Source organism: Vidua macroura (genome assembly GCF_024509145.1).
Source record: "Vidua macroura isolate BioBank_ID:100142 chromosome W unlocalized genomic scaffold, ASM2450914v1 whyW_random_scaffold_74, whole genome shotgun sequence".
NCBI lineage: Eukaryota > Metazoa > Chordata > Aves > Passeriformes > Viduidae > Vidua > Vidua macroura.
In genome coordinates, this window is record NW_026530539.1 from 1,783,446 (window position 1) to 1,855,534 (window position 72,089).

General features: G+C 42.5%; 1 protein-coding gene across 2 annotated transcripts; it reads left to right on the forward strand.

The window, feature by feature from the left end:
* The first annotated feature begins 6,315 nt into the window (after positions 1 to 6,315).
* LOC128822769 (E3 SUMO-protein ligase PIAS2-like) lies at positions 6,316 to 58,513 on the forward strand. 2 transcript variants are annotated; one of them, XM_054004579.1, is made up of 13 exons: positions 6,316 to 6,793; positions 10,069 to 10,153; positions 10,777 to 10,827; positions 10,948 to 11,038; positions 17,029 to 17,163; positions 37,739 to 37,844; positions 48,095 to 48,168; positions 49,000 to 49,160; positions 49,762 to 49,895; positions 51,461 to 51,632; positions 54,523 to 54,662; positions 56,453 to 56,490; positions 58,328 to 58,513. In XM_054004579.1, the coding sequence occupies exons 1-13, from the start codon at positions 6,322 to 6,324 to the stop codon at positions 58,511 to 58,513; spliced, it is 1,845 nt and encodes a 614-aa protein (XP_053860554.1). In that variant the 5' UTR covers positions 6,316 to 6,321. The 2 variants fall into 2 exon arrangements, with proteins under 2 accessions (XP_053860554.1, XP_053860553.1); XM_054004578.1 differs by having other exon boundaries at positions 6,322 to 6,793; positions 58,331 to 58,513.
* The last annotated feature ends 13,576 nt before the right edge of the window (positions 58,514 to 72,089 follow it).

The window sequence follows — 72,089 nt, forward strand, 5'->3', positions numbered from 1 at the left end:
TCCTCGTGGCAATCGGAAGGCAAAAGGAGAATGAGGGGGGGCTTCAGACGGCCTCTTACATTGGGTCACAACAACCCCATGCAGTGCCGTAGACTTGAGGAAGAGTGGCTGGAAAGTGGCCCAGTGGAAAAGGCCCTGGGGATGCTGGTTGACAGCCAGCCAAACAGGAGCCAGCAGCGTGCCCAGGTGACCACAAAGGCCAATGGCATCTTGGCTTGTATCAGCAATAGTGTGGCCATCAGGAGTAAGGCAGTGTTTTGCCAGTGAGTAGGGTCAGAGACACAGACACCAACTTAAGGAATAGTGTAATTTACTAAAATGCAAAATGCAAAGAATCACAAAAAGATAAGCTAAGCAATGCACCTAATAATTACTGCAGAAGAATGCCTATAGTGATTAAGAAGGATACATCACCAGTTACCCTAATACTTTACCATCATCCAAGTCCAAGAAACATCAGCTGGGGGGTGGGAAGCTGTCACAGCAAAGGACTGGAGAACCAAACCCAGTAACTGGGAAATCCTGCGGTGCATCCACCTTGCAGGCCACGAGGCTCCCTCAATTTGTTGTGTCAGTAGCCCAACTTTTATACTGTTAAACAAACAAGCTGACATAATTTCTAATTTCATTCTCCTGTTGGCTTTCTCCCGAAGCCTGGCCAGGGCTCAAGGAGGAACCAAGGGAGTTGTCTTTGATTCTATACCCCCCTAATTGGGCCAGATATGGCCTCATCTGGTTTCCAGATACAGAAAGGTAAATACATGTTTGCCCAATAAAGGAACACATATAACAATGCTTGGTTAATGAGTGAATATATATATATATATATATATATAACATTTGGTTGAAAGGTTCATCTGTAGCTCAACAATGGCTCAGGGCCTGTTGTTCAGACCTCAGTCAGGGCCTATTGTTCAGGCCTTAGTACTTCAGGCAGTGATCATTCCCCTGTACTGGGCACTGGTGAGGCTACACCTCAAATTCTGTGTTTTGGGTTCCTCACTCCAAGAAAGACATTAAGGAGCTGGAGTCTGCCCAGAGAAGGGCAATAGAACTGGTGAAGGGTCTGGAGCACTGTGTTGTTTTTGCACGGCCTGATTTTTGGTAACAGGGGTCCACAGAGGTGGCTTCTGTGAGAAGCTGTTAGAAGCTTCCACCATATCTGGCAGAGCCAATCCCTGATGGCCATGAAGATGGACATGCCACTGGCCAAGACTGGGCCAATTAGAGATGGTGGTAATGCCTCTGTGATAACATATTTAGGAAGAAAAACAAAACAAAGTGGGGGCACAGTTTTAATTCCAGCTAGAGAAGAGGAGGAGGTGAGAACATGTGAGGAAAAACAATATGGAGACACCAAGGTCAGTGAAGAAGGAGGGGGAGGAGGTGCTCTAGATGCTAGAGCTGAGATTCCTCTGCAGGACATGGTGATGACCATGGTGAAACAGGCTGTCCCCCTGCAGCCCATGGGGGTCCATGGGGGATACAGAAATCTACCCACAGCCCATGGGGGAGGTGCTCATGCTGGAGTGGGTGGATGCCTGGGAGGAGGCTATGATCCCGTGACAGACCTGTGGAGAGAGCATCCCTGCTCCCAGGCTGGAGCAGCCTGTCCTTGGAGGACTGCATCCCATGGAAGAGTGACGCACTCTACAGCAGTTTTGGGAGGACTGTTTGCCTGTGGGAGGGACTCATATTGCAGCAGTTTTGGCAGGACTTCTGCTCATGAGATTGGAGCCATGCTGGAGAAGTTCACGGAGAACTGTCTCTCATGAGAGGGACTCCATGGTCTCACAGGGGAACAATTTCTCTCCCTGAGCAGCAGAAAAAAACCTCGGGTAACGAACTGACCAAAACCCCCACACCCTGTCTCCCTGCGCTGTTGATGGGAATGAGGGAGGAGTTGGGGGGGGAAAAAGGTGGTTTTAAGGGCTTGTTTCACTTCTCATTATCCTCTGATTTTGTTAGTAATAAACTCACTTTGTACCTCTAAGTTGAGCCTGTTTTGCCCTTGGAGTGTTTTCTCCTGGTCCTTTTCTCAACTCATGAACCCTTCATTAAATTTTCTCTTCTCTGCCCAGCTGTGGCAGGGGAGGGTGAATTAACAGCTTTTGTGTGTGCCTGGCATTTGGCCAGTGTCAAACCATGACAAGCACAAGTCTGATGAGGAGCAGCTGAGGGAGTTGGGGGTGTTTCATCTAGAGAAAAGGAAGCTCTGGGGAGACCTTATTGCTTTCTAAAACTATCTGAAAGGAGGTTGCAGTGAGGTGGGATCAGTTTCTGGAGTAAGGGGATGAGAGGAAATGGCCTCTAAGTTGCACCAGGGGAGGTTTACACTGGATACTAGGAAAAATTTCTTCACTGAAAGGGTTGTCAAGGACTGGAACAGACTCCCCAGGGCATTGGTGGAGTCACCATTTGTCTTGGCTTAAGACAATTTAAGAGATGGACATGCCAAAATGAGTTACCTCCCCTTTTAATTTTAACCCCTCCCTTTCCACCAATAAGGACAGATGAATGCGAGTAGATATAAGTGAAAAAATAACAGTTTACTAAAAAATTAAACAGCAACAGGCAAAAAATATCAGTAAGTAATGACTAGATACAATGTTGCTAAACCTTGCGGACTCCCTGGCAACAAAGTGAAACTAAAATGGTGGATAAACCTCTCCCCCAAGATGGCACCCTCCACAGACAACCATGTGGTCTGCGACTCAAATGGAACATGGTGGACAAACCTTCCCCCCAAATAACAACCAACAGGGAACAAGGACAAAACAAAAAGAAAACCGGGAGTCTAAAACCAGCCAAATGCCCATCTTATCTTTCTGGTGATGGCAGTTACGTTGACAAAGGCGGCTTGAGCTCAATCAGTGTGATAAGTTAGAAAAGACTCTTTGTTCATCAAGACAGAAAGAAGAAGCCTTGTGTAGATAACAGAAAATCAAAGGAGAAGCCTTGTGTAGATAACAGAAAACCGCCAGACAGAAACTAGTTAGTATGTTGATTACTTAAGCTGGGTGTGTAATTAGAACTTAGGTGCATATGGAAAAGACCATTGCAGGGGCGTGGACTTTTGCCGGGGAAGAAGAGAGGAGCTTCCCTCGGGCGACCAACAGAGAGTAGAAGACGACCCCCTAGGAACAGAAGGCGCAAGCGCAGAGTACACCCAGAGATATCGCGGCCCCAGAAAAAAAAAAAAGGTATAAAAAGACTGTGGGAAGGGGGAAAACGGTGTGTGGGCCGTTTTTGTGGAGCGGGGACTCCCCGGCTGCACCCAGCGCTGTTTGCTTGCCATCGCTTGCTGTAATCAATAAATTTCTGATTGACTCTTGAAAGGCTGAACAAATTATTCGCCTCTATTTATAACAGTCAGCAGCTGGAATTTGTAGAGGGATTTCACTTTCTCGACAGAAGCAGCAGCAGGCAGCCAGCTGAGATGACCTTATGGAGCAGGACTGTTCTGTTTTTCTCCGCATGGTTTGGCTGTAGACAGATATTTGTGGAATTTGCCTTGAAGCAGTTTAGGACTGTGAAATACAGCTTCTTTGAGACCTGCCTGAAGCAACCCCCTCAGGGAAAAACAAAAGAAAACAAAGGGGAGCTTCTGCCTTTCACTGCTTCAAGGGAAAGAGAAAGAGCCCTTCTGCCTGAGTGTCCTAGGGTGACTTTATGATGCTTGTATCCCCAGTCGTCTGTTCTGTTTATGCTGGATATTAAGTTCTGCACCTTTAAGACTGGTTCAGAGAGCGAAGGGGGAGAGAAGTGCGCAGTTTGTTTTCAGAAACTGCACTTGCTCCCCCACAATTTTTTTCCTTCTCACAGACTGTGTTGTCTGCAGCATGGACAAGGAGCGGGCAAGAGCTCTCCTTTGCTTTTTAGTTAGTTTTTTTTAGCTAGCTGAGGCAGAGAAGTTCCCCGGACTGTGGCTTTTCTTTTTCTTGGAACTGTTCAAACCTGCTCTGGACTGAAAACCCAGAAAAACACTGGGAGCTCACACCTGTGGCCCACCAGGGCCTGGGATGCTGCATTCCAGCGCTGGAGGGACTGATAAGAGACTGAGTGAGCCGAGCTGAGCTACACTCCATGACAAGGACTTTCTGAATTTGCCATCTCTTCAGAAGAGCGAGAGGTTTTATTGTTTAATATTATTAAATTTTTATGCTTGTGAATACTTGGCTTGTTAAATAAACAGTTTTTTCCACTTTTCTCCAAGGAAATCTTTTCCCAAACCAATTGGGGGAGGGGCTGCTTGAATCTGCTTTCTAGAGGGACCCCTTTGGAAGTTTCCTCCCAAATTTGCCCTAAACCAGGACACTGAGTGACCCCAACCTTAAAAAGGGACCAGCAGTCCCCAGCCCTGTGGTTCTATTTCCAGCTGCTGGGTCTTAAAAAGACAATAACAATTTTGGGCACAGATATGGAATATAATAACATTTTGGGTTACCCAGGACACCATTCCTGGAGGGATTTAAAAGACATGTAGATGTGGCACTTGGGGACGCAGTTTAAAGGTGGGCTTGGCAGTGCTGGGTGAATGGTTGGACTCAATGATCTTAGAGGTATTTTCTAACCTGAATGATTCTATGATTCTAAGTTCAGTTTTCATCTGATTCAGTTCCCTGGGCTGTCTTACTGTCAAAACAAATTTCTCAAGGTGAGAATAGGGACCAAGCAGCCAGGAGAAGTTAGGACATTTTTTGTTGGCTGACGATATGGTTGTAAGAACTTGCTCACAGAAATGTGAACTGATGTGCCTATGCTAAGTTACTCTTTTTTAGTAATGGGGAGAGATGATTGTTTCCTTTTGCATAGTGGACTTTTTAAAATGAGTGTCTTTCTGTTTATGAACTTCATAGTTCAATCCTCAAAGTCTTCCACAACTAACTGTGATTGATTTATTAAAGAAATATGGATATTGATCTAGCACCGATATCCAACTGTGACGGACAAAAACTCTCTAACAGTTTAAAGTTAGAAAGTGTATGATTTATTGCGATGCCGGGCAGCGTGTGGGATAGCTCCCAAATGCACACCGTGCCTTTCAAATGATTACAGAGTCCTTTTATCCACACAAGAATTGAATATCCAAAATACAAATACATATTCATAATTTAGTACATCCCATTCCTCGCTTTGTATGCTAATCATTTCAAAAGCTATTAAGCATGCGTAGTTTGTTCCTTGAAATGGGTCGGTGGTCCCTTTCATGGGGAGGGGTCCCAAAATGAGGAAGTAAATGAAGTCTTCCTCATTCTGACCTTTCTACCTTTTCAATGCTAATATGACAAATGAACCTTGGTAGAATTCCCATTCCTTGTCTTCAATTGGTTTCAGAACAGAGGAGGCCCACAATTGTCTTATGTTCCTAAAAGCTATTTGTCAGTTTCTATATTCTTCATTATAAACCCAGCTAACTAAACATTGTGTTGACAAGCAATCAATTATTAGTTAACTACTAACTCTTAACTTCATCAAGGCCTACTTACAGAATCCCTTTATTTTAATTAACTCTAGTAAGGCTTATCTCTAACTAAAATCTTAGCTCCTCTAAAATCTCTAAATCTCTTAAAGTTTATGTTTCATGATAACCAGCTGGATTGTATTATTTCTATTGAAGAGATCTTTGTGACCCACCATACCAGAATGTTATATGAAAAGGACAGGAAGTTTTCTGCAAAGTTTGAAGAATCAGTTATGTTGTTTAAGCACTTGGTTAATATAATATAATATAATATAATATAATATAATATAATATAATATAGCCTTTTAAAAACTGTCCACCTTGCTGTGCCATCCTTTTAGGAGTGAAACCTGATGTGCCTTTCTCTGTTCATGCATGCCTTTAACATGCTGTCCAAAATAAAAGAAGTTTCAAAATAAACTATGCAAAACTTAAGAAATAAAATAAGGGAGTGCTTAAAATGTGTTGGAAGACAGGTGATAATACTCATTCATCAGGATTTTTGCTTGTTTGTTTCCTTATTTAATGAAATGAGACAGATACTTTGTATTAGAACTTGTGTTTCTGCCTGTGAATTTGAGACCCATTTAACCTATTTAATGCATGGGTTGATTGCACGTTTATGTTGTTGCTATTGTTTGAGTGTGGAAACAAGTCTTTGAAATTATAATACAACAAAACTCAGTCTTCATCCTGGACACTTTGTTTTTAACTATACTCTTGTGTCAGGTAGTACCTAAGATAACAAGTGTGAAACTAGAATGATTTAAGCTAACATGCTTTACCGTGCTCCTTAAAAGTGCTTACTTGGGGTACTGTTGGTTTACTTGTGCTTATCTCTCTTTTCTTTCTAGAATATGGTATCAAGTTTTCGTGTTTCTGAACTACAAGTGTTGTTGGGTTTTGCTGGACGTAATAAAAGCGGGCGGAAACATGACCTCCTGATGAGGGCACTGCATTTACTGAAGAGAGGCTGCAGCCCAGCAGTTCAGATAAAAATCCGAGAACTCTATAGGCGTCGTTACCCAAGGACAATTGAAGGACTTTCAGATTTATCGGCTATAAAACCTGCAATTTTCAATTTGGACAGTAGTTCCTCTCCTGCTGAGCCTGACCTCACTGTTGCTGGCATTCACCCACTCTCTTCTTCCTCAGTCACACCTCAGTCTCCTTCCTCACCTGTCAGTTCTGTGTTCCTCCAAGACACTAAGCCCCACTTTGAGATGCAGCAGACATCCCCTCCAATTCCACCTGTTCATCCTGATGTTCGACTGAAAAGCTTGCCATTTTATGATGTGCTTGATGTGCTCATAAAACCTACAAGTCTAGGTAAGAGTTTAATAGCTTTGTAGGTTGCTTAATTAATGAAATAAATGTTGCTAATGACAGTACAAAGTTGAGTTAAATGGCTTTTTTGCAGCTGGGGAAAAGTGGAAACTCCTTTCCCTTCTCATCTCTACCCTTGTCCTCTCTTCACCACTTGTTCCCCAAAGTGCCAAGCCACACCTCAGAAAACAGTGTTCTCTTTTCTAAATATTATATTATTAAAGATCTTTGTCTTTTGAATACTAAATAATAGAGTAGAATAGTTCAGTTGGAAGGTACCTACAATGATCCTTCAACTGCCTGACCACTTCAGAGCTGGCCAGAAGTTAGAGTAATACTCAAGGGCATTTTCCAAATGTCTCTTAAACAGTGACATGCTTGGGGCATTGACCATGTATCTAAGCAGCCTGTTCCAGTGCTTGACCACCCTCTTTGGTAAATAAATGCTTCCTAATATTTAGTCTAAACCTCTGCTTTTGGCTGAAGGATTTGGACCTGAAGTCTCTGCCTGGTGCAAGTGAGAAACACGTCTGTCAGGGTGTGGTGGGTTGACCTTGGCTAGATGCCAGGTGTCCACCAGGCTGCTCTATCACTCCCCAGCGGGACAGGGGAGAGAAAATAAGATGGAAAACAAGTTGTAGGTTGAGATAAGGCAGTTTACTAAAGCAAAAGCAAAAGTTTGTGTGAGCACAAGCAAAAAGAAAAAAAGTTTATTCTCTACTTTCTCATTAGCAAGTGATGTTCAGACACTTCCCAAGAAGTAGAGCTTCAGCATGCATAGTGGTTGCTTCAGAAGGCAAACACTGTAGAATAACATATCCCCCCCTCCGTTCCTCCTCTCTCCCTTAGCTTTTATACCTGAGCTGATGTCGTATGGTATGGAATATCCCTTTGGTCAGTTTGGGTCAGCTGGCCTGGTTGTGTCCCCTCCCAGGATCTTGCCCACCCCCAGCCCCTTGATGAGGGGAAAATGTTGAGATACAGCACTGATGCTGTGCCAGTGCTGCTCAGCAGTAGCCAAAACACTGGTGTGTTTTCAACACCTTTCCTGCTACCAATGCAAAGTACAGTACTGTGAAGGCTGCTATGAGGAAATGAACTCCAGCTTTGCCAGACCCAATACAGAGAGTGAACAGGAAAAGGATTTCAGGGTCAGTAATTAATAAGTTGCAACAACATAAAGAGAACAAATGTGCTGGTTTGTTAGTTTGCCCTTATCTTGCTGCAACAATTCTGCAGGTTCTGATATCTGGCACTGAAATAGATACTTTGTGCTGCACTGTTCAGTGTTGTACTCAGATTAGTGAAGGTTTCTCAGCCTATGAGTTGTTGCCATACTGTATGTTAAAATGTTGGATGGACCTTTGTCTTCCAAATAAACTGAAATCTCAGTTTCACTTCCTCAAATGCCTCACTCATCAATGTATTTAATTATTTGGAAATATGTTTTCTGTCTTGAAATTCAACCTGACTTACCTTACATAGTAAAAAATGTTCCCAAACTATTTAGTAGTATTGTTTAGAAACACTTCAGCATTTTGCAAGCTGTTTGTATCCTCTTATACATTTTAGTTTCTTAACTGATCATGGAGTCTTTCAGACTGCACCACAACTCAGATATTCGTGAGGAGGTGTGGGGAAATGAGATATGAGGAATGGATGATATGCAAATAATGGGCTTTTCTTTCTTACTGAGACAGGGGAGATTCAGATTAGATATTAGAAATTTTTTTTTCACTGTTTGAGTGGTCAAGCATTGGAATAGGTTGCCCAGGGAGCTGGTAGAGTCACCATCCCTGGAGGTGTTCAAGAGGTATCTGGATCTGGTGCTGGGCGATGTGATTTAGGGGTTTAGCGGTTACAGTGGTAGTACTGGGTTGACAGTTGGACTTGATGATCTTAAAGGTCTCTTCCAAACTTGATGATTCTATGACTGATTTTAGAAGGACAGGAGCATTGGCTGAAAATTACTCATACCATGGATTCATGTGCAAATTTGGACATGAGGCTTCCTTTATTTATTTCTTTTTATTTATATGGATAGCTTAGAGTCCCAGTTAGTAGACCTGGGTGATTGAGATATGGAACAAACAAGTTTTGTGTGTTTGAGAATTAAGGATTCAAATAACAGGTAGGTCAGAGAGCTAGGAGTATAGTCCACTTCACTGCAACTCTTTTAAAGAGATGAGTGTAGGTATTCTTTTGCACTGAGAACACAAGAGCAGGTGTAGGTCTGGAGTTTCATTTTAACCAACACTCAATTCAATAACAAAACATTTTCATGATATTTTTTGCATGTGCTCAAGTATTATTTTAAAATATGACATGTTGTCTGTGGTATGCGTGTGTGCACGCATGCATAGGTGCACAATGTAGCTAGTTTGAGTTGTTTTGAGGAACTTGGTGTGTGTTTGCTCTACCTGGGTTCTATTTCATGTTTGTGTCCTTTTTGTGTGTTTTTTCTGGGCATAGAGATACTATTCTCTCAATGTTATAGTGTACAAGACAGTCTAGTAACTTTTCGAAATTTGCCTGGTTTAGTTGTGCTATTTTTGTGTTTTTCATTCTTTCTGCTTACTTTAAATTGTTGGACAAGTCCAATGTACTTTTATTTCAGGTCAAGATTTCTAACTTTTCGAGCTGAAAGAAAGTAGAAAAGTAACATGTACATACTATGAACCTTTAATACTAAAATATTACAGCTTCCCATCACTGACAGACAAGTCAGTTTCTGATATGAAAGTTCCATTTATTTATTTATTGTTAAATGCTACTGATGTAATTCCCAGACATCAAGTCTATCTGGCTTCTGTGGCCTTAGGGGTTGTGTTCCCTCTCCCCCTTCTCCTCTCCCCTTCTTCTCAAAGATTTAGTTACAAATAGTTGTTTCTGAATTGAGTAATTTTCCATCTGTCCATTAATAACTTCTGGTGCATGTTCTCTTCTCGTAGTACATTAAAATAGTTGTGTTATGTTTTTGTGTGTGTTTGTTTGAACCTTTCTCTCCTAGGAGAAAGGATTATAATGCTGTTTGACAAGCTTTTTTAGTAGTGAAGTGTAATGTGATATTAAGCCATCTGAATGTAGTTGAATGAATTATTTGTTCCATTCTTTCTTCTTGATGTTTTTGTTGTATGCAGTTCAACTGCAATTTGAATATAAGTGACTTAAGCATTGTTCAAAAAAAACCCAGAAATCAAATCCCTCAATTGCAGATCCTTTTTAAATCAATTTCTTTAATTACCATGGTTAAAACTCTTGTGTCTCTCTCTTTGTAGTACAGAGCAGTATTCAGAGGTTCCAAGAGAAGTTTTTTATCTTTGCTTTAACACCTCAGCAGGTCAGAGAAATCTGTATTTCCAGGTAAGAAGAGTGTAGCATAGTCTAGGTAAACTTTTGCAAAATTTCAGGAGAAAGTGTGGGGTTTTTGGTTCATTTTTATGCAGCACATAAAGCTTGCAGATGCTGAATGATAATCCTCACTGAAGTTACTCTGAGTTTAACTGTTCTGTTTTCTTCAGGGACTACTATGCACAGAATTTCTGTGCATTTAGGGTAAAACCTACCCCATTAAAGAGTTAACAATTACTCTGTTCCAAATAATTGTCATTATTTAGAGAAGTGGTAAGCTTTTCTTCCCTGCATGTTTCCTGACTGCAGGACTAGAAGGCTGCTTTTTTGTCACAGGATCCATCTTGTTGCAAGACCTATGGTGTAAGCCAAGAGGGTTTTTTCTCCTCTGGCAAAATCATACTTAATTGTTACTATAAACTCTTGACAGAGGATGCTGATCTTAAAGTCCTGTGTAACTTGCAGTAGGTAAACAAAGGTGTTGCTTATAACACTTGTTCATAGCTCAATAAAAGCAAAATAAGAGCAAAGTTTAGTGATGTTGGGGCAGGTGTGACAGTTCTTTCTCCCTATGACTGGAATATGAGACCTGCTGTCTAAATGGATACTTCTCTTTTTATTTCTCTTTGTCACAGGGACTTCTTGCCTGGGGGCAGAAGAGATTACACAGTCCAAGTTCAGCTAAGGTACCTTTTTCATACTGTTCTCTTACAACTTTTTATTGGCTAATATAGCATAAGATGTTTGTGGGGACATATAAATGTGGTGACACTTGAAAATTATGCTTTTTCTTTTTGGGGATATAGGTTATGCCTAGCAGAGACAAGCTGCCCTCAAGAAGATAATTACCCTAATAGTTTGTGTATTAAAGTAAATGGGAAGCTGTTTCCATTGCCGGTAGGCTTGTTTGTGTGACTTGTGGTGTGTGTGTGTTATCTGTAACATTAGCTTGCTAAAACAGTCAAGCTGTTTATTATCACTTAAATTTCTCTGGCTACTGTTAGGTATATAGTTTGTATGTTGTCTGTGTGAGATAGCCATTACTACTGTTAATCATGTTACAGAAACACATGGAGTAATTGTGTTTTAGCCACCTATAACAAACCTAACCTATTGCAGTTAACAAAATATGTCAAAACTAAACCAGTGTCTGCATGAAGAATCCTCCTCCTAGGTATTCAAATTGAGTTTGACTTGCTTGGTAGTAGCCCTCACTGTTTGGGCTGTTTATATTTGTGATTGGCTTGAGTTCCTTCTTGTTGCAAGGGAATGGTATCACCTTCCTGTGTACAAATTTGTATGCTGCTCTGCATCTGTCTGGTTAGTGCAGAATTCATTGCGTGAATGAAGAACAGACACATTTAGGGTTCTTAGCATTTGCTGATACTAAAACAGAATAGTGTTGGCAGTCATACACTTCACTGGTATCTGATGTTTAAAAACTAGTACATTGGCATGGTCATCTCTAGGCATTATATATATATATATATACAAAAAAGTAAAAGCACCTCATTATTCTTAAAAAATCTCTGGAATGGGTATCTCTGTACAATAGAACAGAGAAACTCTTATGCAACCTGTTCTGAAATGGTTCTGGAAGCTATGAAGATGGAAAAAGTAGTAGTACAGAGGTTTTTTCTTCATCAGTGGGTTTGGAAAAATGCTGTGTGGAGAGAGAAGGTGTGAACCCTCTTTTTTATTATGTCTGTCACCACCTTGGTGTGTCAGATGTATTGTCCTGTATGCTCCCTCCTGCATTTGCAACCCGTGACTGTTTTTTTTGCCTTTACTCATCTTAAATGAGACTCTTTAGCTTCTCTTCCTCCTACTTCTTTAGCCATTGCATCACTGTTCTTCTGTCTGTCTTCAGTGTGTAAGAAGGTTTCTTTCATATGTTTTCTAGTCAGTATTTTTTGCAAATGCCAGTTATGTTCTCTGATAAGCTTGAGGATTTTCTCCTTTCTTATGCAGATTGTCTTATTTTCTTTAAGCAAGGAACAAAAAAAGATTGGTCTGATATTATCTTATGGACATCAATGTCTGCTGATGCCTAGTCTTGTTAATATAGTTTATGCCCTGCTATGCTGTCTTATGCTCTTCATTTTGTACATAACATATGTCACAGTGTTAGCAAAAATTGTTTATAATCTTGGATTATTGCTTTGCTTTAGATCTAAATCCTGTAGTTTCATCCTGCACATCAGGATTCTTTAATTTCTTCATCTGAACTTTAGGTGAGAAAGTGAATAAATTATTGTCTTGGCAACTTCCTTTCCTTTCCTTCAGTATGAGCTGAATGACAAATGCAAGCTCAGTCCAAGTGCTTCTGCCAACATTTTCTGTTGATTTTTGTCACTGTATCCCTCTGGTGGTTCCTTTCTGTTGCAGGAAATGCAAGATAACTTCTTTGTCTCAAAGACCACCATTGTCCAACTCAGTAGTGTTGGTGTTAAATAATTAATCAGTGATGCCAGCCTCTATTGCCAACTTGCACAGTTCTTAAGTGAGTACTGTTCTGTCTTTCCCTAGTTCATGTCTCTGCAGATGTCTGTAAGTTATTCTTGATTGTTTCCTTGTCTGCAGTCCTCAACAGAAACTTCAGAAAAATGCTGCCAGTGTACCAGTACTGATTCAGGTTGTGCCAACTCATGTTAACATGGTATTTCCTTGTATTCATACAACTATCTGTGTCCTCCTTTTATAGTGTTGGTTCTGACTTAAAAGGAGTAAATGTAGAGTCTTGCATGCTGCTATCTTGGTAAGTAACAAGGTTTTTATACATGATGAACTAAAAATGCGAGAGTTGGATGATGGGTGCTGCTGCCTATTATCTGTTCCCAACAAACCTCTCCTGTACAAAAGCAGGTTGGGTTAACATTCAGGCAACGCAGTCAGATCCACACACAACACTCACCACAGCTGGCTAAGCGAGAGAGGCAGAAGGCTCTTTTGAGGGTATGTTCCAGCGGAGGTTTATTTATTACATGGAGTCTGAAGGAAACCCAGGCAAAAGAGGAAGAGCATGTGCTCTGAACAGCTTAAGAATGGGAAGGGATGGGGGGGTGGAGCTAAGGGCAGGGCAAAGGGGATTGGTCTCCAGGGGAGAGGGGGCAGCCACCAGGGGTACCCAACCAATGAGGAAACAGGGAAAGGAGAAACCAGGGTAGGATGTGAAATATAGGTAACAGTGAGACTGAGGTCCATGGGGGAGTCTTGTCTTTTCCCACAGGAGGAATGAATTCTATGGTAAGTCTTTCCAAGGCAATGCACTCGGGAATTGGCTGAGGAGAGAGAGTTCATGGGATGCTACAATGAACTACAGCAGGTGGTTCTCCTGTTGATGTTTTTTGTAGGCAAGACAGAATGTAAAAGTTCAAAAGGTAATTTGCTTTTCTTAGGGAATCTCCATAAACCACTGTGAGTCTCTTTCAAAGGCCAAAATCAAATATGTCAAGGAAGGTTGGAAATAGCCAGATATAAAGAGCAATCATGCTTTCTGTTGATAGATTTTTCTGGCTATAGCAGGTGATACCTGCTTTGACTAATAAGGTTCTTGAAACAAGTGTGGAAGACTTAAAGACAAAAATAATGTTGAGACTTGCTAGCCACTAGATTTGGCAGCCTAACTAAACAGTGCTAGACCATACTGGTTGAGATAGGCAAGCAGAGTGTTCTTAACTCCTGGAAGGCCAGGAAAGGAAGGTTTTAAGTTGTTCTAGGAGTACAAAATTGAATCTGTTCTCAAGGTCATTGTGGAAGAAAACATCAAAAGCTTGACTGAAATGAAGCATGTGCACTGCAGAGTCTCTCTCTAAAAGAAAAAAAAATTGAGAAATACAAGAGAACTTGCACTCTTGCTCTCTTGAAAGCAAGGCGATTTCATTTTTAGGTTGGAGGCCAGCTGGGTTACTGTGGCTGATACAGTATGGGGGGAAACACTCTCCTGAATATTGCAGGGATGGTGTGTTTGTCCACATAAGCTGATAATGTCACCATAGTAGAGAAAGGCCTACTACACCAAAGCAATGGGGATATATACCATATAAATGGCAGCAGTTCTTATGTCTGATTAAAGACAAGGCAAATAATTTATTCTTTTAAATGTGAAATTATCAGTAGTTTCCTTTAATCTGCTGCCTTTGTGTTCTGTGATGAAGTGCACATGGTAAGGTCCCTAGTAGCTACTGGGTCGCTCATCTGGGGTAAGAACAATAAAAGGCAGTGATTATCCTATGGTATACTTGGCTAGTTAGTGGATGTCCTGGTTTAGGGCAAATTCTGGGAGGAAACCTCCGAAGGGGTCTCCTCTAAAAAGTAGATTTCAGCGGCCCCCTTCCCCAGCCAGTTTGGGAAAATAATATCCTTGGAGAAAAGTGGAAAAAACTGTTTATTTAACAAGCAAAGTATTCACAAGCATGAAAAATGAATAATATTAAACAATAAAACCTCTTGCTGTTCTGAAGAGATGGCAAATTCAGAAAGTCCTTCTGTAGTTCAGAGAGAGTCCTCCAGCGCTGGAATGCGGCATCCCAGGCCCTGGTGGGCCACAGGTGTGAGCTCCCAGTGTTATTCTGGGTTTTCGGTCCAGAACAGACTGAAACAGTGATTTGCATAATAAGGACTTTACAATTAAAAATTGTAAAGCAGGTATGTTTTATTCCAGCTGGGATGCATGGGAGATATTTCCACCAAAGACATGCGTGCCTGGTGAGACAGATTTCAGGTTTAAATACACATTGATCCCCCAAGCCCATACCTCCCTTCCTGCCCATTCCCTGCCCAGAGTCTTTGGTGGTGCCATGCCTCCTGGTGGTCATGAATGGGCGCCTTTGATGAAGTAACATCATCTTCTTTGATGTTCACTGCTTGACCCTTTTTTCTGGGCAGGCGCAGTAGAGGTTTGGCTTTCTCTAAGGTCAGTTTGTCCTGGCCGAAACCAGGAGCCTGGTTCTTGCTGGCTCTTTAAGCAAAAGGTTCTGCTTTATGGGTTTCAACAGTACCTGAGGCTTGCTTTACTGAGTGTTGTTTTTTTTTTTAATCTTTATGGCCTTTACCTAGTAACTAAATTCTTTTGTGTTCTGTTACAAGTTGTCTCTATCTAGCAAGTTACATTCCTATGTGTCCTGGGTACAAGCTGTATCTGCTTGCTAAACATTTTCTCTTTTCCCCACCACCTGCCTAAGTATATTATATGCCTCTAGAATTCTGAATTTTCGTAAGCATATGTGTTTCCCATATCAACAGTTCCAGGAAAAAAACCACCGTCTTGGGAAAAATTTCCTTGGTGTAGCTTATGAGGAAAACCAGCGAAAAAACAAAGAAAACTCCCTGTTTCTCCCTCTCTCTCTGCAAAAGCCAAGAACTCCAAGAGAGCACTGAGAGCCTTATCACTCTCTCACTGTCCAAGCTTGGCAGCACAGTGAGAAAAGGAATTCTGGGGGAGTAAAGTGAAGCTTCTGCAGACAAACTGCGTGCCACTGCTTCCCCCTCCCTTTGCTCTCAGGTCTAGTCTTAAAAGCACAGAACTCAATATCCAGCATAAGCAGAACAGACGACTGGGGATACAAGCATCATAAAGTCACCCTAGGACAGCGGAAGAGGCTCTTTATTTCTGGGTTTTATTTTCAGACTTAGAGTCTTTTCACAGTAACTCTTTTCCCAAGCAATAGGCTGTGAATGTGTGTGTTTTTCTGGGTAAAAAAAATATACGCGTGAATGTTTTTACAGCATATCCTTTCTGGGAGAGTTTCTCGTATAGTACAATACCATCTTGAACTAAATAAAATCTGGTGGTCAGTTCTGTGTAAGACATAGAGCTGCAATCTTTTATTGGCATTTTTCCAGTGCAGGATGAGTTTTTGAAATGAGTAGACTACAGGCTGTCTGTATGAATTCAGAACAGAGATTCTCAGTTCCTGTTGCAGACTGGCTTGCTTTCATCATGACAGATGCAGGATGAGATGAATAAGCTGCAGTTAGGCTGTGTGCTCCTTCAGACAGCACAAGTACTTTCTGCTCATGATACACTGGAGATTATGTGCTTGCCTAGAAGCAAAAGGGAACTGGATAACTCCTGATTCAATTTGCAAACATCATATAGGAAATATAACTACAGAGAAAAGTTGTCCAGGTTATGAAATTTTTCATCAAAACTGAGCAAACAATATCTAGTTTATTTTGTTTCTGCAGACAACAGCAAAGCCTATTATTCCCTGCCCATGGTGAGGGGGTTGAAACTAGATGATCTTGAATGTTGCTTCCAACACAAACCATTCTATGATTCTATGATCTCTTAAATACAGCTGATATTCCATGTACAGCCCTTCTTTAGGGACCTTGACAGAGGACAGATGACAACTCGTAGCTAACTGGGCCAGGTGTAGTTGATGCAAGGCAAAGCAGGCACCAAAGAGATGTGGAGCTCTTGGAACAAGACTTGTTTTTTACATATAATCATTGAAGTGTTTTCTGGGTGTGAAACACTGAGTTAGCTCTTCATGACTTGCTGTGTTTGTCACTAAGGCTGTATCCTTGTGATGTTCCACTCTCTTTCAATGTGTGTGTATGTGGGAACAAACAAAGCATCAATATTACTTTTTATTTTTTCAGTGAACTTATCTGGACCCAAGCTGTGTTCTTTCACCTTTTCAGCATTTCTATAAAACCCCTTAAAACAAAAAATGCCTTATAATTGTGGTTGACTTATAGTGGGAGACTGTCAAAGACTGATATTTTTCAGATTGTGTTGGATTTGGTCTCCAGCCTAGAGATCCTCTAGGTTTATCTGCTTCCCTAAGATCTGTTTAAAACTTACAAGTCTCTGTCAGCAGGTTTCAGAGTGCAGCAGGGAGACTTGGTAACATGTTAATTGTCCTTTCTTCCTATAGGGATATGCTTCACCACCAAAAAATGGAATTGAACAGAAGCGACCTGGGCGCCCCTTAAATATAACATCTCTAGTTAGGTTGTCATCAGCAGTGCCAAACCAGATTTCCATTTCCTGGGCTTCTGAAATTGTAAAGGTAAACTTCATGTTGTGTAGGATGTGGGAAGTTGTCTAAATAACCTCATCTAGAATTTCTTCTCTCCTACTGCCTGATGTTGCTGGCAATGCATACACCAGCAAGTATTTAGTATTAGGTGGCTGAACTTATCAGTGCCAGGAAACAAAATTTGTTCCAGAACTATTGTACTTTTCAGTAACATAAATATATGATTCATATACAGATGGTAAAAACTACTTTTCAGTAACATAAATATGATTCACATACAGATGATAAAGACTTCCTTATAGAATTCACATTAGAAAGACTGCTGTTAGGGGTTGCCTGAAGTGCGTGTCAAAAATAACAAGCTCGTCTTGTGGTGTAAATAGTACAAAACAGTTCAGACATGACAACAAAAGGAAGATCTACTCACTTCCTTGTAGCCTGATGGTGTGAAAAATGAAATTATGTAGCCATATATTCTAAGGTATGTTTCTTGGTATCTGTTGTAATTGTCTGTGGATATTCTCAGTTCAGTCAGAGAGAAAAGAGAGAGAATTCTCCCAGGCCTAGCCTGGGAAAGCTAGGAGAAGGAATGAAAACAATTATTATCTCTCTTTCTGTTCATGTTTTTTATAGATATGTTCTACCACAGTGTGCTATTCATAGTGCACCAGTGGTGTGAAAGGTTTTCACTTTGAGACCTGTGAAAAACACCAATCACTTGTTTTAAAATTTTTATAAGTTTAATAGTATAAAAACAGTAATAAAAATTAGAGCAATAAGAATTTGGTCAATCAGAGTTAGGACCATTAAGGACAATAAAACAAAGAATTACGGACGTCCGGATGCTCTCGGGCACTAAGCCACGAAAAGCATGCCTTGTGAACAAAGGATTAACCCTTAAAAGCAATAGTCTGTTGCATATTCATATATCTCATACATGATGCATAAATTCTGTCGAAACAAAGAACTCTGTCTGTCTGATCAGTGTCAACGTCTTCCTCTTAATCCTGTGGCGTCTTCAGGGCTGAGCGAGGCAGGAAGAAGTTAATTTCTTCTGATAAGGGAGCCATAAATTCTTTTTCTCTGGAAGATTTAGGTGTCCTGTGGCTGCTATCTTGATGCAAGTGCCTCATTCCTTTCTTCCCACGTACATAGTTTCTATTTTAACTACAAAAGCTCCATTGTAATTACAAAACTACATTTACCATACTATTAAAATGTTAATACAGCACTACTAATCAATATAACATAATACATATAGTAAATATCTGCATAGAGCCATATAATGAGCACTTTTCACAAGACCAATCATATTTCACCTTAGCGATCCTGGTTAAAAATGGAACGCTACTTCCTAATAAAGATTATTCTTTGCCTTCTGAACACCATGGAGTCTATTCATTCGGTCCCTGCCTCAACAGCGCCAATTGTCCATTGGAGAAGACTTTTTAAACTGATCACTGTGAGAAATGATACTCACTTTGAAAAAATTTAAAAGGTTTATTAAAACCTTATCAAAAATACAACAGAAGACTTGTGGAAAGCACCAATCACTGATTTTTAAAATCTTAAACGTTTATTAGTAATAAAATAGTTATAAAAAATAGTAATAAAATTAGAGTAATAAAAATTTGGACAATGAGGATTAGGACACTATGAGACAATAAAAAACAAAGAATTATGGATGTCCGGATGTTTTTGGGCACTAAGCTGCCAAAAACATGCCTTGTGAACAAAGGAATTACCCTTAAAAGCAATAGCTTGTTGCATATTCATATATCTCATACATGATGCATAAATTCCTTGCAAATTAATAATTTTTCTGGTTTTTGTCAACTTCTTCTCCTTAATCCTGGTGGTTCCATAAAGATGGAGAGAAGGTGGAAGAATGTTTGTCTTTTCTGAAAAGGAGGTAGTAACTCTTTATGTGCCCTGTCGCTGTTATTTCTGTGCGAAGAGTTTGTTGATTATCTTATCCCTTTTCTTGAGCTAGTAAAAAAATATCTTCCATCGCAGAGTTTCTATTTTAACATTATGTTATAACCTAAAACAATATTTAACACACTACTTAAGAGAATTAATACAGCATAACTTTCTAACATTACACATCTAACATATGTTATGGAATAATTCGTGCTTATGTAAAATATATGTATGTAATAAATGGTGCTTGTGCGAAAAATTCTTAAAGTTTTAAATCACAAGCCGCAGCCGGGGAAAGGTTGCAAAACCACAGATGGCAGCAAGCAGAAAGACCTCATTTACAAATGAAAAAGCGTGGCTCTGTGCGGAGATGGGCCCCTTCCTGGGCCATCCAGGAGACACCCAGCGATGAATACATGGGAGATATCTACAGTCAGGATAGTCAGAGTTGTCAGGAGCATCATCAGGAACACGCATCTCAATACCAGGTTCCCATAACTCAACATCAGCATTCATCAGTTCCCAGAAACAGCTCTGTCCAGCTCAGCACAGAGAAAAGGAGACCCATGAAAACATGAAGCAAAGAGAAGAATAGGAGACCCTCTGCCTCAGGTGGAAAAAACTGTATAAAAACTGACTGGACAGAGACAGCATTTGTGAACAGAGGGGATCCGATGCGGTAGAGGTCAGATCTGTGTTCACTCAGCGTCGAAGCTGGGCTCGGCACTGCCCTTTTGATTGTGGCTATCTAAGACCGAATCTTGGTCGTGAAATAAAAGCCTATTTTATTAATTATTGATTCGGCTTGATCATTTTTACCGATAACAATCTTGGTGACCCCGACGTGATCCAATTTAAGGGTTATGGGGCCCCCTCCACCGTTCAGGCGGCGCCCCGCTGATTTCAGTGGCCTGACGGGATCGGGAAACCCCGTGGAACCAATCGGATCTCGGAACTAAAAGCCAGAGCCACAATCAAAGAAGGGATAAAACGGGCCCAGAGCTCTCACGTAAATCGGACAGACCCAGAGGAAGGGTCTCCAGAGCCATGGAACTTTTTTTTCACTCATAAAATTCTACATGCACGAAGAACCCACGCGGGAAAAGAACCGTGAGTATTGTGTGGTTGAGTGAGGTGTGATCGAGCGCGTGTGTGAGACGTGATATTATCACGGAGCAAATGTGGACCCCAAGATCGCAGTTCCACTCTCCTGCGAGGGAAGTGGTCGGTCAAGGGGGAAGCGAACACAATGTGGTAAAACTCATTTTCACGCATCAAGCTTGAAACTTGGGGAGTTTAGGGGTCGGTCACGGGGAGGATCAAAAAGGGAGGGTACATTCTCTGGTGTTTGGAAACTGGTAAACCTTTTTGATCCAGGACTTGGTATGTCCAGGAAGGAAAAGAGGAGAAATAATCAAGAGCCCATTACCAGCCGAAAAACCCACAGATCAGTTCGCTGTGAGGCTAGTAGGCTGGTAACTTTGAAGAATCAGGCATAAGTACGGTACCAGTTAAATTTTTTTTTTTATTCTTTTTGGAACTCAGCGCAGAGTTACGGTAAGGAGATGCTAGTGAAGTAGTTTATTGCATTTTTAAGAAAGATGGGACAGAGAAAAAGCAAAGCTCAGGGAAAAACCCAGGAGAAATCTGTGAAGGAATGAGAAAACGGTCTACCAGAGATTCTAAGAGACAGCCCGTTGGGGTGGATGTTAGAATATTGGGAGGATTGTCCCAAAAGGAGGAGAAAATCTAAGGAGAAAATGATTCATTACTGCATAGAAATATGGGGAGGCAAGGAAATCAGAAAACATCTAGTTTGGCCTGTGTTTGGCACCTTCGAAAGATGGACTTGCCAAGTGTTACATGACCATGTGTATGGTAAGAATTCATGAAATGAAGAGGAAAGGGACTATGCCAGATTATGGGAATACGCTAGCACAGGGTTATTCCCAGTCAAAATTTACAAGGGTACTATGACCCAGAGGGAAGCATGGGAACCTTTAGATAACCTCCTGCCCCCGTATCTAACCCCCCCATCTCAGCCTGTGCAAGCTCAGGCCCCTTTGTCAGCACCCATGGGTCCTTCGCACTGAACCATACAGGCACAGGCACCTCCGCTTCTTATACAGCCTCCAGATGTCCCGCTCTTACCAGGGCAGGCTTTGGGGTATTCCCAGCCCCCACCCCCACCACAGGCAGCAGAAAGCAGAAGGCAAACCCTTCCCACTGGGGAAACCGGTTCTCCCCCAGCCAGCAGGACATGGCACAAAACAAGAAAGGCAAATCATGATGATAGTGGGAGCGAGGAAGATAATCATGATCTCCTCCCCTTAAGAGAAGTGCCAACCGCCCTGGGAGTGAGGATTGCAGGACTTACTTAGCAAAGCACAGAGGGTTTATATGAGGAGGGACGAAGAGAAGCAGAAAGCACAAGCAAAGGTGTTGGTGGCAGTGGTTAGGGAAGCCCAGAAACAGGAACTGGCCCAAAACCCTGCAAAATCAACACTAAACCACCAACCTCAGAGGAGACAGAACCCCTCTCAGAAGAAGTATTCAAACAGTCAGAAAAATATCCCGGAGTGTTTTTATTGCAAAAAGAAAGGGCATTTTAAGAGAGAGTGCAAAAAGAGGATGAAAGATGAGAAAATCTTCCAGGAAGATTAGAGGTGCCAGGGGCTTTTTAATTTAGGGTCCAGAACATCCAGAGAGCCCTTGATAAAGCTAAAAATAGGACCCCAAAGGCAAGAACTGGTATTCTTAGTAGATTCAGGAGCTGAATGGAGTACTGTTCAGAGATTGCCACCGGGATGCACAAAAAGCAAGGATACTATGATGGTAGTTGGAGCAAAGGCGGAACCCTTCAAGGCACCTGTTATTAAAAATGTAGAAATAGAATCAGAAACTGAGTTTTGCTTAGGGAATATACTACTGGTTGAAGAAGCAGATTATAATCTGCTGGAAAAGACTTAATGGTAGCTCTCGAAGTAAGTCTAATCATGCAGGAAGCCCAGCTTAAGGTAAGTATATAGACTGACCACAGAGGACGAGGATAAAATTGATCCTAAGGTCTGGTATACCAAAGGGGAAGCTGGAAGGATAGAGATGGAACTGATCCATATTGAAATTGAGAGACCAGAAGATCCTATTAGGATCAAACAATATCCCATTCCTACGGAAGGTAAGAGAGGATTGAAACCTGTGATAGAGGAACTAATAAAAAAAGAGACTTTGGAACCTTGCATGTCGAGGCATAACACTCCTATCTTGGCAGTGAAAAAGACTGATGGTAGTTATAGGTTAGTACAGGATCTGAGAGCTGTGAACACGAGGACTAAAATGCTATTTCCTACAGTCTCGAATCCTTATACCTTATTGAATAATATCTCTCCTGAAGATATCTGGTATAGTGTGATAGACGAAAGATGCTTTTTGGACCTGTCCCTTAGCTAAAGATAGCTATGACTATTTTGCTTTCCAATGGGAAGACCCAGATACAAACAGAAAGCAGCAATTCAGGTGGACATCTTTGCCTCAGGGGTTTGTAGATTCACCAAATCTGTTTGGTCAGGCTCTTGAACAATTATTAAGTCAATTTGTGCCAAGAGAAGAGACTAAATTATTACAATATGTGGATGACCTATTGATAGCTGGCCCAAGAGAGGATGTAAGAGCGAGTACCATAGCGTTGCTAAATTTCTTAGGGGATAAAGGATTAAAGGTCTCAAAGTCAAAACTGTAGTTTACTGAGCCCGAGGTTAAATATCTAGGACATTGGCTAACAAAAGGGAAGAAGAAATTAGACCCTGAAAGAGTAGCAGGGATTGTTGCTCTACCCTCCCCACGGACAAAAAGAGAGATTAGACAGCTGCTGGGACTTCTAGGATATTGCAGACAGTGGATTGAGTGGTATAGTGAAAAGGTTAAGTTCCTGTATGAGAAACTCACTACTGATAGGCTAAAGTGGACAGAACAGGAGGAGGAGGGATTCAAAGAGTTAAAGGAAGCACTTATGGCAGCTCCGGTATTGAGCCTTCCCAATGTGAAGAAACCATTCCAGTTATTTGTGGATGTCAGTAGTCGTATTGCCCATGGAGTATTAACACAGGATTGGGCAGGAGCTAAGAAACCAGTAGGTTATGTATCAAAGCTTTTGGACCCCGTGAGCAGAGGGTGGCCCACTTGCTTACAAGCAATTGTGGCAGTAGCACTGTTAGTGGAAGAAGCCAAGAAAGTAACTTTTGGGGCTCCATTAGTAGTTTATACTCCTCATAGCGTAGGAAGTATATTACAACAGAAAGCAGATAAATGGCTCACAGATGCTAGACTCTTGAAGTATGAAGCCATATTGATCCACTCACCTGATTTAGAATTACGAACAACTACTGCACAAAATCCAGCTCAATTCCTGTTTGGGGAAGCCTCAGGGGAGCCTACTCATGATTGTGCTGAGGTGGTGGAACTGCAGACAAAAATAAGGCTGGATTTGGAGGAAGAGGAATTAGAAGAAGGAGAGAAATGGTTTGTGGATGGATCAGCGAGAGTTGTAGAGGGAAAAAGGAAGTCGGGATATGCGATTGTAGATGGCAGGACGGGAGAAGTAGTAGAGTCAGGACCTCTGAGTGCTAGTTGGTCAGCTCAGGCATGTGAATTGTATGTGGTGTTAAGGGCCTTAAGAAGATTAAAAGGAAAGAAAGGAACAATTTTTACAGATTCAAAATATGCATTTGGAGTAGTCCACACCTTCGGAAAAAATTGGGAAGAGAGAGGGCTAATTAATACTCGAGGACAAGGGTTGGTTCATGGGGAAACGATAAGGCAAATCTTGAAAGCTATCAGGGAGCCAGAGGTGATTTCGATTGTACATGTGAAAGGACACCAAGCAGGAATGCAGTTTCAAATTCAAGGAAATAATTTGGCAGACAAGGAGGCTAAAAGCGCAGCTTTATTGAAGGTAAGTACTCCGGAAGTCGAGGAGAGTGAGACCCGGGAGTATCCCCTGCATCCTTCTCAGAAGGAAATTGAAGGATACGAGGAAATAGGGGGGAAGCTAGAAGGTGGTAAGTGGAAATTGCCAGACGGGAGGGAACTACTATCCAAGGACTATACCCAGAAAATTTTGAGGAGATTACATCAGCAGACTCATTGGGGAGCCCAGGCCCTGGCAGAACAATTCCTGAGGTTCTTCGGATGTAAGGGGATTTAAGAATTAGCCAAGCAGGAGGTGCAGGATGCATGATCTGCCAGAAGGTTAATCGGGCCAGGGCACGACAGACAGTATTGGGAAGTCGTCCAATAGCGTACCGTCCTTTTGAAAGGATCCAGGTGGATTTTACTGAACTACCCAAGGTAGGGAGGTATAAATTTTTATTGGTAATCGTCGATAAACTAACCCATTGGGTAGAGGCCTTTCCAAGTGCTAGGGCTACAGCCCAGACAGTGTCAAAAATCCTACTAGAGGAGATTGTACCCCGGTATGGGATAGTAAATTACATAGATTCTGACCAAGGGACACACTTCACCTCAAAAATCATTAAACAACTAGCAGAGGCCTTAGGGATCCGATGGGAATACCATACCCCATGGCATCCTCAAATCTCAGGACAGGTTGAGAGAATGAATCAGACGTTCAGCTCAATTATCAAAACTGATGCTGGAAACTAAGATGTCCTGGCTGAAATGTCTCCCCTTAGCTTTACTAAATATCAGGACCATGCCTCACTCTGAGACAGGGCTATCACCTTTTGAGATGTTGTATGGAATGCCCTATGAACATGGAATGCCAGTGGGACATCCTAAGCTAGAAGATGAACAAATATAACCCTATCTAATAACGATAAATAAAAACCTACAGGAATTGCAAAAACAGGGGATAGTAACACAGAGCACCCCTTTAGGGTTCACTATACATAAAATACAACCTGAAGACAAAGTGCTTATAAAAGCCTGGAGGGAAGTCCCCCTCACCCCTCACTGGGGAGGTCCTTTTCTTGTCCTTTTAACCACAGACACAGCAATTCGGACAGCGGAAAAAGGCTGGACACACGTATCTCGGGTGAAGAAGATCGAGCACCAGTCAGAGACACCTGAGTGGAAAATTACCTCAACCCCTGGAGACCTAAAGATAAAATTGCACCAGCCAACTAAATGACTGAGAGCAACCAGATAAGTTGTACAGTAACTGGTTGTGAATGCTATCCATTTGTCCATTTCAAGTGCAAATATTGTCACGAGATCTGGGTCGCGCCTTGTAAAAGGGGATATAGACCTAAGGACTTGTGTACAAGGTGTCTGGAAGAAGAACAGTATCTGACTAGCTGTATCTTAGAGCTTGCTACTGCTTTGGGCATAATAGAATTAGACTCTTTAGAGTGGTATCACTTGTTTAAATATGGGATAGGGGGAAAATTGGACTCAAAAGCGCAAATCCTAACATTTGACTGCTGGAGGTTAAATAAAGTACCTTGCAGCGTCGATGTCGTCAAACTATCTAGGTGGGGCATTTTTAAAAGGCGGTATGCGGGTCGGTCTGGGTATGGAACCCTGGAAGAATATTCTTGCTGCCAAGAAGATGGTTTACCTCACCGTTGGTGGCAACCCAGTGGGCGTAGGTAAAGGCAGAGGAATACACCTATGGGGAATCCTGATGGGCCTGAGCCTAGTCGTGTGCAGGACAACTAGTCTGCACCTAGAAAATCTGCCCAGCACTGAGACACAGCATCCTGATAATGAGTGCGGGCAATGCTTACAGATTGTCCTGGAAGGACAAGGAGAGACAGAAACTTTAGCATACCCAGCCCCAAAAGATTGCAGCAGTGATAAGAGAAGCAGGTACTGTACCTTAAATGGCACTCGATATGGAATATGCAAATTGGATGGAAAAACAGTATGTTATGTCCAAAGAGCAAAATCTAAGGATGGGCAGTCAGAGATACCCACCCATAAAAGGTATAAGAGGAACATGGAACAGATACCTGTTCCTACGTGTAATCAGTGTTACTGCACGGTGTGGATCGGGGGAAAAATGAAATCAATATTTGTGGCCTATTTTCAAGTTAACAAACTATGTTATGACAGCACTCAGAGATGTGTATGATGGGCGGAAAAATCTACTGGGTGGGGAAGAATTCGAAATATGAAAATAGAGTAGCCCTCAGCAATGAGCTGGTTATACTTGACCTCCTGGGGGATGACGATGACAGCGTCTGTTTACAAGTCAATAAAACTTTCTGTTTTTCAAGAAATAACGAAGGATTAGAAGGATTAGACCCAGAAAGCAAAATGAAACAGGTGGCCCAAGAATTAAAAAGGCAAGACTCAGAAATGAGAAATGAGAAAAAGGAGGATGGAACAGGAGAGGTTAAAGACCTTGAGTGACCAACTGGAAAAACAGTACAGTGATTGGGGATTGCCTGCTCCAGATAGAAATTTATTCATAGACCTGATACAGGAAATAGCAACTGAATTAGGATTGTCAAATTGTTGGATTTGTGGGGGGCTTAAATCAGCTGAAAAATGGCCGTGGAAAGGTGAGAGTTTAACTCCAGAGCGACTTCTAAAGTGGGACAATGCTCAAATTTCGAAAACCATACAGAGACCTGAGGGATGGGTTTTAGATCAAAGGATAATTGGAACAATCTGTATTAGTAGAGAAGGAAAGGAATATACTGAGATAGTGGGATATACCCTGTGTATATCCACCCTAGCAGTAAACTCAGGTAACAAAAGCAAGGTCTGGCAACCAGAACCTCCTGCTGGGTATTGGAGCCACGAGAAGGGAACAAATTGCAAATGGAGTGACAAAATTGAACTTTGTTGGAACAAAGGCTCTGGAGCTAACCCTTACCAATCCCTGGAAAATCTTAGGGGTTACTGGAATGAACCAGAGAACACAAAAATTAAATGGAAGGCCCCTAATGGGATATATTGGAAATGTGGGAAAAAAGCCTATAGCGAGCTACCCCGAAAATGGAAGGGATCATGCACTTTAGGAATGATCTAGCCCGTTTTCTTTACATAACCCAGGTCTGAAAGTAGTCTATTAGGAGCACCCCTGTACGAAACTCTAGATAGAACAAAGAGAGAAATAAAGAAAAAACTCTCTATTGCAGGCGGCAGCCAGACATAGGGTGAAGATGAATGGCCTGCAGAGAGGATAATAGAATATTATGGCCCTGCCACATGGGCCCAAGACGGGAGTTGGGGATATAGGAACCCAATCTATCTATTAAACAGATTAATAAGGCTCCAGGCTGTAGTAGAGATCATATCAAATCATACTTTGGACGCCCTTGAGCTATTATCCAGACAACACTCCCAAATGCGAGCCTTTGTGTACCAAAATCGGATAGCATTACTTGTTAGCTGAAGAGGGGGGAGTCTGCGGGAAGTTTAATGAATCTGAGTATTGTATAGAAATTGATGATTATGGGGACACCATCAGAGGCCTCGTGGCAGAGATTAAGAAGGTAGCGCATGTCCCGGTCCAGAAATGGAATTCCATCCTCCAGGCGTCTTGGTGGGACCAGTTGTTTGACAGAGCTTGGTGGAAGAAGGTGGTGTTTTTCATATTATGCTCAGTAGCTGGGGTTATATTTCTACCCTGCCTAATACCATGTTTTATTAGGTTAATACATTCAGTGGTACAGGGTATGCAGGTAGCAGCTATGCCTATAGATCTGGAACGTGCTCCCGAGGGATTGAGTCAACTCCCTAAAATGTCTAAAATAATGAAACTAGGAGAAGGAGAAGTAAACAGTAAGGCAGCAGAAGCCCTGGCTAAGTTTGAGGAACGGATAAGGGAAGATGGGATTGTTTATAGAATATACCAGGGAGGACCACAAGGAGAATGGAATGAAAGCGAAGAGTCTGAAGAGGACTAAGGGAGTCCCCTTCTTCTCCGAAAAACACCAAAAAAATAGGATCTAGAAACTAGAATAGCTGTGCAGATTTGGCAAAAAGCTCACAATTAGTTAGAAAATTGTAAAAAGAAGCACGAATTAATGTGTTTATATAGAAGGGGAGGGATTGTAATATATGTTATGGAATAATTCATGCTTATGTAAAATATATATATGTAATAAATGGTGCTTGTACGAAAAATTCTTAAAGTTTTAAATCACAAGCCCCAGCCAGGGAAAGGTTGCGAAACCACAGATAGCAGCAAGCAGAAAGACCTCATTTACAAATGAAAAAGCTTGGCTCTGTGCAGCGATCGGCCCCTTCCTGGGCCATCCAGGAGACACCCAGCAATGAATACATGGGAGATATCTATGATCAAGATAGTCAGGAGATATCTACGATCAAGATAGTCAGAGTGTCAGGAGCATCATCAGGAACATGCATCTCAATACCAGGTTCCCATAACTCAACATCAGCATTCATCAGTTCCCAGAAACAGCTTTTTCCAGCTCAGCACAGAGAAAAGGAGACCCATGAAAACATGAAGCAAAGAGAAGAATAGGAGACCCTCTGCCTCAGGTGGAAAAAACTGTATAAAAACTGACTGGACAGAGACAGCATTTGTGAACAGAGGAGATCTGATGCTGTAGAGGTCAGATCTGTGTTCACCCAGCGTCGATCCTGGGCTCGGCACTGCCCTTTTGATTGTGACTATCTAAGACTGAATCTTGGTCGTGAAATAAAAGCCTATTTTATTAATTATTAATTCGGCTTGACCATTTTTACCTATAACACGCATATAATATTCATTTTAATATTTGCGAAAAGCCAATCATAAAATATGCATTTTTCACAGACTGAATAGAGAAAATATTATGGCGCCAGAAGCAAAGGATGTTTTTCCCACCATGTGCTCCTTCACACAATGGAGGTTTTGCCTTTTAATCCTTTAGCCTCTCCCAAAGTTCTGTCCATCGACTCTTTCTTCGCTGTCCAGTGGTGGAGTTTACTTCCTTAAATCTTGATTGGAGGTCAGATGTTACCATAGTAACAAGCTGACCTTCCCAAGTGTCCCAAACCCAGGCCATCCTGTGATAACAATGCAGGGGGGGGGGGGAATATAACTATAAGTCTATAAAACTTCTCTTAACATATATACATGATATTTGCCTTTTAATTGTGAGAGTCAACCATCACATTACTCATCTATCACATCACTAATCATAGCTGAAAAGAAATTGGCCTTTAAAATGGCTTTGTGGTTGTTTAGAAATCCACCTATGGATTTTTTAAAGAAAGAAAAGGACAGTAGTAAATTTCTGAATTCATCTTAGGTTTAAATAATGGTTGCAACAGCCCTTCAAGCTGTTGCTAAGTCAAGAACTACTTATTCCAGTTATAAATAGAGGCAAATAATTTGTTCAGCCTTTCAAGAGTCAATCAGAAATTTATTGATTACAGCAAGCGATGGCAAGCAAACAGCGCTGGGGGCAGCCGGGGAGTCCCCGCTCCGCAAAAACGGCCCACACACCGTTTTCCCCCTTCCCACAGTCTTTTTATACTTTTTTTTTTTCCCAGGGCCACGATATCTCTGGGTGTACTCTCCGCTTGCGCCTTCTGTTGCTAGGGGGTCGTCTTCTACTCTCTGTTGGTCGCCCGAGGGAAGCTCCTCTCTTCTTCCCCGGCAAAAGTCCACGGTTTCATTAGTCTCAGGATCCTCCGGTACGGGTTCATATTTGGCCCTTATTAACATGAGGTGATTGACTATGCCGCCCGACCAGTCCTTCTGTGGAGCTTTACAGCTGTAGGGTCCCCAAGAAACAGTAAGCCATTGATCTCCTTCTACTGGCCAATCCGATGCTATTGTTTCACAGCCCCAATACCCACAGAAGTATTCCCCAGGGTAATTGCAATATCCCTTTCCTGGATTTGATGCTGGACACATATAGAAACCTATTCTATTTAGACATGGTTCGATGGGGGCCAGTGTGCATAATGACAGTGTAAAGCTAGGAGATCCGGATGATATCCGAGTTTGGATTTCTTTCCCATCTACTCGGGTTAGTATCCACTTAAAGGGTTGATGTGAGAATTGAGAATATCCTCCTGGCAATAACATAATTAGAGGTACAATAATGATAACTTGCCAAGGAGGGTGGAGTCCTGTTTTTGCATTTAACTCATAATTTCCTACCATTTCCCTTTTAGCTTGTTGCCCTTTTTGTTTACCCGGGGTGGTTGAGTCGGTACCTTTTGGGAGATTATCAATACCCAGTCGGTAATATTTGAAGTATCTCTGCATTATTCTACTTGGGATTGGGAAGAGCCTGGTTCTTTCCCCTCTGCCTCGCCCGCCGACTCAGGTGCTTCGAGCCGCGGGGATTACCATCTTCTCGGCGGCAGCGGTACTCTCCAGCGCATCCATTCCCTTTTCCCCTTCTAGCCTTATACTGCTCCCAGTTCTTATCCTTGACCGGGGATGAGTCACATGGGATTTCTTTCAGCTCTTTCCGACAACACCGGTTTACAATATGGGCAACAAGGGGGCAGGTTCATTCAGGTGGAAGCAAAAATTCTCAGGGTTAACCCCTTTTCTGTAAACCTCCCACCACTCTTCTGATTTGAACCTTACCCACTTATTCTCCAATTCCCCTAATTCTGATTCTTGTTAATCCTTGCTCTAGCTTGTAGCAGCTGGAGCAAATCCCAGTAGGGGGCTTTCCTTTGTAGCAATGGACTTACCACCGTTCTTGGCAAGTTTTACAAACAAAGCACACAAAAGGATAACAGTCACAACGTATTTCTTCAGATACTACTCTATAATCGTCAGCCGAGGGGTAAGTGTACCCTTTTTGTTCCCCCTCTTGGTCTATTTGGATTACCCACACTGAGTCCATTAGTTCTTCTTCAAGGTGACCTTCAGGTTTCCGGGTTGGCTTGTTCCTCTCCAATGGTCAGCCGTAGTGATCGGTCTTTTAACTCGGCTTGCGTGGGGCCATCCCTTCTCGGCGGTCTGAATTGCAGTCTCTGTGGTGAGCAAAACAACGAAGGGGCCTTCCCAACGAGGTGTTAAAGAATTTTCTTTCCATGATTTAATGAGTACTCTATCTCCAGGTTTAATCTTATGTATTGCTAGGTCTAATGGAGGTCTCTGAGTTAACAGCCCCTTTTCCCTCAATTCTCTCCTTCTGTTCATAATTTGCACAATATAGGTATTGATCTGAGAATCTTTCAAACAAGGGTGATCTACAGGGGCCTCCGTATCATAGGGCATTCCGAATAGCATTTCAAAAGGGGATATCCCCACATCAGTTCGGGATTGAGTGCGGATATTTAATAGAGCCAAGGGCAAACACTTGACTCAAGACATCTTTGTTTCTAGCATTAATTTAGTTAGCTGTTTCTTGATTTCCTCATTCATCCGCTCCACTCTCCCAGAACTTTGAGGGTGCCATGGAGTGTGATACTTCTACTGGGTCCCCAGGGCGGTGAGAATATCTTTTGCTATTTTTGAAGTAAAGTGGGGGCCCCTATCAGAATCTAGGATCTCTATCATCCCGTATCTAGGTATGATTTGTTCTAAAAGTATCTTAACCACCGCATAAGACGTTGCTCTGGCGGTGGGGAATGCTTCTACATAATGTGTCAAATGATCTATCAATACCAACAGGTACTTGTACCTCTCTATTTTGGGTAGTTCAGTAAAGTCTACTTGTATATGAGAGAAAGGTCTTTGTGCTAACTCTCTCTCACCCATTGGTCTCTCTCTTTGTTGCTGCTTGTTTACCTTTTGACAGGTCAGGCAGCGTTGCGTTACCTGTTTAGCTAGAGTATAGATTCTTATACACATGTATTTGATAGCAAACTGATCGACTAAGGCCTGAGTGCCCCAATGGGTTTTATCATGTATAGCCTGCAGGATTCTCATGGCTACACTTTTCGGGAGTACTTCTCGAACATCGGGTAATACCCACTTGCCTTCTTCTTTTTCCCGTATTCCCATTTGGTCTAATTTTTCTTTTTCTTGTACTGTGAATGTTAATAAATATTTCTTTGAGCCATGATACCAGCAATGTTTCTTTTGGGGGTTACCACAAGCACTTCTGATGGAATCATCTCCAAACATTTTACAACCTGACCAACACGGTGTTGTTCCTGAATCATCTCCACAAGCAGAGCAATCCTCCCTTTGTGTAACCTCAAGCTTATGTTTTAAAGTCAGTAGCGCAGCTCTCTTGGCCTCTTGATCAGCTAAATTGTTTCCCCTAATGGAGGCTCCTATTCCTGTCTGATGGCCACGGACATGCACTACTGCTATCCTTTCCGGATATCTGAGAGCTTGTAAAACTCGTCGGATTAATTCCTCATGTATTAACCCCTTTCCTTGTGAGTTAATTAATCCTCTCTCTTCCCAAATTTTTCCAAAAGTGTGTACTACCCCATAAGCATATTTAGAGTCAGTGTAGATGGTTCCGGATTTTCCTTTTAAAAATTCTAATGCTCTGAGTACTGCATATAGTTCACATGCTTGTGCTGACCAGCTAGGGCTAAGGGGGCCAGATTCTATTATCCTGAAGGTTTTTCCATCCACCACAGCGTATCCAGATTTCCGTTTCCCCTCAACAACCCGGGAGGATCTATCTACATATAACCGGGCCCCTGAGGCTAGTTCTTCCTCTTCCAAATCTGGCCGTATTTTGGTTTGTTCCTCAATTTGTTGGAGGCAATCGTGTGCCAGCTCAGTAGTTGGTTCCCCATATAGGAATTGAGCAGGATTTTGTAAACTGGTAGTTTCTATAGTTAATTTAGGGGATGATATTAGGATGCCCTCATATTTAAGCAGCCTGGCATCTGTTATCCATTTTTCAGCTTTTTGTTGCAAAACTCCCCGGATGTTATGAGGAGATAAGACCCGCAGCTCACTTCCAAAGGTTATTTTCCCTGCTTCTTCTACTAAGAGAGCAGCAGCTACAATTACTTGTAAGCAGGTGGGCCACCCTCTACTAACAGGGTCTAAAAGTTTTGAGAGATATGCCACTGGTTTTTTGTTCCCGGCCCAGTCCTGGGCCAGCACCCCATATGCAGTTCCCTCTTCCACATTAATAAATAGGAAGAATGGTCTTTTTAGGTCAGGGAGACTGAAGACTGGTGCATTTACCAATTCAACCTTTAGGGCCTTTAGTCGGTCCTCATCTTCAGGTGTCCACTTGAGGATTCCTTTTTGAGTTAATTTTTCATACAGGAATTTAACTTTCCCACTAAAGTTCACTATCCACTGTTGACAGTATCCAAAAAGTCCTAACAACTGCCGTATCTGTCTCTTATTCTGCGGGGCTTGTAATGAGAGTATACCTTGGACCCTTTCAGCATCCAATTTCTTAGTTCCTTTGGTTAACTTATGTCCCAAGTATTTAACTTCTTCCTCTACAAACTGTAGCTTAGACTTTGAAACTTTAAGTCCCTTCAAACTCAGGAAGTTTAGTAGCTTTATGCTTTCTTTTCTTACTATCTCCTCCTCCTTGCCTGCGATTAGCAAATCATCTACATACTGTACCATAGCTGTTCCTTCGCCTAAGGAATAATCTGCCAATATTTGCTCTAATGCTTGTCCAAATAAATTAGGGGATTCTGTAAATCCCTGAGGGAGGACAGTCCATCTTAATTGTTGCTTTCGATGGGTATCCGGGTCTTCCCATTCAAAGGCAAAATAATCTCTGGAGGCTTCTTTAAGAGGGCAGGCCCAGAAAGCATCTTTTAAGTCTATTACACTGTACCATTTATTTTCGGGGCCTAATTGACTTAAAAGTGTACATGGGTTAGCTACTACGGGAAATCTTTCAACAGTTCTTTTATTAATTTCTCTTAAGTCATGAACTAGCCTGTAACTACCATTCGGTTTCTTTACAGGTAAGATGGGTGTGTTAAAAGGAGACATGCATGGTTCGAGGAGACCTTGTTTTAAGAGTCTCTCAATTTTGGGTTTTAACCCTTGTCTCCCTTCTTGAGACAGAGGGTATTGTTTTATTCTCACAGCTATTTCAGGGTCCCGGATGGTTACTTCAAAAGGTTCGATATTCAATCTTCCTACAGTATCGGGGGTGTACCACACTTCTGGATTGATTTCAGCTTCATCCGCGGCCCGTAGGGGATACAGTTTTACGCTCAATTTCTCCTCTATTACTTCCACTCCTATTCCTAGTTCAATCATCAAGTCCCGTCCGAGTAGATTATAATCTGCCTCGGGAACTAATAAAAAGGATCCCACCCCCACTTTAGAATCAGTCTCCAAAAAGACATCTTTTATCACAGGTACTCCAAAAGGCTCCCCTTTTGCCCCAATTACCTGTACCGTGTCAGATGAAATTTTACACCCCCGAGGAAGGGTCTGGACGGTTGATCTTTCCGCCCCCGAGTCCACAAGGAACTCGTATTTTTGCTGCTGGGGACCTATCTTTAGCTTTACCAGGGGCTCCGTTCTTTCTCTTGTCCCCAGCAGATAGAGCCCCCGACACCCCTAGTCTTCCTGAAACTGTTTTTCATCAGCCATCCTTTGTCGGCATTCCCGCTTAATGTGACCCCTCCTCCCACAGTAAAAGCAGGCAATTCCTCTCTCCTCCTTCCTCTTATCAATCTCATCAGTCTGCCTTGGAATTCGCTTACTTCCCCGCACGGCTGCCCCCTTCTGTAAAGGAGAGGGGGCAGTTTTCTGCCCTTCCCGAACTGCCACTACCATCATCCTAACTTGCTTTTTATGAGTTTCATCCTCCCTCCTTACATAAACTTTCTGCGCCTCTCGCAATAATTCATCCAATCCTCTTCCTTGCCAATCCTCCAATTTTTCTAACTTCTTCTGAATGTCCACCCATGAGTTTGCTACAAACTGTGTTTTTAGCAGGGCCTCCCCCACTGGGGTATCAGGGTCCACTCCAGAATATAACTGAAAGATTTTTCTCAACCTTTCCAACCATTCTGTGGGGTCTTCGTCCTTTTTTTGCTGTTCTCGAAAAGCCCTGTGAATATTCTGTCCTCGAGGGACAGATCTTCTTATTCCTTGTATTATAATGTTCCACAAATCTGCCATATGGGCTCTGTGTTGCGGATCCTGGTTGTTCCAGTCAGGGCGTTGCATAGGCCACTTGGTGTCTGCGAGGGGCCCTTGTTGATGTTCATCATCCCATATTCTCATCCCTACCTCTCTAATCATCCTCCTTTCCTCAGAGGTAAATAATATACCTAAAATAGATTGCATCTCATCCCAAGTATAAACGTTCGGACCCAGAAATTGGTCTAATCTTTCGGCGACTCCAAGGGGGTCCTCTAAGAGATGTCCCATTTCCTTTTTGAACTCCCTCACATCTCCTGAGTTCAAGGGTACAGACACATATCCAACTCCTAAGATTTGGGCTGGTTGCCCCGGTTGTCCTGCATTAGGGTTAGGGACCATCCCCATTCCTGCTTCTCAGAGTGGGAACAATCCCAATTCCTCCCGCCTTTTCCTAGTCTGGCTTCTAGATACCCGCTGGTTATTCCCCTGGAGCTCGGCATTCAACTCATCCCCCTCTGAGTCATCTTTTGCTGAGTCGTTTTGTGCCGGGGCAGAGGGGTCAGGATGTTGTGGTGAATGTGGAGGCAGGGGTGGGTAAAGGTTCCGGGGAGGAGAACGGGGAGGGGGAGCTGGTGGTAGAGGAGGTGATGGAGGGGGAGGAGGTATGTAGGGTGGAGGGGTGGAATCGGGTAGGTCTGTATCCTCTTTCAATCTTTTCTTTTTCTCCTTAGCACCAAGTGTAAACAGCTTAGTGCGAGTTTCCCCCATTATCCAGAGGGAGGCATACTCACTCTCCTCTGAGTTCGAGGGCTCTTTAGAATTCACGTAAATATTTAAAGCCTGACATATCCAATCCTCAAATGAGCCAAACACTGGCCAGTACAAATGGTCTCCTCTTATTTGTTTCCCTCCCCAAACCTCTATGCAGTAGTGCACCATTTTCACCTTGTCCTTTCCTTTCCTGGAGGGGAAGGAATCCCAACTTTTAATCATTAGTCCTAATGGACTATCTGGAGCAATGTGGGGAAGCTTTACAGGGTTTCCCCCCACCCATGGGACCAGAGGGCTTGCTTTTCCTCTGTCCCATCTTCCGGAGTGCCTTCTTACACACACCTCTACGCTTCCCTCAATTCGTGGCCCAGCCCGTCGCCGGGTATGGGAAATGCACCACTATGAGGTCCACACTCACGTCGTCTCACAGAGACGTCTCACTCATCACACTCCGGGATCCCAACCCCCACCGAGCGGGCCCCGCTGCCTCCGAACGAGGCAACCTCAGTAGCCCCGAAGGACCACTGAAAGGTACTTACACAGTCCTGTGTCTTCGCCCGGGACTTCGTGCACAAAGATTAAGGGGTTGCCAGCTATTCTTTGCTTGCCACCGAATTTGGGTTCGTCGGTAAGGGTCCCAGGAGGAGGTCTCCTGAACGGGGCTCGCTGCCAAGGCAGCGAGGGCGCCTCCCCATGAGGAGCTTCCAACGGACAGCACTTATCCGAGTCACAGCACCAGATTGTTATAAATAGAGGCGAATAATTTGTTCAGCCTTTCAAGAGTCAATCAGAAATTTATTGATTACAGCAAGCGATGGCAAGCAAACAGCGCTGGGTGCAGCCGGGGAGTCCCTGCTCCGCAAAAATGGCCCACACACCGTTTTCCCCCTTCCCACAGTCTTTTTATACTTTTTTTTTTTCCCGGGGCCGCAATATCTCTGGGTGTACTCTGCGCTTGCGCCTTCTGTTCCTAGGGGGTCGTCTTCTACTCTCTGTTGGTCGCCCGAGGGAAGCTCCTCTCTTCTTCCCCAGCGAAAGTCCACGGCCCTGCAATGGTCTTTTCCATATGCACCTAAGTTCTAATTACACACCCAGCTTAAGTAATCAACATACTAACTAGTTTCTGTCTGGCGGTTTTCTGTTATCTACACAAGGCTTCTCCTTTGATTTTCTGTTATCTACACAAGGCTTCTTCTTTCTGTCTTGATGAACAAAGAGTCTTTTCTAACTTATCACATTCCTATGTGACTTTTTGTGTAAATGTCCTGGTTTAGCAATGGTACTCCCCAGTTTAGTGCTCCCCTGGAGACCCTCCAAACCATGCCCCACTCACTCCCCTGATTTCCTCTCCCCCTCCCCTGCTGCAGGCTGGAGTGGAGAATTGGAGGCACAAAAGGTAAAGATCATGGGTTGAGATAACAATTTACTGAAAACAGCAATGAGATGAGAGGGAGCCGTCTGGTATCATCTGTTGTCAGGGGGTTTCTGTGTGAATTGTTCCTTTTCTTGTACCCTCGGTCATTACTATTGTTGCTGTTACTGTTCTTTTTCTCATCTCATTGCTACATAATTTCAACTAAGATAGTAAAGCCAGCTGCACTCCTCCCCCTTCTCCATGGTTGCTTCTTTGGTTTCTCTTAAGTATCAGTCATTATTGTTTCTTAGCAACAAAATGGGAGAAAATTCCCTAAGAGAAAGAAAAGAAAAAGAAAAAATCCTAACCTCCAACATTCTTAGTTAAGTCATAACTGGAGTAGGACAATTGGATTTGATTGGCAGGAGAAATCTGGCAGAGTATTGGACTCTTTCGCAGTAATGAAGTTGTCTGTCTGTTTTTCATAACTATTAAGCAAAAATCATGTGTGTTTTTTTTTGCTGGATGCTACAACTAGTGTAAATAGTAATCTGTAGTCATAGTGGAAGTACTGTATTAAAACAACATTTAATCTTCAGTCACTCTTTTTGTAGAATTACTCCATGTGTGTGTATCTCATTCGCCAGCTCACTTCAGCTATGCTTTTGCAGAGGTTAAAAATGAAAGGTATCAGAAACCCCGATCATTCCAGAGCACTAAGTAAGTCTAATTAATTTGCTGGTCTATACTTTTTGAGGGTGGTTGGTGGCTCTTTAAACCTAGAATTTGTAATACTTCAAGAATTTACATAATTTTGAGAAGAAAGTCCATGCCCAGAGTATCAAAGATTCCCTTTGCTGTTGCTGAGGGATCACACACTTTTTCAGTGAGGGTCCCTGTGCTGGTAAGGAGCACACCATCTGAAATGAATACCATGAACACTACTTACTGTTGTGAAAAACGCCAATCACTTGTTTAAAAATTTTAAAAGTTTAATAGTAATAAAATAGCTATAAAAAAAACAGTAATAAAAAGTAGAGCAATAAGAATTTGGACAATTGGAGTTAGGACAATAAAGGACAATAAAAAGCAAAGAATTACGGACGCCCGGATGCTTTCCTCAAGAAAGTATGTCCACTAACAAAGGAATAACCCTTAAAAGCCATAGCCCGTTGCATATTCATATATCTCATACATGATGCAAATATTCCTTTCAAACTAGGATTTTTTTCTCTTTTCTGTCAACTCTCCCCCTCATCCTGTAAATCAATCCTTTCGGCTTCGGGATGTCTGGAAGAAGTCTGCACGGTCCAATAAAGAGGCCATAAATCCTGTCTTGAGATATTTTTTTTTTTTTTTTGGTGTCCTGTTGCTGTTATCTCTATGTGAAGAATTTCTTGGTTATCTTATCCATTCCTTGTGCTGGTCACAAAAAGGTATCTTACATCACATAGCTTCTATTTTATGCTATAGCCTACAACTATATTTACCACACTACTTAAAAAAGATTAATACAACATTACTTTCAAACATAACACATATAATATTCATTTTAATATTTGCAAAGAGGCAATCATATAATATGCATTTTTCACACTGTTGTGGGCTGTGAGGTGGAGGTAGATGTTCTAAATTCTCTTCACTTGCATGTGATGCTGATTGTACCTCGTTCATTAATAATTATTTTCTCTCTTTGCATGTTAGGTTGAGTTTGCTCTACTAACCATTGTGGCTGTTAGTGCATCTGCTGCACATCAAACAATGTTGTGATGCACAGTGTTAGCCAGTTGCTTATAAATAGTGAAGCTATTGTTGTTTGGTATTGCTGTGAGAAACGACCGCTCACTTTAAAAATCTTAAAAGATTTATTAAACCTTAACAAAAATACAACAAAAGGACTAAATAAGGAAAAATTGTAGCACTAGAAACTGCCCTTGTGGCTGCCTACTGAAATGAACAGGGCTAATGCCTTTATTAATGTTCAGCTCTTTATTAAAAAGATCAGCTGGGCAGGGGGCTCGACGCAGAGCTCGCCCCCGCGGTTGTAGCTTTCCCAGGCAGCCGGAAGGAAGGCAGCGTGCAGAGCCGGTCACTGGAGTCCCGAGCAGCAGCTGTCCTTTCTCCTTCCTTGTGGCACACCGGTGGCCCGAGGATGAGGAGGCGTGGTGTGCAGACTCTGTTGCTGAAGTCCAGAACAACAGCTGTCCCCGCTCCTTCCGTGGTGGCAGCACCAGGGCTCTCTGTCTCTCTATCACCCTACTTCTCAGAGCCTAATATAGTCTGTTCCTTCTTAGGTGATGGCGACAGTTAACAGTCAATCAGGGGATGTGTTTCCCTCTTCCTCAGCTAGGGCATTTGCCTGGATTTCTCTACTGTGTTCAGTTTCTGATTTATATTCTTTTTTCCCTCCTAAAAATACTCCCATGATCCTAAGGGGTTTCTATTTGCATGTTAGTCTCAGAGTGGCAGCGTGGAGGGGTGGGGGGCCGGTTGTCCCCAGGTAGTTTAGAGAAAACAAACAGAGCAATTAGCTAATTAGCATTTCAATATCGGTACCTAGCTAGAGTTAGTAGTTTTCTTTTAGTGTTGCCATGGGAACTAGGAAAGCCCTGCCCGTCTCTGGGGAACACCTGGAAACTGTTCATAACAAATCCCTCCTCTATTTCTTTGATTGGGCTTAAGCCCGCATCAACTTACAGTCTTTGGCTTTTGAGGGCTAACTTCTTTTGGCATTTGTATGCTTTCACTCAGGCCTGAGGGTAATTCTATTGTTCTTTAGGAACCAAGTTGTAACTCCTTTGGCTAAAGGACACTTAGTCTTATTAAACAATTACCAAGTACTTAAACCTTTTCTATGGTACTTTAACTCAGAAACAGTTCTTAACACCTTACTGTATATCAGCTTCTAGCAAGTCTTCTTTAAAGTTAATTTTAAGTCCTCTGGTTTCTTAATTACTGTCCATGCACAAGAGGAGGCGGGTGACACTGTTGGGTCTGGTCTGGCGTCAGGGGGTGGCACTGGTCCTTTAACTCTGGTGACGTGGGTCCAGCCTTTTTCTTGGGTCCGTACCGCAGTGTGTGTGGTGAGTAGTACCTGGAAAGGTCCTTCGAATTTGGGGGTTAATGGAGTGGTAGTGTACCAGGACTTTATCAACACCCAGTTCCCAGGACTGATGTTGTGCGCATTGGTGTCTAGAGGGGAAGTTTGGGGAAGATACCCCTTCTTCCTGAGGCCTTCTAGGGATTTTCCTATGACCTCTAAATATTTCTGGGTTGCTGCCTCCCCTTCCAGATAATCTGCTGTACTGAAAGGGGTGATTAAAAAAGGGAGTCCAAACATCATTTCATACGGAGAGACCCCCATGTCGGACCGAGGTCTGGTTCTGATGCGCAAGAGAGCGAGAGGTAAACACCTGAGCCAATTCATTTTTGTTTCTTCAATTAATTTAGTTAACACATTTTTAAGGGTTCTATTCATCCTTTCTACTCTTCCAGAGCTCTGAGGATGCCATGGGGTGTGTAATCTCCACCTTATCCCCAGGGCTTTTGTTACTTGATGCAAAGTTTGAGCAACAAAATGTGGACCTCGGTCCGAGTCAATGTTATTGACCAGGCCGTATCGTGGTATGATGTTTTCTAGGATTATTCTTGCAACTTCCTGCGCAGTTTCTTTTCTGGTTGGGAAGGCCTCCACCCAGTGAGTGAGATGATCTACGATCACTAGTAAATGTTTGTACCCCTGCACAGAGGGCATTTCAGTGAAATCTACTTGTATGTTTTGAAAAGGTCTCAAAGCAATTTTTCCTCCCCCATACGCAATTTTTCTCATTACCTTTTGGTCAGTTTTCAGGCAAATCGCACACCCTCTTGTGACTGCTTTCGCCAGATCATAAACTCCAAGGCATAAATTTTCCCGTAAAAAGTGGTCGCACAAACCTTGGATTCCCCAGTGGGTCAATTCGTGTAACTCTACTAGCACTCTTTGAGCTAGGGCTTTATTTAGGAACCTACGCCCATCAGGAGTTAACCATTCTCCTTGTTTCCCTTGATGTAATTCTAGTTCTTTTATTGTTTTTAATTCTTTTTCACTGAACCTCGGCTCTTCCTTTTTTCTTTCTCTACTTGGTCCTACTTCTATTTTAAAAGCTTTTACTGGGTTTCTTGGGTCTAAGGCTGCTTCTTTAGCTATCTGATCTGCTAATCGGTTTCCCTTTTCTTCACGGGTGTGTCCTTTCTGATGTCCCTTTATATGCACCACCGCTATCTCTGCGGGCTTTTGTAAGGATTCTAATACTAGTTTTATCAGTTTCTCATGTACTGGGTTCTTCCCTTTGGAGTTTAAGTAGCCACGTTCCTCCCAAATTTTTCCAAAGGTATGGATGATCCCAAACACATATTGCGAGTCTGTGTAAATAGTTCCTTGATCTCCCTTTAACAGATCTAATCCTCTTTTCAAAGCATAGACTTCACAACACTGGGCTGACCAGTTCGAGGGCAGTTTCCCTTTTTCCATGACTTTCATGTCTTCCCCATCTATGACAGCATATCCTGAGGCTCTTTTCCCTTCTACTACTCTTGAGGACCCATCTATAAAAAGGGATTTCCCGTATGGCAAGGGTACATCTTCTAAATCCTCTCTCACTTTGGTCTGTAGATTTATGAGTTCAACACAATCATGTTCTAGATCTGCTAGGGGTTCTCCGGTAAGAAATTGTGCAGGGTTTAGACATTTGGAGGTGACTAACTCTAAGTCCCCTGTGTTCATTAAGATGATCTCATACCTCAATATTCTAGAGTCAGTCAACCACTGCTGAGCTTTTTGGCTTAGCACTGTTTTGAGATCGTGGGGGGTGTGGACTTTAATTTTCCCTTGCAGAGTCAATTTTTGGGCTTCTTCTATCAGGATAGCTGCAGCTGCAATTACTTGTAGGCAAGTTGGCCATCCTCTGGCTACTGGGTCTAATAGTTTTGAGAGGTAGGCAATTGGTTTTTTTTGTCTTCCCCATTCCTGGGTTAATACCCCATATGCAATTCCCCCTTCTGTACTCACAAACAGATTAAACTCTTTCTTAAGGTCAGGCAGGCTTAGAACGGGTGCTGAGGATAGTTTATCTTTCAAGCCTCGTAGCTGTTCCTCATCCTCTTCTGTCCACTTTACAGGCTCAGAGTCTACTAATTTATCATAAAGGAACTTCACGCTTTTGGTGTATTGATCTAACCACAGTTTACAATAACCAACCAGGCCTAGTAGCTTCCTTACATCTCTCTTAGTTTTGGGAGCTGGGATAGACAGGATACCTGAGATTCTCTCGGGACTTAGTTTCTTATACCCCCCTCCAATTATGTGACCTAGGTAAGTCACTTCAGATTCTACAAATTGTAGTTTTTCTTGGGATACTTTTAGACCGTTTTCTCCCAGGAAATTTAGGAGTCGAACACTAGTGGTTTTTACCCGGTCTCGCTCATTTCCAGATACTAATAAGTCATCTACATACTGTAAGATCTGAGTGTTTTCTTCAGGGGTGAACTGCCCTAGTAGTTCCTCTAGTGCTTGCCCAAAGAGGTTTGGGGATTCTGTAAACCCCTGTGGGAGGTGTGTCCATCTTAGTTGTTGCTTTCTCCTTCTGTCAGGATCTTCCCCCTCAAATGCAAACTAGTCACGACATTCCTCTGCCAGCGGACATGCCCAGAAGGCATCTTTCAAATCTATAACTGTGAACCAGGCATGTTCCCTTGGAATTTGGCTTAAAAGGGTGTAGGGGTTGGATACTACAGGGTGTCTGGTAATAGTCTTCTTGTTTACTTCCCTTAAGTCTTGAACTAGCCTGTATTTCCCCTCTGCTTTTCTTACGGCTAGTATAGGAGTGTTATGGGGGGACATGCAGGATTCTAGAATACCTTGCTCTAAAAGTCGTTCGATCACTGGGGCTAATCTTCTCCTGCCCTCGGGGGATATTGGGTATTGCTTGACTCGGATAGGGGGTGTATCTTTTTGCATTTCTATTTTTATTGGCGTGATGTTCAAGTATCCACACTTACTCTCTTCTGCCCATACTCTGGGGTCTATTTCCTCTATGTCTCTCTGGGTCAGCCTCATGACCTGGACTACCATCCTCCCATCCCTCGGGATGATCCCTACCCCCAGTTGAACTTGCAAGTCTCTTCCCAAGAGGTTACTCCCTAAATTGGGCAGATAGATAAAGTCTGCCAAGCATTGTCTTGAATTCCCCTTGATTTCTATATTCTCAACTATAGATGCTTTAAATGGTCTTCCCTCTGCCCCTAAAACCTCACAGACCTTCTTCCCAATGGTGATTCCTACTGGTAACTTGTTTATACTGGACTTATCTGCCCCTGTGTCAACTAAGAACTCAAATTCTTCATAGTGGGGACCCACCTCAAAGTTTACCAAGGGCTCTTCTTGATGGTTCATTGGGTCCCTTAACTTATAGAACCCCTGACACCCCTAGTCATCTCCCCTTGAAATCTCTTCTAAGACTTCTTGTTCTCTATGCATTACCTCATCAAACTGAAACTTCTTACAATTCCTTTTAAGGTGTCCTATCTCACCACAGTAATAGCACCTCCTGTTGCTTTGTGAGGCCTCAGGTTTCCTGAACTCATTAAAGTTCTTATTTGTTCCATATGATGGTGTTGGTTGGTCTCTAATTTTTGGTAATGGCCCTGGTCTATTCTCACTTGACTTAGACGGCAGTGCTGGTGATCTGTCTGCTCTTATACTTTCTCGAGCAACTGCAACCATAATTCTAGCCTTAGTTTTGGCCTTTTCCTCTTCCCTCCTTAGATAAACTCTCAGGGCTTCTTTGAGCAGCTCATTCATATTCTTTTCTTGCCAGTCCTCCATCTTTTCTAGCTTCCGTCTAATATCGGGCCAGGATTTGGTGACAAACTGGACCTTCAAGAGGACTTGACCCTCTGGGCTATCTGGGTCTATATTTGAATATAACTGGAAATTTCGTTTTAGTCGGTTAAGCCATATTGCTGGCGTCTCATCCTTCTCCTGCGTACTATCAAAGGCCAATTTCGTGTTGCTTCCCCTAGGGATGGACTCTTTGATCCCTCTTATCATGAGTGACCTATAGTCTCTCATGTTTTGCCTTCCTTCTTCCTGGTTGGGATTCCAGTTGGGGTCTACTAAGGGTATCTTTTGGTCCCCTGGGGGCCCCAATCTATTTTCTCTTTCCCATATCTTCACCCCTGCCCTTCGGATTATCCGGACCTCTTCTGGAGAGAACAGAATGCTTAGAATAGAGTTAAGCTCTCCCCAGGTATAAATATTCGGCCCTAGAAATTGGTCTAACTGGTTAGATATTCCAACGGGGTCTTCTACTAAATTTCCTAGCTGTTTCTTAAATCCCCGGACTTTGGAAGCTGTCAGAGGTGCATCTACAAACCCAACTCCTCCAGCTACTCCACCCATGGGGACTTCCCTAAGGGGAAAGAGCCTTTCTACCTGTGGTGCTTTGGATCGGGTGTTACAATATGGCCCTCCTTCTAAGGCCCCATGTAGGGAGGTAGTAGTTGAGGCAGGCGCACTAGGCAAGGGAGCTCCCGTTGGAGAAGGGGAAGAGGGAACTGGGGAGGTGGTTGGAATAGAGGGGGGAAACCCGGGGAAAGGAATAATAGGAGGGGCCAAAGGATTAACTGGGGAAACTGTTGGGGAGGTAACAGGAGCAGAAGGGGGTAGGTAATCAAGGGGGTCCCATCTTTTTCTTTTTCTAGTCTCTTCTTCTCCATTTTCTTTGTCTTCTTCTCTATTTCTTTGTAACTTGCATATTCTCACAGTCTCATTATTTATAGAATTCTCCAGCCAGCAAGCTGCATAAGATAGTTGTTCTATATCAAGGTCCTCTCGGGTTTTTAGGTGTTGGTTTAGCTGATTACACATCCACTGATCTTGGGTTCCATACCATGGCCATTCTCCCTGTAATTCTAACTTCGGCCATACTTCTATACTGTAATGTATCATCTTACTCTTGTTTAGACCCTTCGTGGCTTCCAGAGAATCCCATTGGTCTAACAATTGCCCTAAGGCACTGTTAGGGGGAATCCTCTTGGCTTTTTCTTTGGAAGGATCTGCTCCTTTACTATAACCTCTTCCCATTTTCAGGCCTCAGAAAGAAAGGGAAAGAAAATACTTTAAATGGTGTATCTATGTAAAATGGAATATACTAACAGGCAATTAAAGCTCCATTCCCACAACTTAGCATTTTTAATCCCTTGCCTGAATTTAGTCTCTTTTAACTAAACCACGACTACCTTCTGGACACTTTACATTGTTTCTTGGTTAGGAAAATCATAGTCACATTCACATCTATTGTCCTCTGTTCTCTTGCTCTTCAGCCTAAGTTTTGGACTTCTTGTTGGACTTTCTAGGCTTGTACCCCTGCTAAGCCTCGCCCCCAACTCCTACTTGGTCCGTTGCCTAACATTCTTACTAGTCTTAGGAAGCTTGGTCTCCCTGCCGAGGTAAGGTCGAACGTCCTGCCTAGCCTTACACTCGAACTCCGGCCAAGCTCCCTTGCCTGACCCTACTAGGCTTGGGAAGCTTGGTCTCCCTGCCGAGGTAAGGTCGAACGTCCTGCCGAGCCTTACACTCGAACTCCGGCCAAGCCCCCTTGCCTGACTCTCCTACTAGGCTTGGGAAGCTTGGTCTCCCTGCCGAGGTAAGGTCGAACGTCCTGCCGAGCCTTACACTCGAACTCCGGCCAAGCCCCCTTGCCTGACCCTACTAGGCTTGGGAAGCTTGGTCTCCCTGCCGAGGTAAGGTCGAACGTCCTGCCGAGCCTTACACTCGAACTCCGGCCAAGCCCCCTTGCCTGACTCTCCTACTAGGCTTGGGAAGCTTGGTCTCCCTGCCGAGGTAAGGTCGAACGTCCTGCCGAGCCTTACACTCGAACTCCGGCCAAGCCCCCTTGCCTGACCTTACTAGGCTTAGCTTGCTTGCCTTCCTGCCTTTCTGCTTACTCGGGTTAGTGCCTGCTCTGACGGGGACATCCTGCCCTGCCTTCCAGGGCCATTCCCCTATCTGCTCTGACGGGGACCTCCATCCATGCCTGCCATGGGCATCCTACCTGCCCTGTTATCCTCTCCTGCCTGGTGGGGACATGCCTTTTTCCTGTTGGGGATATGCTCTCTGTCTGCCAGGTACATGTCACTCCTGCCTGCTAGGACACCCCGCCCTACCTGCCAGGGACATCCCACCTGCCATCCTATCCCATCCTGCCGGCACCGGGGACATGTCCTCTGGGACCTCCACATCCCACCTACCCTGCTGGAGGTATTCCCCTTGCCCTGATTGCCAGGGACTTACTTTGCCCATAGGGCACCTCCACACGCTCGGAGGAGGGCCTGCTTTACTTCTAAGGAGACGCCTCAGTCGCTCCTGTGTTCCACTCGCTTCCCCCCGTTCCCGGCCGGCCCCTTCGCAGGAGTCCGGAAACGCGGTACTAGCGGGTCCCTCTCACTTCGGGGGTCCGAGCTGCCGGCCCCCGTCTCACTCACTCACTCATTCGCTCGTCTCCCGGTTTTTCTTACCAATCCGTCGCTCCTCTGTGTTGCTCGTCTCACGCTGATCCTAGGGTCCGAAGGTAGCCAGCAACTCCCGAGGGTCCCTCGAAGCAGATGGTTGAGCTGTCCAGCTGCCTGGGGGTCCTCTTTGGGCGTGGCTATCCCGGACGAGCCCCCAAATTGAAATGAACAGGGCTAATGCCTTTATTAATGTTCAGCTCTTTATTAAAAAGATCAGCTGGGCAGGGGGCTCGACGCAGAGCTCGCCCCCGCGGTTGTAGCTTTCCCAGGCAGCCGGAAGGAAGGCAGCGTGCAGAGCCGGTCACTGGAGTCCCGAGCAGCAGCTGTCCTTTCTCCTTCCTTGTGGCACACCGGTGGCCCGAGGATGAGGAGGCGTGGTGTGCAGACTCTGTTGCTGAAGTCCAGAACAACAGCTGTCCCCGCTCCTTCCGTGGTGGCAGCACCAGGGCTCTCTGTCTCTCTATCACCCTACTTCTCAGAGCCTAATATAGTCTGTTCCTTCTTAGGTGATGGCGACAGTTAACAGTCAATCAGGGGATGTGTTTCCCTCTTCCTCAGCTAGGGCATTTGCCTGGATTTCTCTACTGTGTTCAGTTTCTGATTTATATTCTTTTTTCCCTCCTAAAAATACTCCCATGATCCTAAGGGGTTTCTATTTGCATGTTAGTCTCAGAGTGGCAGCGTGGAGGGGTGGGGGGCCGGTTGTCCCCAGGTAGTTTAGAGAAAACAAACAGAGCAATTAGCTAATTAGCATTTCAATATCGGTACCTAGCTAGAGTTAGTAGTTTTCTTTTAGTGTTGCCATGGGAACTAGGAAAGCCCTGCCCGCGTCTCTGGGGAACACCTGGAAACTGTTCATAACACCTACCACATGGCCAGCTCATCTTCAAGATGGATGCTCAGTCTTTTATACTCCTGGGGGGTTGCATCAGCCAACCCTGGCCCCTCCCAAAGTCTGTCAGTTAACTCTTCTTATTGGTGGAGACTGCTTTCTTGTAACTTGATTGGAAGGTGAGGTGTTGTCATGCCGCACCCCCCTAGCAACAAGCTTTTCTGTTTCCAACTGCCCCATGTAAGGGGCATGTGTGCACGCCTTCTTTTTACCTGTCCTAGACAGCCCAGGCTGTCTGATGGCAACAGTACAGAGGGAGGGGGGGAAGGGGACTATGGGGAGAACAGAGGTCATCTAAACTACAATAACATAGCTATATATCAATAAAGCTTCTCTTAATATTCACACAATATTCATCCCTTAATTGTGAGAGCAAATCATCTCATTATCCATCTATAACATTGCTATGAACTACATTCCTAGATGCTTAATTTTCTTAGATACCTGGAAATAAAGGACATGTACTGGTAAAGCAAGATTAGCATTTTAAATAATGACATCTGTGTATAACTTCTTATTTTTATAGTTAAAGAAAAACTAACTGCAGATCCTGATAGTGAGATTGCCACAACCAGTCTGCGGGTATCTCTGATGTGTCCTGTAAGTACATCTGAAAATTAACAGATACAGATTTCTATTTTTATATTTAGTGCAGAGTTGGGCTGCTTTTAAAAAGACCCACTTTAGAAACTTCACTTGCTTTTGTTATATACTGATTCAATAATATAAAATAGTGGGGAGAAGGGTGCATCTACAAGCACCTGATTGTAGCAGCATTCACCCAACTACAGTTTGGAACTGTGAATGCCTTAGATGTAGCACAGTCAGAATCAAATTGCTACTTGTGTGTGTATAGTGAGGTCTTTAAAAGGAGTAATCTCATATTGAGGTGTTGAGACTAATTGGGCAGGGTGACAGAATAATTAAAGGATACAGTGGTAAATAAAACTTCAGATCTGCTCATCTTGGTGGTATTGCTTATACTGTCAGCTACTATAACAAACAAGAAAGATTGATCATTGTGTAACAAGGCAACACTGCCTTGGGATTTCTCTTCCCAGGTAGAAACTGGCCTTGTGTTTGTTACTGGTCTGTCAGTTAAACATTTAAATTAGTCTAACATGTAACTGGACCTCAGAAAAACCCTTTAAATATTTGGTTAAAAGAAAATTATAAAAGCGGGTATTTCATTTTAAAAATCCTGGAAATAATGTTGATGCAGGTCCATTAGAAATATTTCTGACAACTCAGTGGAGATTTTGAGGATGACTTTATTGTTCCTTTAAGTGTACTGTAAGTGCTTTGATAGGGTGGATTTGCTTGCAGTCCCCTTAGCCCTGGGCACCCTCTGTGGTGAGAAGAGACAGTTGTTAGCTATCCAGGCCTACTTCACTGTCTTCTGTTCTGACTCTCTAAATGCATCTTCTGCAGCTGGGAAAAATGAGACTGACAATCCCCTGCCGGGCTGTTACTTGTGCACACCTGCAATGCTTTGATGCTGCTCTTTATCTTCAAATGAATGAAAAGAAGCCTACCTGGATCTGCCCTGTCTGTGACAAAAAGGCAACTTATGAGAGCCTAATATTAGATGGGTAAAAGACTGGGTTTGCAGATTACACAATCACTTAACATTTTTCATTATGTACTCAATAGCAACTTTTGTGACTTGAGGTTTAGCTGTTTCATATTATTTTCTTTGTCAAAATACTTTAGACTGAGAGGAACTGACTGTTAATTTCTCTTACCATGTAACGAACTGCATAAGTTTATCTCCCAACTGCGTTATCAAACTCATGAGCCTCAGTATATTTCCTCTGAACAAATCCAAGTCTGATATTTAAGGATAAGTCTCCTTTTTATGTGACCTTATCTCCGAGGCTATTAACTTTAAAATTCAACTTTTAACTCATAACAAAGTATCAAACTTGGTTCAAAGTATGATTATTTTTGCTTCTGTATTGAAATCTATGCATTGCAGTAATGTTGGAGTGGAATATGGGTAGGCTGGGATATTCTTTTAGTTGTCAATGTCTGCAAAGTCTATAATTACAGGCTTTCAGGTAAAAGGAACTAGAGAGAGAGCACATGCAATGAATGGAAGGTGAACATAATTGGCTTTTCCACTCTCCTTTTCAGTTAGAATAAAAATTTCACTTGGAATCAAAAATGAAACCACTCGGCCCTCTTTTTCAGGCTCTTTATGGAAATCCTTAATGAATGTTCAGATGTGGATGAGATCAAATTCCAAGAAGATGGCTCCTGGTGCCCCATGAGGCCAAAGAAAGAAGCTATGAAAGTCTCAAGTCCACAGTGCACCAAAATAGAAAGTATGTATATATGGGTACTGATTGCAAACCAACTTAGATATTTAGATGCAGCTTGGATAATGTTTGAATGTTGGTGTTTGTTTACTGGAGGGCTTAATACTTCTAACCTTCTTGTCATATAAACTAAAAAGAAAGGGTTGTGTCTCTAAAAGTATGCAATTTTGGGCTTTGTCTTTGCTCTTTATATTAGCAGTTAAGAAAGCAAAAGGTTGTTCTTGTTTTAGGTCCTTAAATTGATAAGTGAAAACTAAAACTTGTGTTTTAATATTCTCAGCATGACACAATGTCATGGGTTGACATTGGCCAAATGCCAGGCATCCACAAAAGATGCTCACTCACTCCCCTGCTGCAGCTGGACAGAGGAGAGAAAATTTACCAAATGGTTCATGAGTTGAGATAAGGACCAGGAGAGATCACTCAGTAAATACCATCAGAGGAAAAACAGGCTCAACTTAAAGATATAAGGTGAATTTATTGCTAACAAAATCAGAGCAGGATAATGAGAAGTAAAACAAGCCCTTAAAAACACCTTCCCCCACCCCTCCCTCCTCAGCTCTACCTCCTACCTCAGCAGCGCAAGGAGGCAGGGAATAGGCGTTATGGTCAGTTCATCACCCGAGTCTTCTCCTGCTGTTCAGGGAGAGGAGTTGTTCCCCTGCTCCACTGTGGGATCCCTCCCATGGGAGACAGCTCTTTGTGAACTGCTGCAACATGAGTCCATCCCACGGGCAACAGTCCTCCCCAAACTGCTGTGGCTTGGGTCACTGTTCCATGGGGTGCAGTCCTTCAAGGACAGGCTGCTCCAACCTGGGAGTGGGGCTCCTCTCTCCACAGGTCTCCCACAGGATTACAGCCTCCTCCCAGGCATCCACTCACTCTGGCATGGGGCTTCTCCATGGGCTGCAAGTGGATCTCTGCATCCTCCATGAACCTCCATGGGCTGCAGGGGGACAGCCTCTTCACCGTGGTCTTCACCACGGCCTGCAGAGGAATTTCAACTCCAGCACCTGGAGCACCTCCTCCCCCACCTTCTTCACTGACCTTGGTGTCTGCACAGTTGTTTTCCCTCACATGTTCTCACTCCTGCCCTTCTCCAGCTGCAATTACAACTGCACCACAAATTTTGTTTTGATTTATTCTTAAATATGTGATTCACAGAGATGAGTGGTGGAATGTATTGGTTTTACATGGCCTGTTTTTTTGTAGTGGAGGGCCACAGAGGTGGCTTTTGTGAGAAGCTGCTAGAAGCTTCCACCATGTCCAGCAGAGCCAATCCCTGATGACTCCAAAGATGGACATGGTGCTGGCCAAGGCTGGACCAATTAGAAATGGTGGTAACACCTCTGTGATAATATATTTAAGAAGAAATCTAAGCAAAGTTTGTGGTCCAGTTGTAATTCCAGCCTCAACCAGCGTCAACCCTCTACACACAGAATACTTATAACACAGTTCATGGCCATAGCATTCTCTGTAGTGGCCAGGAAGATAATCTGGTTCTGTTGCAGATAGAAACTGCTGATATCAAGAGCATTTAGAAAACAGTGATGTTCTATTATCTTCTTCAGGTTCCAGTATTTTTAGGAAACCCTGTTCTGTGACAGTGGCCAATGAAATAAACAAGAAGAAAGTTGATGTTATTGACTTGACAGTAGAAAGCTCTTCTGATGAAGAGGAAGATCCTCCTGCCAAAAGGAAGTGCATATTTATGTCTGAAACACAAGGAAGCCCAACCAAAGGGTTTGTCAATTTTAAAGTTAGTTGTAATTCTGTAATGTCTCAGATAAACTGATCTGTAGAGAAATGGATTTGTAATCTCTCTTCAGGATCCAGCTCCACACTTCCAGAGGAGAATTTCTAGGCCTCTCCTTGCAGAAGGTTGTATTGATACAGTACCTTTGTACAGGCAAAACACTATTAAATAGTTTTACATATCACAAAAAACTTGTGCTCACTGTTGCTGTGTTTGCAGGGCCATTTCTCCATAGAAAAGGAAGTTGATTAAGATAATGGACAAGATTCTTCTGAGAAAGTAGATTATGCCAAGTGGAGGAGCTTTATGCATTCTTATTAAGTTAGTGTCATCTTAAGGCTTTTTTCTCACTGTTATACCCTTTATCTAATCTGCTCTGGTGCCCAGGAAATGAGGCTATGTTGTGTTTTTCATCCATCCTGTCAGTCTTGGAAGGGAGGCGCTTTGCTGTTTTGAATCAAGATAAGCTTTTCCTCCTCTATTACACTATGGAATGTCTTGGACACTGTTGTTGGCCATGGTTATCTGTCAGTCCTGCAACTTGGTTAGCACAACCAATAATTTCCCAAGTACTCTGTCAACTGCTCCATCTTTGTTATCATGCCTGACTTCAGTGGCAGGCTTAACCAAGTTCTTTACTGTTGTGTCACCTGTCTGTCCCAGTCTGTGCACCTTGGTTGCAGGTACTGTTTGTGGCTTTCATAACATTCTTGCTCATAGCCCGTAGGGCACAGGAGACCTGCATGGAGTGAGGGGCACTGGTTAGGCTCACCAGTGCTCACTGCTCCACGAGGTGATTCCAAGCATCAGGTTTTAGTAATGAGTTGTTAGTGTTGCATGAGTTGTGTTTCTGTCTCTCACTGTAGTGGCTAATGTCTTGTGCTAAAATAATAGTAATATAAACAAACCCCTTCTGTTTTGCCAACTCTTGAAGTAATGAGTAGGTGTACTGTGTCTCTAGTTCACAGAAATGTGTGATTTTTGGTGAGCAAATAGTTGGTCATCTTCAACCACTTTCAGCAGTGATACTGAAATTCTGTTGCTTTTCGTGAGGATTGTGGAGGAGTCCCTCTGCAAGAGACACGGTTTTTAATTTTTATAAGAAAAAGTAACTGCAAATACATCTCTTAATGAAGTTTCAGAAAGCACCAAATCTTGATTCCATGCTCCTGTGCTTGTTTGAGATGGCTATGTGCAACCGTAATTGTAGAGGGACTGAGTTTTCTTGTCTCTCTGTGAGCGGTGTGTTTTCCTTGTGTCCTCGTTTGAAAAGACAGGAGTCTGTGAAGGAAGGCAAGGGCCTCCCGTGAAATGGAAAAGGTAAACCCCCTCCCTCCAAATTACCACAATTTCAAAATAAAAAAGGCTCTCAGGCAAAGATATGGGAATGGGAATAACAGTTCTTTACTAGGAAAAAAACTAAATTTAAAAAAAATCTAATTAGTACAAACAAAACTACTGATAGAGTCAGAAACCTGACACCCTGAGGAGTCAGGGTGTTGGTGATAGTCCAGTTAAATGGTGGCTGCTCCTCCTGCTCCTGGAGTGGCAAATGAAATGCTGCTGGAGCGATGATCCAGTAGAAGGGTGTAGTTTTCTCTGAAGGTCTGGTGATAGAGCAGATGTGCCTGGTCTTCCTCTGGGAATCCAGTGAAAAGGCTGAGTTGCTGTCTCAAGAAATGCTGATTTTATGCAGGTAGGGATGCTTGGCTCCTCCCTCTGGGTGGAGCATCTCACAATGGGATGATGTAACTTTATCAGTCATGCAGTGAGCCATTCAATGGCCCATTAACAGAAGATATCTCCCCGGAGGGAGACATTGTTCTTGGAAAAGATAAGAAAACTGCCCAACAGATGGCAGATAGAATATATGCTTATCTTACAAGCCAGGACACCTTGCTATTTGGGTATGGATATGGCATGTTTTCTTTCTTCAAATCCAAGTCAAAGCCAGGCTTTTGGGGAATAGCTTATCTCCTGTAAACAATGTTTCCTGAATGCTAGTTTTGGCAAAACTGTGGAGTGTCTTCTTATAGGCAGAAACAATGTAGGCTGAAGTATAAGATGCTTGAGAAGGAAGGGTCTGAAATCCAAGGTTTTGAATTCAGAAGTAGCAAGGCAGCAGTCTGGGGAGGAAGACATGAGTGTATAACACTCATGACTGTTGGGTTGCAGGGAGCAATGCAGAGCAGTTGGGAACGGGATTCTGGGTGTTTCCATCTGACTTGGAGTTTATGAAATATTTTATGCATATGGCTGGTGCCTGAATGCCTGTAGTGTCATCTTTAACAGTTCTGTGAAGTAATTGGGAAGCAGGTGAGGATGCAAAAGGGTTTTAACTAGCTGCATGCTCTTGGAGAGCTGAACTTAGCTTGGGCTCAGGCTGTGAGTAAAGATGGGTTTTGATATTTAACTCCCATGTGTAATCTGTGCTTCGGGGGCTGAATAATGGTCAGTTGCGCCCTGGGCGTGACAGATTGTCACTGAGGAACAGTTATGTAGAGAAATAGAAGCAAGCACTCTCCTTCTGGCTCTGGCTACCTGCACATCCCTTCCAGGGTACTCCACAGATAGATTACTTACTACATTACTTTCTCTGAATGGTAGACTGCTATAAATGACTCCAGCACTGTACTTTGTTTTAATGCTAACTTGCTCTTATGTCACAGCTGCTCTTGAGAGCCAAGATAGGGTCATGTTATTATGAAGACTGTTATGAAAGATGAAATTAGAGTTGGAATACTGTACAGTGAGTAGTCATGCTATAGTTGTATTATAACATAGTGACCGTGTGGATGAGAGTGCACAGTGGTGCATAATTTCTTTTTGGTAACTAACAGCCAGGTTGTTTGTAATTTCCCATGCTGTTTGAAACAGGGTTCTTGTGTATCAGCCACCTACTGTCAGAGTGCCCAGCATGACAATGGTTGATGCTGCTGCTATTCCACCTTCATTAACAGACTCCCCAGTACCATTCCATCATCCACCAATATCCAGTATTTCATCAGACTTGCCAGGTAGGTGGTGCTTATTTTTCACGTGTATTTTGACAGCATTATTAACTTGCGGGGAGGGTAAAAATTGGAGAATTGATCAACTGTTTTTAATGGAACAAGACTATATGCAGTATTGCACTGATGTGATGTCTAGACAAGCCCAGTACAGACTTTTTTCCAGTTTCAGATTGCATTTCACAACAGTGATGTGACAAACATTGCTTCTGGGGTACAAACTGTCACTTTGGAATGGCAACCAGAAACACTTCTTGCTATATTTACTTTGTGTAAACATCCGATGGTTATGTGTTTTAGATGCGAGGGAGAGTAGCTACTTCTTTAAATTAATAGATGTGTGATGGCACTGACTCATCCAAACCCTAGATGTAGATATTCTGCTAAATTATTGTAGTGGTGCTCTCTCTAGACTGTATGAAAAAGGTGTTAAGGTGAGCTACAATCTGTAAGCTGACATCTATTGACTTTCTTTACCTAGACATACCCTAAATGCCTATGATGTATTCTTCAACACTGCTGCTAAATATCAGACAAAAGGTGGGGATACTGATTGTTTTCTATCCTGGCTCTTTGAAAAAACACTGTATATAGGGACTCTGGGGGCTCTCTTTGCTGGCTGTAACAAACCCAGAGCCCAGGAAATGGTGACTTGTGCTGACAGGTGTCACATTGCCCTCCTGTACTTCTCCTCTCCCCCTTTAATTGCCTGTATTAATTTCTGCCCTAAAACATCGCCCATTTTTTTCCCTCTTCTTTCAGCACCAGTTTGGCAGTGAAATGGATATAATTCCCCTTGTTTCTCTGTCCATTTTGTTTCCCTTACTGCTCCCTCCTTCTACTTCTCCCTTGTTAAGAAATTGGTTGCCTTCCCAAACTGGATAGGAGAGAAAGCTCAGAGAGCAGAAATCAAGAACTGTTGTCTATCTCTATTGACTGAAGTTCTAGAATGTGCAAGACCAAAAGAAGCTGTCAATTCTGTAAAAGCAGCTAAGCTTAAATCTCCTTCAAATTTTTTCTCTAATGGAAAAAAGGGAGATGTCACTGGCCAGAACAGATTTGGAGGTGAGAGGAGAGGGAGGGAAGAAGTTTACAATTTTTTTCTGTTGGCATAGCAAACACGAGGCCAATATTTAACAACAAAACAAAAAAAGGCCATAATTTCTCATTGGTTTCATCATTTTAAACATCTTTCCCTAAATGCTTACACGCTACTGGTATAAAAGATGGACGCTAGTTGTCACTGATCTTAGAGGATATACCTTGAACTACTTGTAGTTTCCTCTTCTTTGTTCCTTTTATTTGTCTAGACACAAAATAGGGATGATATTAAAAATGTTTTCTTATTAACTGCCCATGGGTGGAGGAAGAGATCTGCTGCTTGGTTTTGGACTTGTGCATGTTGTGACTTTACTTCATTCCAGCATCTTTAATGTGATGATACTCTTCATGTCCCAGTTTGGCCAAGTCAGGTACAATATGTAGTGAAACTTGCATTATGAACCAACAGCTCCAAATGGTAACCTCCATCTAAGCAACCACATTGAACCACACAGCAATATCCAGTGAATATTACATCATTGTGTCATCCTCATTCTTAAAAAGAGACACATGTACTAGATAACTCGTTTTGCTGCTGTCTGAGGTAGTCATTGAGAGTGGTGTCACAGTAGTATATTCCATTTAGAAACTGTGCAACAATTGCAAAATCTGTTCTATGACCACAAAAAAAGTTCCTTAAATTTGTTGTGTATTCATAAAAGGAAGACTCATAAATTTATTATCCTTCTTTCTAGGATTGAATTTTCTTTCACTAATCCCAGTTGATTCACAGGTATGTTTCTGAACTGATGTGAGGTTAATTTTCAAGTCTCTTTTTTGTGACATACTGCTCAAATAACTATCACATTTATGCAGTCCACTTGCTTAGACCTCACCATAGACCAGGAAAATCCATTTTCCCAACAAGAGGTGGTAATGAAAATGCATTAAGGGAGGATTGAGTTTAGCCTTATTATGATAAATCCAGGCATGGAAACTCAGTCTTTATTGGTAGTTTGCCTTTCTAGGCAAAGCAGATACTTGCACAGCACTAACTTAAATACAGTCAGGGTGGTGAGGCAGTGGGATAGGTTGCCTAAAGAAGATGTGGATGCCCCATCCCTGGAAGTGTTCAAGGCCAGGTTGGATGGGGCTTTGAGCAACCTGGTCTAGTGGAAAGTGTCCCTGCCCATGGCACGGGTTTGGAACTAGGTGGTCTTGAAGGTCCCTCCCAACCCAAACCATTGTGGGATTCTATGGTCATGTACTTCATGCTCTTAGTTTATGCTGTCTATCTGTAGGCCAGATTAAGCTTTGTAAATAGACCTCATTGATTGTTATTTCTGTTATTTTTTATATTAGTAGGAGATTAGGTTGTAAAGAAAATATTTTCATTCATTTGAAGGGCACATGACTGAATACTTTTTTAATAAATTCTTCCATGCAACACTTCAACTCCATTGGCTTTGGATTATATGGAAATTTTGTAGGTCATAAGGAACCAGGTGGTATTTTTCCTTCCCTGGAAATTTAAGCTTTACACCATTAGGGAGAACAATTTTTACTGTAACTAGATTCCTATGCAGACGGACTACAGCCTTGAAATGTGGGGGAATATCAGCTCCCTAACTAAGACAAGAGGATCTGAAGCAGACTCTCTTTTTCACCTCTGTCACTAGAGTAAAACAGTAGTAGGTCTCTTAGAGTAGAGTTGACTTTCTGATGTCTTAAAAATGAAGGATGAACTTCCTCCTTTTCTTTTCACTTACTGCATCTTGCAATACTCTGTGCCTGACCTTGAGCTCTGAACTGCCAAAAACGGGAATAACAGAAGTTTGTTCATGCAGAAGACTGCAAGCAGGTATGCTGCTATGAACTGTCCATTTTGGACAGTTCAAACAGCTCAGGCTCAGTTTCAAACATATGCCCGAGATTTGAATACACAGGGTAAGAGAAAATAAAGTGTGTCAAACAACATGTACGTGGGGTGTCTTATCTTCTTCTTCAACATCTGGCAACCTTGTTCTGTTTCTAAATGCTTAGAATGTTCAGCTCTGAAATGGCTTGTCTTTCACTTCAGGAAATTTAAATCAACTCAAGAATTTTTCCTTATCAGACTTGATCAGGGCTCATTTATCACTACTAAAATGTTTAGATACCTGCATATATTGTTGCAGGTGTATACTATGAAAATGTTGATTACTACAGCTGCTGCTATTTGAGGGGATGAAATTATTCTAACCTCCATTGAAGGAGCAGAAAGCATTTTGCTACCTTTTATGATGAAAGGAGCCTGAAATAGACAGTTTGGCCTGGTACCTATGGGCAGTGAACATTCTCAAAATGTTAAGGGTTTTTGTGAGTGGGGTTTTTTTTGTGGACATGATAGTGTTTCTTCATGCACTAATAAATGTTCAAGCTAACTATTTAATAAGAAAAACAAAAAGGGGAGGATGAGGGAGAAGGACTCATGGCTCATCTTTGCTTGATTGCTTGCTGGTTTGCAGAACTCTGTTTTTTGCTATGCATGTGTTAACAAGGTTCTGATAATAAAATATTTTGTGCTTGTCGCTCTTCAGAGTATACATTTCCCTTGTGCAGTTAATCTCTTCATTCCTCATTGTTTCAAGCAGTACTGTCCTCCTATGTTTTTGGATAATCTCACCTCAACCTTAACAAGCAATGTACCTGGCAGCATCATCACATCAACCAGCCACCACGAGAGCAGCACACATGTTAGCTCCTCCAGCATGAGCAAGACAGAAGTGATAACCAGAAGCAAAGGCAGTGCTCCTGACATCATCTCACTGGACTGAAACAAGGGGCAGCACAGGACTCCCAGAGAAATTGCACAGAGTTGCTGCTTATATCTCTGGAAATTCATAATCTCTGAAGTTATTCTGATATTTATTGAAAGCATTTTCCTTCTGGAAAATGGAGTAAATTCATCAACACCAAACAGAAGTGATAGATTTTTTTTTTTTTCCTTGCTCATTAAACAGCTGGCATAGAAAAGGCCCCTTCATAACATGCATTTATGCTTTTGGTTTGTTCTGGGGAAACTTTGTTGCTGGGTGGATACCACAAATGGTTTTTAATTTTGTTGTAAAACACAGCAATACTGTAAAAACAAACAAAAAGCTTTTACATAAAAAAGGGCACTTAAGTACTCTAGAATAATGTGGATATTCTCAGCTCAGTCAGAGAGAAAGAGAAAGGTTTTCTAACCAGGCAAGAGCCTGGGAAACAGTTGGGCAAGAATGTAAATAATTCTCTAATCTACCTTGTTATTCACATTGTTTATAGATATGTCCTGCCACTGTGCGTCATTCACTGCCCACCAATGGTGTGGGATGTTTTTACTCTAAGACCAATGAAATTAGTCTTCTCGATGTTCTCTATATATAGAGCGGTACATTTGAAATAAAGGAGAGAGTTCATTTTATTAGCCTTCTGATCTGGAGTTCTGTGTTCCCGTCCTGCTCAACAGCATCAGAATAACAACAACCTGGACAAAGGTGCAGAAGTGTATGCATTGGTGAATTTTTAATATTTTCACTGAGGCCTGTAATAAACTTCATTTAAGACCATGAAGATTTGAAATAACCATTACTTGTGTTGTATGTCTCTTGTTCCCCATCTCCCCCTTAACTGGGGACATTGGGGAAGCCAGTGTAAATGGGATTGTTTGGTTTGGGGTTTTTTCCCTAATTTCATGTTTTTCACAAATGCAACAAAATCCTAAGCTGTTATGACTTAATGTTCTTTGGTCTGGGGCAAAGACAGACTATCTATGCAAATCCTGCATTACACAGTCTCTGTGCTGTCATGTCGGAATTAGGACACATCCCCACTACTGTGGTAGTGGGATTTTGAAGTTTATGTTTAAGAAATTGTTTAAAATAATTGTAATGTTTTTTTCCTATTCACCCCTGTTCAGTTTTCCTAATAGTCTCTCCCCAAAGTTGTTTTCCACCTGTTTTCCCGCCTTTCCCCATATCAGTCCTGGTGTATACCTCCCTTATTTCCAGATCCTTCCCTGTCCGTCTTCCAAATCCTGCCCCTGCAGCTTGTCTGTCATTATTTGCTACACCCATTTATCTAGAATCTTCATTGTCAGTTATAATATTTTCTTTCACTCATTGGTATATTAAGTATGCACTCTCCCCGTCCCTATTGGTTTTATGTTTATATATATCCACTCCATACTCCTCCTATCTAGCCCTTGATTTATTGTTAGGCTGTCCCCCCTCCCGGGGGCAGCCCCCCTTTAAAAGCCGCCATTTTTCTTTACTTCGTGCCCTTTGCTTTTCCCTTTACTTCGAGTTGTTACACTGTATCACCTGTGTCACTGCTCCCTGTGCGGGGAGAAATAAAGACTGCTCGGAGACGCAAGCAAGGGTCCTTCCCTCTTCCTTTGCCTCGATCCTTCGACGTGGGTCCACTCTTACTGGCCGCTTCTGTCGGTAAGGAACCACAGCCGACGGCCAAACTGCTACCCTCTGCCAGCCAGTGGCTGAGGCGGGGAGTGCACCAAGGGGAAAGTGGGTCGGAGCTTGCCGGCAGCCTGTGCCACCCCCTTCTGTGACTGAGGTGCAGTGTCACACTACCAAAATCTCCAAACTATGCACAATTGAATGTAGTTGAATTTCTGGTTCGAGAATTTTAAGAGGTGATAGGAAAAAAAGCCTTTAACTCAAATTTAGATTATTAAGTACTCTTTGAAACTGCCAGATGATCAAGCGAAGTGTGTGCTTTCTATGGCAGCTGTAAGAAGAAAAAAAAAGGAATTGCTTTTTCCAGTGCAGGATTACTTAACAGGATTTCACACTTGTGGTTTCTGTCACTTCAGTAACATCTGTATTCTGTGTGGGAATACTGCACTCTGACTTGCTGTGGGGGAGGCTTGACTTTTTGGAAGATAGAAGCTATAACTGCACAGTATTTCCACAGTGTTTCTGGGGGTAACCTCAGCAGTACTCTATATGGAAGGGGTTACAGATCAGGAAAATAGTCATTTTCAGAGACCTGGAATAATGGCATTGTCTGTATGCAGACAGAGCAGCTTTTCCAAGTGTTAAGGTTCTGTTGAGTAACTGTATTTAAAATTATTCCCTGATAACCAGCTTTCACTTTTTCCTAATTTAATGTTCTTATTTCTTTAGTCAGATCTCTGTTGCTTTTTGCCTTCCATTACTATTACAGTATTTTAATAACGTACATAGATGAAAAAATATTTGTCTTGGTGTTATAGATGAGTAATACAATGGCTGACTCTCACAATTCAAGAGCAAATATTAAGAGAAGTTTTGTAGATGTATAGTTATGTTTCCCTTCCCCCTTGCATTGTTATCACGGGATGGCCTGGGTAGTCGGGGCATTTGGGAGGGTTGGCTTGTGACTCTGGTAGCACCTGACCTCCAATCAAGATGTAAGAAAGTGATCTCCACCAGTGGACAGCGAAGAAGGAGTTGATTGACATGACTTTGGGAGGGGCTAAAGGTATAAAGAGCAGAACATCCATTTTGTGGACGAGCACGTGGTGATAGAATCCTTTGCTCCCAGAGCTGTATTATTTTCTTTATTCAGTCTTCTGTTGTATTTTTTTGAGAGACAACTGCTAACTTTAAAATTTTTAAAAGGTTTATTAAACCTTAACAAAAATACAACAAAAGGACTAAATAAGGAAAAATTGCAGCACTAGAAACTGCCCTTGTGGCTGCCTACCACATGGCCAGCTCATCTTCAAGATGGATGCTCAGTCTTTTATACTCCTGGGGGGTTGCATCAGCCAACCCTGGCCCCTCCCAAAGTCTGTCAGTCAACTCTTCTTTGCCGTTTATTGGTGCAGATTGCTTTCTTGTAACTTGATTGGAGGGTCAGGTGTTGTCAGGCCGCGCCTCCTTAGCAACAAGCTTTTCCATTCCCAACTGCCCCATGTAAGGGGCACATGTGCACGCCTTCTTTCTACATGTCCTAGACAACCCAGGCTGTCTGATGGCAACAATACAGGGGGGAGGGGGGAGGGAACTATGGCGAGAACAGAGGACATCTAAACAACAATAACGTAACTATACATCAATAAATCTTCTCTTAATATTCACACAGTATTCATCCCTTAATTGTAAGAGCCAATCATCTCATTATCTGTCTATAACATTTTGATAAGGTTTTAATAAACCTTCTAAATTTTTGAAAGTGAGTATCAGTTCTCACATTGGTTTGAAAGACAGGTGTCTGCTAGGGAAGGCAGGAGCCTCCTCTGGAATGGAGAATGTAAACCCTCTCCCTCCAAATTATTATAATTTTGAAATTAAGGGGGTCTCAGGCAAAGATGAGGATAGGGATAACAGTTTTTTACCGGTATGTATAACAAGGCAAACAAAACAACAATAACTATGGCATTAACAACAAACAGAACTAGGGACTGAGTAAAAGCCTTTTTGGCTGCTGGCACTTTCCCCTTTGGTGCAGTTACTGTCACAGCCGGCAGGAATGAGCAAAAATCCCGGGGTGATGGACGAGATGTATCAGAAGTTCTGTGGTGGTAACTGGAACTCTGGGATGGTGCCAGCTACAGCGTGGAGAAACCCAGAGCAGTACCAAAGGAACAGCAGGGGCAGCGCAGCGGTGGCTGGCTCTGAGCAGAGCAAGGAGAGGAGAAGTTCAGGATTTCCCGGGGCACACGAGCAGGTGGTGATAGTGAGACATTAATTTTGAAGAATTAAGAATTTTAGGAAAGTTAAGATGATAGTTAAATTAGATGTTGCTGATTTAGCGGAAGTAGATAAATAGGCTTTGCTCATAGTTAACAGTAGCCGGATCTTAGATAAGATATCCAGGATCTAGTAACTCATTGCTTGTCAACTTTATGTTTGGGTAGCTGTGCTTATCATGAAAAACAGAATGTGATAAACGACTTCTGGAAGCAGTCCAGTTGCCAGAGAAAGTAGCAATCATGCACATTAAGGACCATCAGAAGATAAACTCAGAATTGGAAGAAGGGAACGAGCTGGCAGATAAGGAAGCAAAAGAAGCGGCAAAAAAATTGAGGTAATATCTGAGGCAGCCCTGATTCCAGATGGGCAAATTTCCCTCGAAGGTAAGCCAAAATACAACAAATTAAACAAAAAAAATTGATCCATGAGCAAAAAGGAGACTATAACCAAGAGGGATGGGCCACCATAGAAGGGAAATTAGTTATAGCCTTCTATTTATTATGGTCCCTAATAAGGGAAGAACACCAGAAAACACATTGGGGAATTGATGCCCTATATAAATATCTAAATGAAAGAATCATAGCTAGACATTTATGAGCCACTATTACCCAAGTGGCTCAACAATGTGACCTTTGCCTCCAGACCAACCCCAAGAATATTCCCAAACCAAAACTTGGCCAGATTGGGAAGGGTCATGGGCCTAGGCAGCAATGGCAGATCAGTTTCACAGAATTGCCAAGAAAAAGGGGGTATAAGTTTTTACTGGTGCTAACAGATACCTTTTCAGGATGGCCAGAAGCATCCCCCACCAGGACTGCCAAAGCTCAGGAGGTAACTAAGGTATTGGTACAGGAAATCATATCACACTTTGGAGTCCTGGCCACAATCTCTTCAGATATGATCGCTCTAAATAAACAACTTAGAGCAATTGAAAAATATGTGGCTGGAACTTGGGGTACAGGGCTCAATGCACCAGTGCAACCTGGAGACTATGTATATGTTAAGTCTCTTACAGAGAAAGCCCTGGAACCACAATGGGAGGGACAGTACCAAGTGCTCCTTACTACCTTCACTGCAATCAAGATTAAGGAACAAAATGCTTGGATCCACCACAGCCGTGTTAAGAAAGCTCCAGAAGCCACTTGGAGAATAACACCGGGTGATGGTGAACTGAAACTGAAACTTACCCAGACAAAATTAATGTATCATGGTGGGTGGGGATTTTTGCTAAAGTGTTGTTTACAATCATAGTTGTAATCCAAAAATTAGAAAGTACTCCTAGCCAGAGCAATGCTCAATGGCCTTGGTCCCAAGCCTTTACTCAATACACCGGATCTATGGGGAAACCTTCCGATTTAAAAGGTTTAAATCTAACAACTCTGGTCATGCGCAGTAACCAAATATATAAAAAGCAGGAGTGGCAGAAACAGAGGCTGTGGTCACTTCAAGGGACCATAGGGCAGGTACTTAAGATAGGGTGTTGAATGATTAATGGGACTACCCATAGTAAAGCAACCCAAATCAGTGTGAATAAGCGCTGGAAGATTTGCAATCATCCAAATGAATTAGACTGTTGGCACAACTTCACATTAAGACAAACTGTCGACGTGGTTTGCCTCTGGGCCCACAACACTGTTGGGCTGTCTTTCAAATTTACGATAAGCGCTATACCCAAGCCTGTTACAACCCAACCCAGCACTCAAGCACAAACCCAAAATACGCCATTTAAGCTTGAATGTTATAAGGAATACAGGTCAACAAAAACTGTTATTTAACCCAGAATGGTCCTTTAAATGTGTCGAACTGTTAGTGCAAACGAATATCTCGACGGTTCAGCCAGCTTGCTCCCCCTTCCTAAGGTCGTCCTTCGAGGGATGGACAAAATGGCTAGAAAAACAAGTACACTTCAGAGACAGAATGCAAAGGCATCTAACCGGGATGTTAGGGACCGGGTTAGGGGTTTTGAATGGGATTGACTCCGAAATATTAATGAACAAATTAGCTGTAGCAACTAGCAATCTGATAACATTAAAACAGCCTTTACAATCATCTCTATTAGCATTGGGAAATAGTCAGTGGCAAGTCTCAAGGGTGCTGCCAAGATGGAGAGAAATTGAAGATCAAGACCATAGCTTAATAGTAGACGCATTAAAGGGGGCACAGGATAACATATCTTTAGCCCTTAGTTGTATACAAACACAATTATGGATACAGTCAACAGCTGCTTTAATCATAAGAGAAGGAAGTGAAGGGGTGTTTCCAGCGGAAGTACGAAAGGTTGTCAGGGACAGTGCTACAGACTTTGAGAGAGACTTCCAGTCTTGGTTGACCATGGTAAATTTTACATATAATCCCACCACTAACACGGCCACTGCCTTTGTGCTCACTGTACGTAATGCCACAGTTCACGCTATTCACGCCATTGTTGCCTTAGGGCTAAGTCATGAAAAGTCATTATTATACCCCTCAGAACACAGGGTTATGGGCTTGGAAAATCCAAGGGAAATGGCAAACCGTTAACTTAGAGCCTTGCATTGCTCAGGAACAACAGGGATTCATCTGTGAAAGTAATTTGATTAGTGCTCAAGACATATGCCTTGACACTGACCAAGGCATTTGACATTTTGAGATCCACCCAGACACCAGACAACAAACTGTACTAGTGTATATAGGTGATGGCTGTGTGTGTTTAAGGACTGTGTGTGATGTCATAGAAATTGATAAGAACAAGGTCCCCTTATCTGTTAAGAATCATTACAATTTTTGTATTTGCAACTTTATTAAGGTTACTTGGTGTGACTTTGTATATTCAGCACCAGTCGTATCCCACCAGTTAATAAAATCAAACTACACGACATACAATGAATTACCACCCACACCCATTGGAATGAATTTAACCCTGGTAAAGCAATTAATGAAGCATCAAGATCTAATCATGACATAACCGAAATAAACAGAGTCCTGCAAAGAGTAAAACAAGACACAAGTCATAACTGGTGGGATGCACTATTTGGATGGTCACCAACTGCAACTGGGATCATGAACACTTTATGTCACCCCATTATAGCTTTATTAATTTTAGTTACTATAAGTTTAATGATATCTATTTTAACACTCATGTGGAATTGGAGGATGTTAAAACGCGTGGCCATTATGACTTCACTCTCTAGAACTCATAGAATCCTGCTGAAGGAGAACTGTCATGATGGTAGGTCAGAATTTAAATCAGGACCCCTGTAGTAAAAGAATTTATTATATTTTAAGAAAAGGGGGGACTGAAATAGAGATTTTTGGAGTTCACTTGAGTTAACAAAATGAATTAAGCATTTAAATTTTAGCTTGTAGAGTTATGTGTTGAATTTTAACCTTTTACTTAAGAAACCTCTGCCATGGTACAAAGGGCATAGGAAAATGCAAATTTCTGAAGCTTCTTGCATAAAGAACAATACTGGAGGAAGCCAAAGATGCAAAGAACCCAGATAAAGGGGTTCCTCTGTCTCCAAGCTTATCAAGACTGACAGACTTACTCAGATAAGCACCAAAGGACCAAAAGCGCACTCGCAAAAAGTTCAAAAGTTCAGTCATGAGGAAGACCACAATCTTCAGCCTCAGGACCACCGAGAGACCCCCATACAACCACCACAGCAAACCACGCATGCCCAGAAGGGCGTGGACCTATTTAGCATGAGAGGCGAGGACAGGCAGGTCAAGGGGTTGAATATGCATGGAAAAGTAGTGTAATGTATTGCATATGGAACACCTTTGTGAATAAAGATGTGGGTCAGACTGAGGCTCAGGGCACAAGTTTTTGGAGAGAGATCTCGCTTGTGCCGGGCGCTGACATACATACCCACTTCATAACTACACCAGGTTGTGGAATCTATTTATTTATTCCGCATATCGTTTCACTCAGGCAAACATATGGGAATAGGAATACCAGTTCTTTACTAGGAAAACTAAAAATACAAATGCAATAGTACAAACTAACAAAAAACTATAGAGCCAGAATGCGACCGGACACCCTGTGGGTCAGGGTGGTGGTAGCAGTCTTATTAAATGGTGGCTGCAGTCCTCATGGAGTGACAGGTGTGGTTCTGTTGAAGCAGTGGTCCTGTAGAAGGGTGTAGTTTTCCTCTGAAGGTCCAGTAGTAGTCTAGATGGGCCTGGTCTTCTTCATGGAATCCAGCGGTAAAACATATTTCTTGGCATTGGCTTCCCCTTCCTCATAGGTGGCAACCTTCTGGGGCGAGGTCAAAAAGGGTAACCCAAATATCATTTCATAGGGTGACACCCCCAGATCTGACCAGGGTTGGATTCTAATTCTTAATAAGGCTAAAGGGAGACGTTTTATCGATGACATTTGGGTTTCAATCATTAGCTTAACTCGAGTTCTTTTAAGAGTTTGATTCATCCTCTCAACATGACCAGCACTCTGTGGATGCCATGGAGTGTGTAACTCCCATTTCACTCCCAGGGCTTGAACAACTTTCTGCAATATCTTAGATGTGAAATGAGTTCCATGATCTGAATTAATCCTGTTTACTATCCCATACCAGGGAAATATTGATTCTAGAAGTGTTTTACTCACAATATTGGTATTGGCTTTAACAGTGGGTACCGCCTCTACTCAATGAGTCAAGTGATCTACTATCGCTAGCAAAAATTTCAACTGTTGTACCTGGGGAAGCTCAGTAAAGTCTACTTGGATGCTTTGAAAGGGCCTTAAGGCTAGTTCTTGCCCTCCTCTGGGTGTTTTCCTCATGACTTTACTATTCACTTGTTGACATATTATACACTGTTTAGTTACTTGTTTAGCTATTCCAAAAATTCCTATGCAGCCCCAGTCCCTTAGAAACTGATCGTTTAGCGCCTGAGTACCCCAATGTGTTGTACTATGCATGCCTTCCAGCATTTTCTTGGCAAGGGGTTTATTCAACACTGAGCTCTCATCTGCTAATCTCCACTTCCCTTCATTATCTTTCTTGGCTCCTATTTTAAGGAGTTCTTTCTCTTCTGTCTCATTGAATATGGGGACTTTTTGAATTTCTCTCATGGGGGTTAATATTATTATTAATTTTTCTGTCCCGGATTCGGTTGCAGTCTTAGCTTCTAAATCTGCTAAATTGTTCCCTTGTGCCTCTTGAGTCGCCCCTTTTTGATGTCCTTTAACATATACTACTGCCACTTCTTCTGGTAATTGTAAGGTTTCTAATACCTCTAAAATAAATTTTTCGTGAATCAGTCCCTTTCCCTTTGAATTTAATAGCCCCCTCTCTTCCCAAATTTTTCCAAATGTGTGCACTACTCCAAAAGCATATTTTGAGTCTGTATATATTATTCTTCTTTTCTGTGTTAATATTTCCAGAGCTCACTTTAGGGCATATAACTCACATACTTGGGCTGACCAGTTGGAAGGTAACTCTCCCTTTTCTATGGCCGCTAACTCTTCATCATGCCTCGATACCCGGTGCCCCTGGATTATCCTTGAAGATCTATCGATGTACAATTGTTTCCCTCCTTGGAGTGGTTGATCTGTTAGGTCTTTTCTTACTTTAGTTTAATAGTTTATAACCTTTAGGCAATTATGTACTAGTCCCTCATCTGGTTCTCCATACAAAAACTGGGCTGGTTGAGTTGGTTACTCACGATTAGTTCTTAATCATTATCTATTAAGATGGCTTCATACTTTAACACTTGGGAATCAGTGAACCATTTCTCAGCCTTTTCACTGAGGATACTTCTAATTGAGTGTGGGGTATATATCTTCAATTTTCCCCTGGAGGTTAATTTTTTGCTTTCCTCTACGAGTACAGCAGTCGCTGCCATTGCCTGAATGCAGGTTGGCCACCCCCAGCTGACAGGGTCTAGCAGTTTTGATAAATAGGCCACTGGTTTCCTGGATTGTCCCCAGTCCTGGGCTAGTACTCCATGAGCTACCCCTTTTTTCTATATCTACAAATAGAAGGGTTTGTCTAAGGCAGGAAGACTCAGTGCTGGTGCACTGACTAATTTTTGCTTTAAAGCTTCAAACTTTTGCTCATCATCTTCTTCCCACCTAATCTCTTCTTCTACTAACTTTTTGTCTTGGTTTGAAAAGACAGGAGTCTGTGAAGGAAGGCAAGGGCCTCCCATGAAATGGAAAAGGTAAAACCCCTCCCTCTGAATTGCCACAATTTCAAAATAAAAAGGCTCTCAGGCAAAGATGTGGGAATGGGAATAACAGTTCTTTATTAGGAAAAAACTAAATTAAAAAAAAATGTAATTAGTACAAACAAAACTACTGATAGAGTCAGAAACCTGACACCCTGAGGAGTCAGGGTGTTGGTGATAGTCCAGTTAAATGGTGGCTGCTCCACCTGGAGTGGCAGATGAAATGTGGCTGAAGCGGTGCTCCAGTAGAAGGGTGTAGTTTTCTCTGAAGGTCTGGTGATAGAGTAGATGTGCCTGGTCTTCCTCTGGGAATCCAGTAAAGAGGCTGTGTTGATGTCCCAAAAAATGCTGATTTTATGCAGGTAGGGATGCTTGGCTCCTCCCTCTGGGTGGAGCATCTCACAATGGGATGATGTAACTTTATCAGTCATGCAGTGAGCCATTCAATGGCCCATTAACAGAAGATATCACCCCGGGGGGAGACATTGTTCTTGGAAAAGATAAGAAAACTGCCCAACTTAACAGAAGATACCTGCCCCACCTCCGACAGATGGCAAATAGAATATATGCTTATCTTACAAGCCAGGACACTTTTCATATAAGAACCTGATCGCCTGCGTCCATCTTTCAATCTATAGCCTACAATATCTTAACAAGCCTAAAAGCCTTCTAACTTCTCAGTTTTTGGCCATGGAAGTGAGACTATCCTCGTAATTCTCTCAGGGCTCAGTCGCCGGGTCCCTTGACAAATCAGATGTCCTAGGTATTTTACTTCACGCTCTACAAATTGAAGTTTCCCTTTTGATACCCGAAGTCCTTGGTCCCCCTGAAAATTTAACAAGGCTATGGTGGATTCCCAAATTTCTTTTTCTTCCTGTCCTGAGAGAAGCAAATCATCTACATATTGGATACGTTTTATCTCAGGTTTGATGGAGAAAAGTTGTAGTACTTCTCCTAGTGCTTGACCGAATAGGTTTGGAAATTTGGAAAACCCCTGGGGCAACCTAGGAAGCTGTTGCTTCCTCCCAGAATTGGGGTCCTCCCATTCAAAGGCAAATATATCTTTACTTTTCCCTGTTAGTGGGCAAGCCCAAAAAGCATCTTTTAGGTCTATCACACTAAACCACAGGTGTGATGAGGGAATATTACTAAGTAGTGTATAGGGGTTAGGCACTACTGAGTATTGATTCACTGTCCTTTTATTCACTTCTCTCAAGTCTTGGACAAGCCTCTAAGTCCCATCTGACTTCTTGACTGGTAATATGGGTGTATCATGGGGAGACATACATGGCTCTAAGGTCTCCTCTTCAAGTAGGTCCTGGATCATCGGCTGCAGTCCTCATCTCCTGTTGGAACCCTGGATGCTGAGAATTTTAGACTTTCTGTACTGATGGGCACTGACCCCCAGGAGAGCACTGCATTTGACCTGAGGCTGTGGAACAGGCTTCCAAAATTGATTAATAGCACTGGGATTACGGGTGTGTAGTTGGTTAGAAGTGTGTAATATCACAGGGTGGAAAACTTAGAGTTTCAAGTTTTAGAATATAGAAATAAATATTAAGCAAGATGGAGGCTTTAGAGCAGAGGCAGGTTGTTCTTCTTTACCTTCTTCTTCACCTTCTTCCTTCTTCTTCATGGGTTTGGGTAGTATTTTGTAATTGGATAGAAAAGTTCGCAGTGCAGACTTTGAGGGATTAGTTATTGGGTTAAAAGGGAAAATAATTTAGGTATTATTTCTTAATTGGATAGTTTAGCCTTAAAAGACCTTATAACAAGAGATAGTGAGCCTTTTTGCACCTTGTTAATGAAGGACTGCAGAACTCACTGCTGTGAGGCTGTAACATTGATAAGAAATAATAAACACCTGAGTCTGAATGTGAACTATAGTCTCAGGTGCCTTCAATCCCAACCAGAGGAGAGTGGGTATTGTCATACTGGAACTGGATGGTTCTCATTTAACTATTTTTATTACTATAGGTTTCATGTTTAATTTACCTCGGTTTTTCAGTTTTGCTCACCCCATTTTATGAATTTTTTCCTCATCTTCTTCCCTTAATTGGAGAAGCTTAAGTACTATTTTCCCATCCTCTGGGAGTACTCCAATGTTCAACTGTACCTGTAACTAACATCCTAATAAATTGCACCCTTCTTCTGGAACTAATAAAACATCCCCAATTCCTATTTTATTTGTCCTTTCAAACTTTACTTGCTTTATAACTGAGGCTTTGAACTCTTCCCTTTTTGCACCTCCTACTTGCACAGTATCTTGACCCTTTTTATATCCCTTTGGAATTTTACAAATACAAGTTCTTTCAGCCCCTGTGTCTACTAAGAATTTAAATTCTTTCTCCTGGGGACCTATTTTTAATGTTATCAAGGGCTCCTGATGGTATTCTCTCCCCAGGAGGTAGAGCCCCTGACACCCTTAGTCTTCTGCTTCTCCTTTTTTCAGTCTCATAGATCCTTTTCTTTTGGGGGCAATTTTCCCTGTTATGTCTATTCTCTTTACAGTAAAAGCAAACTGGTCCTAGGTTCCCTTGTTTCCCAAATTCTACTTTTTGTGTTTAGTGCCAAGGAGCTGCATCCCCCCTCCGTCTATCTTCTCGCATTTGGGGTCCCCTTCCCTTACATGGGTTGTTCTTTATGTGTTGGTTTCCTTCCCTAATGGCAGCTACCATTACTCTGACCTTCACCCTTCACATTGGCCTTCTCTTCATCTGTCTTCACATATACTTTCTGTGCTTCTCTTTAAAGATCTTTTAATCTCCTTTCTTGCCAACCATCTAACTTTTCTAACTTTCTCCATATATCTGGCCAAGTGTGAGTGACGAAATTTATCTTTAGCAAGATCTGTCTGGCCACTGTATCAGGGTCAACCTCTGAATATTGCCTCATATTTTTCCTTAATCTTTCTACCCACTCTGTTGGGGTTTCTTCCCTCTTTTGCTGCTCATAAAAAGCCTTACGAGCATTCTGATTTCATGGGACTGCTTCCTTGATACCGTTTATAATTAATGTTCTATACTCCTCCACGTCTTGCCTTCCCCCAGTGCTTTTGTGGTCCCAATTGGGGTGCACTGTGGGCATTTTCAGGTCCCCAGGAGGTCCCTGCATATGTTCTCTTTCCCATATCCATATTCCAGCCACCCGGATCATCTGTCTTTCCTCCGGTGCAAATAACATGGTCATTATTGATTGCATCTTTTCTCATGTATAAATATTGGGCCCCAGAAACTGGTCTAACTGTTCCACTAATCCAGTGGGGTCCTCTAGTAATCTTTTTTATTACTTTTGAACATTCTCATGTCAGAGGAATTGAGTGGTACAGTTACGAATCCAATTCCTCCCTGCACCCCACCCAGTGGTACTTTCCTCACAGGATATAATCCTATTGCTTGGCTCCCATCTCCTAATCTGCTTTCCTCTTGTTGTGCCACTCTATTTCTAGTGTTTTGACTAGGCCTATCAGGAGCAAGGGAGGTGCAGTTGATGCTAATGGAGGTGGAGGGGGGAAATGGTCTAA

Coding starts and splice junctions, on each gene's coding strand:
- LOC128822769 (XM_054004579.1), top strand. CDS start 6,322: ATGGTATCAAGTTTTCGTGTTTCTGAACTACAAGTGTTGTTGGGTTTT. Junction 10,154..10,776: donor AGAGAAATCTGTATTTCCAG/GTAAGAAGAGTG, acceptor TCTTTGTCACAG/GGACTTCTTGCCTGGGGGCA. Junction 37,845..48,094: donor CGATCATTCCAGAGCACTAA/GTAAGTCTAATT, acceptor TTATTTTTATAG/TTAAAGAAAAACTAACTGCA.